Source organism: Herpailurus yagouaroundi, unplaced genomic scaffold, assembly GCF_014898765.1.
Source record: "Herpailurus yagouaroundi ecotype Mexico unplaced genomic scaffold, PumYag 162519, whole genome shotgun sequence".
In the NCBI taxonomy this organism is placed as follows: Eukaryota; Metazoa; Chordata; class Mammalia; order Carnivora; family Felidae; genus Herpailurus; species Herpailurus yagouaroundi.
Window position 1 is genome coordinate 1 of NW_024423241.1, and position 60,269 is coordinate 60,269.

At 39.3% G+C, this 60,269-nt stretch overlaps 1 protein-coding gene and 1 pseudogene across 1 annotated transcript; one reads left to right on the plus strand and one right to left on the minus strand.

Moving 5' to 3' along the window:
* Window positions 1–1,140: 1,140 nt before the first annotated feature.
* On the plus strand, window positions 1,141–59,062 carry LOC121026806 (histone-lysine N-methyltransferase SETD2-like). Its single transcript, XM_040469588.1, has 11 exons — window positions 1,141–1,265; window positions 29,123–29,138; window positions 30,808–35,171; window positions 38,330–38,461; window positions 42,036–42,164; window positions 44,424–44,547; window positions 45,531–45,608; window positions 47,546–47,643; window positions 50,157–50,283; window positions 58,496–58,630; window positions 58,883–59,062. The coding sequence occupies exons 1-11, from the start codon at window positions 1,201–1,203 to the stop codon at window positions 59,045–59,047; spliced, it is 5,433 nt and encodes a 1,810-aa protein (XP_040325522.1). The 5' UTR covers window positions 1,141–1,200; the 3' UTR covers window positions 59,048–59,062.
* Window positions 39,746–41,054, minus strand: LOC121026807 (phosphatidylinositol N-acetylglucosaminyltransferase subunit C-like; annotated as a pseudogene).
* Window positions 59,063–60,269: the final 1,207 nt, after the last annotated feature.

A 60,269-nucleotide genomic window follows, 5' to 3' on the forward strand; every position in this document is an offset into this window, starting at 1 on the left:
CGGGAAGCCGGAGGAGACCGCCGAGCCACGGGCCGGCCGGGTTGGTGGGTCTTCCGTGGCGGTTGGGCCGGGCTGGTGGGGGAGGGGCGGCCACGGCCTCCGCCGCCGCCGCGTCCTCACCAACCCGGCCGGCCCGTGGCTCGGCGGTCTCCTCCGGCTTCCCGCGAACCCCTCAGGCCGCGCCGCAGGCGCAGAGACCAAGGCGGAGGAGCTGCCGGTGTCGGAGTCAGCGAGAGGGCACCGGCGAGGGTAGGCCGCGAATCCCCGGGCTCGGGTGGAAGCCCGGCCCGTCGCCCGGCCTGTCGCCCGGCCTCCCGGAGACGGCGGCTCGGACCGGAAGGGCCTAGCGTGCGTCGCTCGGCCGGGGTCCGTGGAGGGTCCGCGCTGCACTCTCGGGTTGTTTTTTTTTTCTCCCCGTCCTGGAACTCGATCCCGGCCTCGCAGTGCTTCCGGCTTCAGCTTCTGTACCTTTGGCACTTGGGTTTTGTAATGGTGGCGAGGTTTGTGTGGCCCCGATGTTGAGGTGACACCGGGTTTGTTTTTCCGCCTGAAAATGAAAGCCTTCGGAGGGGCATACGTTCTCTTCCAGATTGTGGGATTTGCACACTTTGGTACACTACTTCCTTGGTAACAGGAATCTTTTACCCTAAATGGATGACTTTCTGCCGCTCATAAAGACTTAAAAACGGAGGATCGTGTGAGGATTCTCTAAAGAGACAGCGTTCCAGAAAACTGAAATAGTTTTGCCCGGCCGTATTTTTTCAGACTTGGGCAATTTTTTTTTTTTTTTAACACATTTCTGTGGAGGGCTGTAGCTGCTACTGTATCCAATACCTCCCGAGAGCTTCCACTCCAGAGCCTGGCTTCACTTCTTTCCCTCCGCCCTCACAAGACTATTGTTTTAAAAAGCTATTCTTAAACTCCATTTGCTGGTGTTGGTCGGAGTCTACCTAGAGATATGAACGTACGACTCTTCGCAAACTTAACGGTTGGTAGGGATTTCGGTTGAAACTGTCACTTTTGTGAGCAGAATGATTCCAAGAGATTTGCTCTTTTGACACATTTTACCTTAGCTCTGCTATGGCTTTTTTTTTTTTTTTTTTTTAACTCTTTGCCCGAAGCTTTGCAACTTGGTCCAGTCATGTCTGTATCTTACTTTTAGATTTAGTCGCAACACAGAAGGATTCTGTTGGGGTGTTGATGGTTTCTGCACCGAAAGAGAAGTACTTACGCTACCTTTCTAAACAAACTCTTAACTTACAACAGTAAGTTGTCCCTACACGGCTTTATCCTTTCATGGGTTCCTTGCTTTTAGGTTAACATTACCTTGATTAGGTTTGTTTTGATTTACTGCACAATCCTCAGTCCAGTGACAAACCTCATGTTATATAGGCTTTGGGTGTGAGACTCAGAAAACCTCAAACAACTCTGTATCATGATCCAATAAACACTTATTGAACGGTTGTACAAAATAACATGCTATCCCTTGATCCGACTAAATGCCTGCTTACAGTTTTTACTTGGTTGTGTGGCGAAGTTCAGAGGCTTTAAGGATGACATCCTTCCACTTTTTTTGGGAAAACATTTTTCGTATTGTGTGGCAAAATGGACTCAGAAGTGCATCTTTGGTGGACCTAAGTGGGAAAGAATCAAGAATGTTTATTGTTTTACACAAGGTCTTGAGAGTTTTTATTTTCACTTCTTTTCTGTTGTTACTGCTTTGGATTTCTAAGTGACTGAGTTCCAAAGGGGGGTGGGTGGGTGGGTGTGTGTGTGTGTGTGTGTGTGTGTGTGTGTGTGTGTGTGTATTAACCTGCATGGAGTATATGGAGAATTATAAAATGTTTTCTGTTATAACGTAAGAGCTAGAGGGGATCTTCGTCGGCACCCTGGACAATGTCACTTGTCTTTCAGGTGCAGAAACTGAAGCCTAGAGCGTGAAGTGACAGGAAACCCTGTTGAGGTAGCATGTATACGCTGCCAGTCAGTCATGATACTCCTGGATAGACCAGAGCAGTACAGCGTAGGGGTAAAGAACTCGGATTTCAGAATCAGACCTACCTGGGCTTGTACACTCGTTGAACCTTGGGCAAGTGACTCCATGTCTCTAAGCTTGGGTTTTCCCATCTTTGCAGTCAAATGCTCTGCCCCCGAGCTCTACCCCCAAGGTTTTCCCATCTTTGAAATCAGGATCCTGACGGTAGCGACCTCATAGGGCTTTTGGGAGGATTGAATGAAAATTATGTGTGAAGAGCCCTTGGCACAGAGCGTGGCCTCTGTAAATGCTTCTCTCTCTCTGGGGTTATTAGGGAAAAGTTAAAAGAGGTAGGATTGTAAGTCAAGCTTGAAAAGATGAGGTGGGCTTGAGGGGGTGACATGACCAAGTGTCCCTTTTAGACTTTAGGTAGTTTGAAATGGTTCTTTGACACGGGAAGAAATTGAGGCACAAAATGTGAATTTAGTTTGATTGAAGAAACAGTTGGAGCCTGATGTTCTGTGTTTGTCTTGTACTCAGTCTTTAATCAGGCACAGCTGGGAGACCTGGCTTTTTTCCTGTGGCACATAGGATTGTATTTCAGGTGAAAATGGCTGTAATCACCTGAGTATCTGTGCGCTAGGTGTTTGCTATTGGGGCCAGGTGTTGAGGACGCTGCAAATTAGATCCAGTTAAAGTCTTCAAGGAACTTCTCTAATGAGAGAGACAGGCAAGTACTTAACAATGATAGAAGTGCTGTTCTTTGAAAATTTTTTTTTAATTTTTTTCAACGTTTTTTTATTTATTTTTGGGACAGAGAGAGAGCATGAACGGGGGAGGGGCAGAGAGAGAGAGGGAGACACAGAATCGGAAACAGGCTCCAGGCTCTGAGCCATCAGCCCAGAGCCCGACGCGGGGCTCGAACTCACGGAGCGCAAGATCGTGACCTGGCTGAAGTCGGACGCTTAACCGACTGCGCCACCCAGGCGCCCCAGAAGTGCTGTTCTTTGAACATATGCGTATTTTGTACCAGACACAGGCACGCTAGGGGTGGGTGGTATACAAAACACGCAAAATTTTGGCCTTATGGGCACCCCTCCTAGTGAGGGGTGCTAATGAATAATATAGAATGTTCAAAGGTAAGTGCTTTGAAAAATGGAGCAGGGTAAGGAGGATCCAGAATTTCGGGGGAAGATGTTATAGTTTAAAATGAGGTAGACTGGGTGAACCTTCTTGAGAATGATATTTAGGCAAAGATTTAAAGGGACAGGGATTAGCTGTGTTAATATCTGGGGTGAAAGCATTCCAAGCAGAGGAAATAGTTCCAAGGTGCTGAGGCAGACCTAGTGAGTTCTGCCTGGTGTGGCTAGAATGGAGTGGACAAAAAGAGTGATATAACTTGGGTTAGGGTGGGGCGTAGATCTCACCGTGCTTCGTAGAGCCTTTATGAGGACTTGGCCCAGAGTTTTCAATAGAGGAATGACATAGTCTGTTTTCAGCTTCAGGCAGGGGGGGAACAGCAAAGCAAGGAGACTTGAAGGTAGCAATCTGGGAGAAAGATGCTGGTGACTTGTAAAGTGGTACTAGGACATGGTGAGAAATGACTGGATTCAGGATACACATTGAAGATCAAACCAATATGGTTTGTTAATAGATCAGATGTGGCAGATGAGAGAGGAGCCAAGGATGATTCCCAGGATTTTGGTCTGAGCAGTTAGAAAGATGGGATTTGCGATCAACCAAGGTATATATGACTTCGTGACCAGAGCAAGTTTGGGAAATAGATTAGGAATTCAGTTTTAGACATGGTAACTTTGGGATGCCTGTTAAACATTTGGGTTGAGTTGATATCCAGGTCAGACCCTGGAGACTAGACATGTATTTTGTGGTCATTAACTTAGTATTCAGAACCACAGCATTGGAAGAGATCACCAAGGGGGCCAGTGTAGAAGGAGACAAGAACCTGGGAGTGATCCCTTTAAATTGCAGTATTAAGAAGCTTTTGTTATATAGTGTGCCTTACATGGAAGGCATCCATAAACTTAGGGAGGGAAATTACCTCTTTACTACCTCTAACTAGGAGTTAGCACTTTGTTAAATTACCGATGTAAACAGCAAACTACAGTACTATTAGCAGTACTTGTGATTTTACTACTAGACAGGTCACAGATATTTTAATAATGTGCTGTGGTTATTGTTGATGTCTCAAAATACTGTTGATGTTTATCATTACATCCAAGTTATAGTAGAGATCTACCACTACTACATTGTTAAGAAGTATATATATTACTGTATCACACATTGGGGGTTTTTGTTCTCCATGTAATTGGTTTCATTTATAATATATATTTTATTTTATGCATTTAAAAATATTAAACTGAGAAGAAATCTACAGGCTTCATCAGACTGCTAAAATGGTCCAAAGAACAAAAAAAGTTAAACTTGGGGCTCTGGAGCCAATGGTTCCTGGTTTTAGAATTTCACCTCTTAATAGCTTTATGAACCTGAGCAAGTTTCATAATTACTCTCTGCTTTGGAGTCATTTTTTACAAAGTGGGGATCATAGTAGTATTTTCTGTGAAAGGTTTTATGAGGACTTAAAGATAAGGACAGTGTTAGATCTTTTATGATTAGCATTGAATGCATCTAGGAAGAAGAGTACAAGGCACCACGATAGGAAAAGCATGGTGAATTTAGCCAAAGTTTATTAACTGGGAAAAAATATTTCTACGTGTTCTAATAAAATACAAAGCAGTGAGATTATGCAAATGCTCATAAAATCCTTGTAATTCACCCTAGAGTGGGAATAGAGATACCTCAGGAAGCTGTGTAAGAGAAATATTTCTGGGAAGATTTCCTGGTTAGAAAGCCTGATGAACTATCCTAGTGCTTAGAACAGAGTATATACCTCTCCAGTATTCATGTTCCTCTTTGCTCTTTTTAAGATTTCAGGCGGACCATTCTTCTGACACATTATGTCTTTAGAAAGGTATCAAGCAACTGTTGATACAGTTGTGTTTTGCTAAGAAATGTTCAAACTGCCAAGACCTCCTTCATACATATAACATTATCAGCCAATCATACTTTTGTAGTTTCCTCAGTGGGAGTTTGATATACCCAAATCTTTTTTGCCATTTTTTTTATTGTCCTAATTGATTCCCTTTTAAAAATAGAAATGTATTATAATTTAGTCTTTAACAGATACGTATAATTTCTCTTGACTTGATAATCTGTGTTTTTCTGTGAGTGTTGTCAGTTTTTGAAGAGAAGCTAGAATAGTCATATGCTGGATGACAAAGGATGACTAGCCGGGGTTACAGAATCAAAAGTTGACGTTCATTTCTGTTAATTCTTCCAGGGTACTGTAGAGTACTTTATTTTGTAATGCACTAAGAGCTATTATTATAAGGCCCTGTGAGACCATTCGTATTAGAAACTGAACCATTACATCTGGAGGCACCAAACATCACGTTTAGAATCCTTCCTTTCTATTTGAGAGAAATCTACTCTGGAGTGGGGGAGGCATTTTATTCTGAAAAAATTTCAAACTTACAGAGAAGTTGTAAGAATAGTATAATGAATTTCCATATGCTGTTCATCCACATTAACCGGTAATTGAAAGTTTGTCCTATTGATGTATCTTTCTATATAAAAAAATAAATATACACGTGTTTATTTTTGTCTGAATCAAGTTGGAAACATCAAGACCTTTCACCCCTAAATATCTTCATTACCTTAGAAGCTTTCTCTCAGATAACCAATGTACAGTAATCAAATTCAGGCAATTTAATATTTGTACCTATACTGTTAACTGATAAAATGTTTGTATTTAAATTTTGTCAGTTGTCTCAATAGTGTCCTCTCTTTTCAGTGTAGGATTACAAATTTCTTTTAATTGTGATGCCTCTCAGTCTTTAATCTCTGAGGAGAGAGCTTGAAATTCAAGCTTTGGAGGTACTCTATTATTGTCTTTGTACTTACCACAATTGTGATATTTCAAGAACAATAACAGTGTCTGGTAGTATGTTTTAAATAGTTTATTTATTTATTTATTTTTAACTACCAAAACAATGGATGCTTATTGCAAAAGGGTAAGATAATGCAGATGTTTATAGAAGAAAAAGTAAAAACCCACCCTTAGCATTTCGTCCCTGCTCCATCTCTCCAAATTCCACGTCCAGGAGGGTAACCAGTACTAACAATGTAGGGTATACCTTTCCAGACCTTTTCCTTTTGTTTTTTTGTTGTTACTTAAGTGGAGTCCTACTACATATATCATTCTGTCTTTTTTCTACATACTGTATTCTCTGCATATTTGCATTTACAGGTAAGATATACTTATCTTTTTTAACAGGCAATATTGAGTTGCTTTATTTTCTTAAGGTGTCTGGTTGTCATGTTAAACAGTTTAAAAAGGCCTTGGGACATGTTGTGCTGTGTGGAAGGGGTCTCCTTGCAAATACGTTTCCCCACAGGGTGAGTATATCTGGTAATTTATAATAGTATTTCACCATTTTGTGTAGACTTTGACTCCTCTACTTCCTTGCTTTTAAAAAATCTATTGTGTATACTTATTTCTATTTGTCCTGTCTGGTGCTGGTGGATTAAGTAGTTTTTATTTCTGCCCTACTTAGATGAGTTGATTGGTTATTTTAAAAAGAAAACTCGAGGCATTTAAGTACAGTTTTTTTGAAAATAGTTGGTTTGAAGCTGGCCAACTGAAAATTCAATGGGTTTGTTTTTCATAATGGGATTTATATTTGGAAGTCTACTTGCATGGATTCAAATGAGAGGGAGTTTACCTTGTGTAATTTTTGGTCACTGTGTGCTAGTAAAATGTTGTATTTGAGTTCCTTAGGTTTGGAATTCACGTATAATGTATTTTAATTTGACAATCTTTTTTTTTTTTTTTTTTTTAATTCTAGCTAGTGGTTAGTTACTTCAGTGCCTTTTCCAGCTAAGCAAACACATTGGTCATTTAGATGGAAGTTGGTCTAAATTCTTAAAGATGCTTTTTAGAGTGCTTTTTCTGTCAGATGCTAACATCTCACAGGTGATTATATCGTTGGGTTGGTGTGGGTGTTGATAGGAGTGTGATCATGCTGGGAGGTCTGCTTTTTGGGAGCACTGCTTGTGGGCTTGCAAGAGCCTGGAGCAAGTGGTGGTTTCTGACTGTAGTTCTTTCTGCTGCCACTTCCTGCCAAATGCACTTAGATTCTCTTTGGGGAGAATTGGTTGTATAGTAATCATGGATATTTGCTTCATGATTAGCTCTTTGTGGAGACCCATGGATTAATTCTACTTTGAGTCTTTTGTCTGATATTTGGCCTCTTAGTGAATGGTTACTAATTACATATTTTCTACTTTAGTAGGCAGATGCTGCCAGGTTTAAAATTTTTATGAATTTTTGGGGCGCCTGGGTGGCGCAGTCGGTTAAGCGTCCGACTTCAGCCAGGTCACGATCTCGCGGTCCGTGAGTTCGAGCCCCGCGTCGGGCTCTGGGCTGATGGCTCGGAGCCTGGAGCCTGTTTCTGATTCTGTGTTTCCCTCTCTCTCTGCCCCTCCCCTGTTCATGCTCTGTCTCTCTCTGTCCCAAAAATAAATAAACGTTGAAAAAAAAAAAAATTTTAAAATTTTTATGAATTTTGTGTGAATGTAAAGTAGAGCTAATATTTTTCATAAATTACATAGATGGCAGCAAACTCTTTCTCTGGAAATCCATTTATTCTGATCTGGAGCACACACAGACTTCCTAAAATTACTTAGTTAAAAATACAACTCTTCCATTATTTTATCAATTCTAGACCAGAGTATCTGTGTCAACTATAAAACATAAGCTACATGTTTTATGATGCTACTTTTGTGCTAAAAATTACCTAAAGAGATGAATTTTGTTGACATACAGTAAAACTTTTTGTTAGTAGTAGGTGAAAATATACTCCTAAAATTTTCCCCAAGATAACCTTAATAGGTATGCTCTTTAAGCTTAAGTTTACCACGTCCTTTAATAAATAGTTTATTGTATAATTCAGGAAGCCAATTGTCCCAATCACGAAAAGTATAATATAGCTTTTCTGGAAGATTAACAGCAGTTTGTGTAACACAGTAATGTTAATAGCTGAATATTAACACATTGAAACAGTGGTAGTTAAATAACTAATGTTTCCCCAATTATAATAATGCTTGCATTCATTACAGAGACAGTGAGACTACCAAGAAATACTTGATGCCCATCTTTATTTGACTACTTATTAGAGAAGATAACAATAGTGCTAGAAGATATGAATTGGGGCAGGAGTTAGAACCTGGCTGTGATAGAGAACATTTTTTCAGCTATGCATATGATAGCTACAAAATTTGTTAGCTGGGTGCTTTTCTGAAATGTACCCATTGCTTAAGTATTTTTGTTCCCATCATGACTACTTTCCCACATAAATATTTTAAAAGATAAGTTTGCATGCATGTGCATTTTTATAATTCTCCAACTTTTAAGATACTTCAGGTGATTGCTAATATGAAGCATCAGGAAAGGCTAAACATTTCATTAGAGCTGTCTATCAGCATTCATGCATTCTCTTGCTCCTTTTAGGCTTGTTTGGGTCTATCTATTGCTAGGACCTAAGGGGTTTTGTCTCATGTACTCAAAAATCCAAGGAACGTGAGGAATATGTTATGGAGACTCTTTTTTTCTAAAAAATTTTTTTTAAATGTTTATTTTTGAGGGGGAGAGAGACAGAGACAGACAGCATGAGTGGGGGAGGAGCACAGAGAGGGAGACAGAATCTGAAGCAGGCTCCAGCCTCTGAGCTGTCAGCACAGAGCCCGACGCCAGGCATGAACTCGTGAACCACGAGATCATGATCTGAGCTGAAGTCGGACGCTTAACGGACTGAGCTACCCAGCGCCCCGAGACTTATTCTTCTAAAAAGAATCTCGGGGCGCCTGGGTGGCGCAGTCGGTTAAGCGTCCGACTTCAGCCAGGTCACGATCTCGCGGTCCGTGAGTTCGAGCCCCGCGTCAGGCTCTGGGCTGATGGCTCAGAGCCTGGAGCCTGTTTCCGATTCTGTGTCTCCCTCTCTCTCTGCCCCTCCCCCGTTCATGCTCTGTCTCTCTCTGTCCCAAAAATAAATAAACGTTGAAAAAAAAAATTAAAAAAAATATATACAAAAAAAAAATCTTTAAAATTGAGGCTTTTTTTCTCTAGGATAGCTGATGCTTTTTATACTGAAAAAACTGAAAATTTTATATGCTAAGCCTTAAACTGGAAGAAAATTATAAAGTTATATTCAGAGTTGGTGTTATTTTTTTTTTCATTATAATCAAACCTTTTAAACCTGATGCTAAGAAAAACTAGCTGAATTGAACTCTTGACTATTCAGCTAACATTTGTTGAATGCCAACCTTGTGATAAGGCTACAGAAGTAAGTACAGTGAGCTATAGCAGGGACATCTAACCCAGACTGGTAGAATAGAGGGGTAGATAGTTGGGGAGGGCTGCTCAAAGGATGTATACTTAGTCTGAAAGAATGGGAGTTAGGCAAAAAGGGTGAATGGAGGATGCTCTAGGATGACACTGAAGGGTAGGGTACATAGAGAAGATTGTCCCTATGTCCATTTCCTGTTAAAGATTCCTCTGCATTTGCCCCATTGTAAGCGGCTGAGCGGCACAAGAGGTGTCTTATGTAGGGAGGCCTTATTACCTTACCTAATGACTTCTCATTCCTCTGGCTTCCCCTGTTTTTTCCCCTTGACTCACTCATTACCGTGGTTTACCATGGCTTACCATGGCTGTGATTGTAAAAGGCATGGAAAATTGTGTCTCTCATTTTATAAATAAGAGAGGAAAAGAAGGCCTAAAGAAATTCAAGGTATGCTCACTAGTTTTGTGGCAGTACCACAACTTGAGCAAGGTCTCTTCGTTTAACAATTTGTCAAAGACTAACTTTTTAATGATACTAGGGAATACCATTTATATTAGCTCTGCCATTTATAATCAATTGGATATCAGTATTCTGAGTTAACTTATTTTCCTAGGGGTCTTCTGGATTAGTCTTGAGGTACTTAAAATAATTTAATTTGGAGGGTGCAGGGGATTCCCTCAAGTTATTTCTTTTCTCCAGTTTTGCAAATACATATGCTAGAGGATTAGAGGGCTGAACATCAGTCATCTCAGCAAAAGGTACACTGGATATGTGGATGATCCAGATCTGCTCCTTTGGCCAAGTGCCTTAAGTAGTCTGAAATCTTCATTGGAAATGAGCTTCTAGGAATTTTTAATCCCATGAGAAACTGCAGCCTTTATGTCATTCCGTATATTAAGGAAAACCAGAAGTACATAGGTAGATAACTTGCCTTTGTTAAGAGAGCTAGTAGGAAGAGAAGGTACACACCCCAGCTAATACACCAGATCCCCAGCACCACAAGCCTGGCAGTGTGCAAGTAGCCCAGACGGGCCACGCCACCCCACAGTGAATCCCGCCCCTAGGAGAGGGGAAGAGAAGAGGGCTAGTAGTTATTTTTGTCTTCGTGTCCTGCATAATACTGCACTGCTGTTTGTGCATTTGCCTTACCAGTTCATGCTCTGTCCAAGTGATGAGGTAGTTCTAGTTCAAGGGTTCTCTTAGGACTTTAACTCAAGGTTTTGGGACAAATGGACACATCTCACAAGTAGTGATAATGAACATATTTGTGAGACCATAAGATGCCAAAGAGACATCATTCCTTGTTTCTGACACTAGGGAATCAAAGTAGTTATGGCTTAATGGGAGAGACTGTGTTATCATGGCTACTGTGAAATAAACTTGTATGTAGCTTGCTTAGATGTCTATAGATATTTTTTCTATTTGAATTGTTTGGGAAATTAGACCATTATTACTCTTAACTTGTTCTAATTTGAACACCAAGACCCTAACTTAATGATTCTCTGATCCCGGAATTTGTATCATTAAAGGTTAATTTAAAAACCAGTGCTTAAGTCATGGAGCTGAAAAGTAAAAAAATAAATAAATAAATAAAAAATAAATAATAATAATAATAATAAAAAATAAAACAAGGGTTGGTGTAAACTATGGCTCACAAGCCAAGTCTGGTGGACCACCTATTTTGTACCTATGAGCTAAGAGTGGTTTTTACATTTTTTAATGGTGGGGGATAAAATCAAAAGAATACCTCGTGACATATGAAAATTATATGAAATTCACATTTTACTACTTATAAATGAAGTTTTGTTGGAACACAGCCACACACACAAAAACCAACCTCCCCCCCCCACCCCCGCCCCACCAAAAAAACCCCAGTGCTTATTTTTATGGTATTATGTAGATAGAAAGAAGATATAAAAGGTTGGTGAATGCTTAAATTGAGCCTAGATCATACTTTGATGAAATTTCTTGGTTAGTAAATTTTCTAATCTTTTGTTTTCATCAAAAGAAAGTTTGAAGAGGGTAAGTAACATTGTTTTCTCTCCATGGAGTTTCAGATTAGTTCTAGTTTAAGCCTAGGTTTAAACTAAATTGCTTTTGAGCTCATCAACAAATATCATACTTTGATTTTGTAAGAGGTGTGGTCTAGAATAGGGGTTGGCAAACTAGCCAGTGGGCCAAGTCCAGCCTTGCCTGTGTTAGTACAGACTATGAATTAATAATAATTATATCTTTTAAGTGCTTAAAAAAACTGAAAGAATAGTATCTTGTGACATGTAAAATGATAGGACATTGGAGTTTTTATGTCAGTAAATAGAGTTATTAGAGCACAGCCACACTCATTCAGTTATTGTATATGGCTGCTTTCACACAAGAGTTGAATAGTTGTGACAGAGACTGCATGGCCTGTAAAGCCTGAAATATTTACTTTCTGGCTCTTAATAGAAAATTTGCCTATACTTGCTCTAGAACACTGATGAAAAAAATCATTTCCAAGACTGCTTATGTAAAGTTTTAAGATAGGTTAAATTTTCAGGAAAGCATGGCCCATCCTAGTTTTATGCTTTTTTAGAGTGTCTTGGAAAGAAGCTCATTGTACCCCAACTTGGCATTAGTGATGAATATCACAGTGATATTAGAATAATTCTAAATAGGGGCGCCTGGGTGGCTCGGTCGGTTAAGCGTCCGACTTCGGCTTGGGGCATGATCTCACGGTCCGTGAGTTCGAGCCCCGCGTCGGGCTCTGTGCTGACCGCTCAGAGCCTGGAGCCTGTTTCAGATTCTGTGTCTCCCTCTCTTTCTGCCCCTCCCCTGTTCATGCTCTCTCTCTGTCTCAAAAATAAATAAACGTTAAAAAAAAATTTTTTTTTTAATTCTAAATTATTATAAACTTTTAAGAAGAAGCTTTAAACTTTCACGTTGTTTTTCTCTATATCAGTCAGAATATAGAATTTAAGGAATTGGTCAAAAGGGTTTTTGGAGAACTGAGAAAATGAAAAGGGGACTCTGAAGGTAGTGGTGATAGAAAGGCAGGAAGTAACTACCCATCTTAGCGCTGAGAGGAAAAAGGGAAAAAGGGTGTGGTTCTCAGAACCCGGAAGCTTGGAGTAGGGCCCCTTTGAGCTGAGATCTCTGAGGAAGGGGGTATTGGACATGCTGGTGTCTGAGGAGTTGCAGTCAGGCTGGTCTGGGATTATGGAAGAAAGGTAGAAACTGCAATCAGCGCCCGGGAGAAGTGTATTCGTGGATCAATACATGTGGGAACTGTGCCCAGTAGGAAGGAACAAGTTCCCTCCTACCTTTCCAGCTTTTCAGTCTTCCTCTAGCACATGCTATTTGTGTCAGAGGAGCAATGTAGTTTACTGTCACAAGAGTGTAGAAAGTGTGGGCAGGGAGCTGAAAGTATCTTAATAGAGGACAGATGGTCTAAACATATTGAAACATTTCTCAAAGCTCCAGGTAAGAAATGATTCTAGTATGTTTTCAGGAATCTGGGAAGGTAAAAAAGAAATCCAAAAAGAAGATTTTTGATATATTTTTTAAAATATTTATTTTTGAGAGAGTGCAGCAGAGAGGGTGACAGAAGTTCTGAAGGGGGCTCTGCGCTGACAAGCAGAGAGCCCCATGTGGGGCTCGAACTCACGAACTGTGAGATTATGACTTGTGCCGAAGTTGGATGCTTAACTGACTGAGCCACCCGGGTGCTCCGATGGTTTTTTTTTAAGTTTATTTATTTTGAAAGCATGTGCAGAGTTTGCTAGGGGGAAGGGCAGAGAGAGAGGGAGAGAGAATCCCCAAACTGATAGTGTGGAGCCTTATGCGGGGCTTGAACCCACGAACTGTGAGATCATGACCTGAGCCAATATCAACTGACTGAGCCACCCAGATGCCCCAAAAGGAAATTTTTGACAAGCATCATGAAGTGTGTGTAGAGGTCTTTTTTTTTTTTTTTTTTTAAAGGTCCTGATATCTGTTCCTCACACATTCTTTTTTTAAAGTAAAATCCTGGCTTTTGTTTACCTTGGTCTGTAGGAATGAAGAATATCTGAACTTTGTTAGATAACAGTAAAACCCTAACATATAAAAAATGGGGACTTTTTGTATATGCTTCAGTTTTGGATTTTCTATTACCTAACAGGAGAGTAAGTCCAGTTATCAATTATTAGGAAATAAGGGGTTCTAAATAGGATAAAGCCAATTTGCACATCATCTAGTGTTTCTCAAACTGCCTGTAGTTTATCATGGATTGGTATACCTTAAAAACATACAATAAAAATGAAGTCCTAGAAAAATGAAGTGAAAAATTAAGAATCCAACGCCACTGGTTGAACAGTTTTGTATCTTCATTGTGGTGGTGGTTACATGAATAGTTTTGCATAGAGCTACTTGCACACAAAAATGAGTATGAATGCAGGTTAAAAAGAATGGTGAAAACTGAATAAGGTCTAATCTGGTGAACAGTAATGTACCAATGTAAATTTCCTGGTTTTGATATTGGACCCCAGCTACGTAAGATGTCACCATTGGAGGGGACTGGGTGAAGTGTACAGAGACTCTTTGTACTATTTTTGTGACTTCCTGTCAATCTGTAATTATTTCAAAATAAAAAGCTTAAAAAAGTATAAGCCAACTGATCACTGGTCAAGGTCAAATTGCTATAAAAGTTTCCAAACTCTGGTCTCAATTTCTGTACTTGTAGATATGTAACAAACTTAGCCAGATGGCACTGGCCTAAAGACTACAGTTAAGTGTAACTTTTCAACTTCTGTAGCTACTCTGTATTTTTACCATTCTCCTCAATCTCTCTCTACCTTTCACCTCCTACTTCTGTGTCTCTATTAATTTGTTTAAAATTATTTACTATGCACCTTTTTAGTGACAAGACCTGGGGATATAAAAATGAGGAAGGTCTTTGCTATTTATGCTTATTTTCTAAAAGTGGAGACTATTTTTTTTTTTAAGTTTATTTTGAGAGCAAGAGCATGCAAACAAGTGGGGTGGTAGGGGCAGAGAGAGAGGGAGAGAGAGAATCTGGAGCAGAACCCATGCTATCTGTGTGGAGCCTGACCTGGGGCTCAATCCTATGAACCGAGAGAGATCATGACCTGAGCTGAAATCAAGAACTGGAAGCTTAACTGACTGAGCCACCCAAGTACCCCAAGACTATTAAAAAAATTTTTTTTCTTAATGTTTATTTTTGAGAGACAAAGAGTGTGAGTGGGGGAGAGACAGACAAGTCACACACACGCACACACACATGCGCACGCACACACACATGTGCACACACACACACACACACAATCCCAAGCAGGCTCCAGGCTCCAAGCTGTTAGCACAGAGCCCGATGCGGGTCTCGAACTCATGAACCGAGAGATCGTGACCCTAGCTGAAGTAGGCTGCTTAACTGACTGAGCTACCTAGGCGCCCCAAGACTATTTAAGTTTATTTATTTATTTATTTTTAAATTTTTTTTAAAGTTTATTTATTTTTGAGACAGAGCATGAAGGGGGGAGGGGCAGAGAGAGAAGGAGACACAGAATCAGAAGCAGGCTCCAGGCTCTGAGCCATCAGCCCAGAGCCTGACGCGGGGCTCGAAGTCACGGACCGCAAGATTGTGACCTGAGCTGAAGTCGGATGCTTAACCGACTGCGCCACCCAGGCGCCCCAATTTAAGTTTATTTTTATTTTGAGAGAGATAGCAAGTGGGGTAGGGGAGGCGGGGCAGAGAGAATGAGAATCCCAAGCAGGCTCTGCACTGTCCACACAGAACCCAGTACAGTGCCCGAACCCACGAACTATGAGATCACGACCTGAGCTGAAATCAAGAGCCGGACGCTTAACCAACTGAGCCATCCAGGTGCCCCGAAACTATTTTTTTTTTAACTGAACTGTAATTGACATCAGTATCTTATTAATTTCAGGTGTACATCATAGTGATTTATATTTTTATGCATTATGAGTAAATGCTGTTGTTAAGAATCTTACAAATATGTATCCAAATTGCTAACAATGCCCATTTATTTTGCGTATTAACTGTGTGCCAGGCACTATATGGAGGATTTTATTTATTTTTTTTAAGATTCTATTTTTATTTTTTTAAATTTTTTTTCAACGTTTTTTATTTATTTTTGGGACAGAGAGAGACAGAGCATGAACGGGGGAGGGGCAGAGAGAGAGGGAGACACAGAATCGGAAACAGGCTCCAGGCTCTGAGCCATCAGCCCAGAGCCTGACGCGGGGCTCGAACTCACGGACCGCGAGATCGTGACCTGGCTGAAGTCGGACGCTTAACCGACTGCGCCACCCAGGCACCCCTAAGATTCTATTTTTAAGTAATCTCCACACCCAACATGGAGCTCGAACTCACAACCCTGAGATCAAGGGTTGCATGTCCACCTACTGAGCTGGCCAGGTGACCCTACGTATGGAGGATTTTAAATTGATGTTCTCCTTGATCCTCTCTTTGAAGTAAATAGAGTAGTACTCTTTCAGCTTTATTTACTTAAGTTTTTTTTATTTACAGAGAGAGAGCTGGGACGGGCAGAGAGAGGGAGAGACACAATCCCAAGTAGGCTCTGCGCTGTCAGTGCAGAGCTCAAAACGTGGCTCAAACTCCTGAACCATGAGATCATGACCTGAGCGGAGACCCAAGAGTCTACCCCTTAATTGATTGAACCATCCAGGTGTCCTAATGTTTTTATTTTAAAACATGCCACTTTTATGTTGAAAATCTTAGTTCCTAATGACATTAATGGAATGGCTTATTTGCTTTATCCATTTTTATGTGACAGTTTCAGTGGTAATACCAGTATTATTATAACAGACTACTAACAGTGTAAGATTTCTTTATGATTTTTTTTTTTACCTTCAGGATATATTCCAGGAAGGTATTTTTAGTCAAAATAGTTCAACTTTTCTTCATGTTTGTGCCAGTCACCAATTTGGTATAGTTTTAATAGTTTGAATTTCTAGAAATTATTTTTTTATTTTCTCATTAAAAAAATGCATCATTTTACATGATTCCAAAGTTACTGCAATAAAAGAATGTTCAAAGAGGCATAGCTTTCATTCTTATTTTTTAACCATGTCCTTCAACATGTAATAATTATGTTTAATTTTGGTTGAGTCTTCCATTTTGAACATAGAAGCACACAAAACATGCTGTTTTGTGTCTTGCTGTTCACTTAACAATGTATTCTGGAGATCATACCAGAAGAGTATACAGAGCTCTTCATCATTGCTTTTAATGTTGTGTACTGCTTCATTGAATGGATGTGGCAGAGTTACTCAAACACTCTTTTGATGAACATTTAGGCTATTTCCAGTCTTTTGCTATCACATGGATAACCTTTGCATTTTATTTTAACCTTCATTTTCCATGCATGAAAGTGTGAGGGGTGGTGCTTTTTTTTTTTTTAAAGTGCATTTAATTCACAATGATCTTACATTATCATCAGCTTTGCCTTGTAAGAATAAGTATTTCAGGGTTTGTTTTTGTTTTTAGGCATGGGTATCTTTGCCATACTTCTCCTTGTGTTAGCTGACTTGAAACCTTTCTCTTTTACACCTCAAGCACTAATTTGCTATCTTGGGGAAAATACTTAAACTTCACAACAGTCAGAAAATAAATGGTGGCTATTATGTTTAAGGTGGTGTTCCTGAAGAAAACTGACCTTTATACCTTTTTGGTGTGTTGTGGTTTTGGTCTGGTGGTAATTTATTCTAGGAACTTTCTGAGTTGCTGTATTCATTGTGTTACCAAAATTAAATGCAGCCCATGTAGTTTTTTTTTTTTTTAGATTTATAACAAACATGTGAAACATGAAAAAATGAAATTATTTTTAGAAGCATTTTTAATATTAACACAAAAGAAAGCAGATTTATGAAAGAAAATCCTGAATTATTTGTGTATAAAAAGAGAAACCTCTTTTGTCTCATGTGTAGATTTAATCACATCACATGTTTTACTTTCATTGTTTCAATTTTGAAAGTGGATTTTAAAGAGCCAATTTGCATCAGCATCTATAACCACATGAAGGAACTGACCACCATCTATTTTCCTGTTTCTGTTTAATGTGGTTAAGCAAGAGTAGGACTGGAAGACTGGCATTAAGTAGTCACCTGCTAAAATACAGGATAGGTACAGCTTTTTAATTACTAGTTTATATCCTACATTAACTAGTTTATATCCTACAGGTCTGTCTATAGTTAGCCATCTCCCTCAGACTCTTGGTATGACACACCTTTCAGTATAGTAGCTCTTCATAGAAGAATCTAGTCTGAAGTTGAGATGGGGGAAAAAACCCGAATGATTTCTTGCATCCAATTTAGGGGTTGTAATAGACACATGACCATCAGGACTGTTACTCTGTTTCACGATACAGCCCCTTCTGTTGCTAGGTAGATAAATTATTAGTACACTGAGTCAAAATATATTTCTCTGAAACTTTTTGCCCTTTGCTCCCAGTTCTGGGTAATAGCTAATAAATATTTGTTAAAGAGCAAGAGCTCTGCAGTCAAAAAAGCCTGGATACTTGTCTCTGTCACTTTGCTAGCTATGATGTTAGGTTTCTACATTTGCAAAATGAGAATACAAGTAGTACACCCTTCATAGTTTTTTGGACAAGATAAGCTAGATGTATGTAAAGCATTAAAGCTACTACCCCCAAAATAGGAAACATTCTGTTAGCTGCTTGTAGTGGTGATGGTGGTCTAATGGGGCTGTAAGACAATAGTGTAATGTGACCAGCTCACTAAGAACTTATCCTCCACTCTTTCTGTTGTGGTTCATTGCCTGGTACTAAAATTGAATTTCAGCATTTATGCATTTCTGTGTTTTAAAGATTGTTTGGTACTGGGTATCCCCTCCCACATTTGCTCAGTGAGGAAAATAAAACAGGTAATTTGAGATTTAACCCCAAATAGTGAATAAAGGTAGTGAAATCCATTTGTTTTTATTTATTTAAAAAATGTATATTTATTTATTTTGAGAGAGAGGGATAGGGAATGCAAGTGCAATGAGGGGCAGGAGGGGGGGGGGTGTGGAGGGTTGGGGGCAGGGAGAATCCCAAGCAAGCTCTGCACAGTGAGTGCAGAGCTCTGCGTGGGGCTCAGTCCCATGAAATGTGAGATCACGACCTGAGCCGAAATTAAGAGTCAGCCACCTAACTGGCTGAGCCATCCATGTGCCCTGTGAAACTCATTTGTATGTAACAGGCCTTAAAATGTTCAAAATCACCATACACCCCAGTTTATGGGTTTTGGAAAAAGATTGCTTGAAGAAAACATAATTCACTTAATGCAGGTGCTCCTGCAAACTAATTTGGAAGACAAATTTAGAAACATTTCAAGTAAATATACAATTGTTAACATTTGGGATGATATTCTTACCTTCCCTCAGTGACTATGGAACTCTAAAGATCAGCTGTGTTTGTTTACAAAGTGATTGCTTGTTTAAAGAAAATAAGTTATTAGCTTTAATCACCATAATATGTAGGTTCTCTATTTTTTACAGTTTATTGAATTAGAGAGTGAGCATGAGCAGGGAGAGGCAGAGAGAGAGAGAGAAAGAAAAAAAGAAAGAATCCCAAGCAGGCTCTATACTGACAGACAAGAGCCCAATGCAGGGCTCGAACCCACAAACCACGAGATCATGACTTGATCTGAAATCAAGAGTCAGATGCTTAACCGACTGAGCCACCCAGGCGCCCCTGTAGGCATTCTGTATTAAAGTTTAAGCTTTTGGGATATAAGAATAGTTGATGGGTATGATATTGGGGGAGAGAGATGCAGTTTTGATCTATATCTATCTATCTCTCTGTTTTGATCAAATTATTTCCTGTGAGAATCTTCTTGCCTGTAACTTGAATAACATTTCATTAATTTTTTTTCTAGATTTAATCTGTATACATGAGCCTCTATCTGGAGCTCTCTGTATGCTTCAGATACTATGATAGTTGAAGATGAGGACTTAAAATGAGTGAGAAATAGTGCTTCTGTTTATCAGGTCCATTGGCACTAATTCAGGCTAGCATATTCATCCCAAAGGGCTTTGCCTAAAGTTTCTACACCTTTCATGAAAAGCAGTGTGGTATTCATGGTTTTATTATTTACATAAGTCACACATTTCTCATCAGTGTTTTAATTTTTTTTTTTTTTTTTTTTTACATTTATTCCTTTTTGAGAGACAGAGCACAAATGGGGGAGGGGCAGAGAGAGAGGGAGACACAGAATCCGAAGCAGGCTCCAGGCTCCAAGCTGTCAGCACAGAGCCCGATGCGGGGCTCGAACTCACAAACCGCAGGATCATGACCTGAGCTGAAGTCGGACACTTAACCGACTGAGCCACCCAGGCACCCCTCTCATCAATGTTTTAATTCACTTGTCCTCTTGGGTCCTGTTTTTTGGATGAGAGAGTAGGGCAAATGTTATGAATTAATTTATGGCCTGTATGGCTTATTTTTTTCTAGGGTCACTTTTTAGGTGTTTCCCTCTTTTCCTTTGAGAATTGCTTGAGATGAGAAAGTTAAAACATGGTACTCTTGTTAAGGAATTTCTTTGATTCAAAAAGTAATGAGAATTTATGCTAGGGATGGTAAACCGAGGGGGGGATTACACACTAAGGACAAGAGTAGCCTTTGTCTCTTTGTAACTTAAACCCTAGTTGGGAAGGCAGAAACAGTAAATGGAAGTCAAGGTTGTATGTGATTGTCACTCTGCAAAGTACATGGTGTAGGGGTTGAGTTTAGTGGTAGTGTCTGGAGTGGTAAGGAAAGGGATAGGAAAAGGGCATACAGTACTGAGTACATACTTGATAATTGGCAAGTGAATGAAGGTGAGACCAAAGTGGCTGAGAGGATGAATAAGATGGGTTTGGGGGGGGAGGGGGTGCCTGGTGGCTCAGTCGGTTAAGCGTCCGACTTCGGCTCAGGTCGTGATCTCATGGTCCGTGAGTTCGAGCCCCGCGTCAAGCTCTGTGGTGACGGCTCAGAGCCTGGAGCCTGTTTCAGATTCTGTGTCTCCCTCTCTCTGACCCTCCCCCGTTCATGCTCTGTCTCTCTCTGTCTCAAAAATAAATAAACGTTAAAAAAAATTAAAAAAAAGGTTTTTTTTTTAATTTTGAGGGTTTGAGGGGTGATATAAGGGTGTGGAGGCTGGGAGAACGGGAGGAGGATGGTAGAATGAAGAGCAGGATGGAAAATTTCTTGAAGTCAAGACTGATCTCTATGAATTTGGAGGAGACCGTCTTACCTATTGAAATTCCTTCTGAGGAGTAGTGTAAAGAAAGCTTAGCTGGATAGGAAAGTGGGAATGATGTTGTCAGATATTTATTGAGTGCTTCCTATGTTCCGAGTAGTGTTTTTGGCACTTAGCTGTCAGCAAGATAAAACCAAGCTCCTGTCCCAAAGGAGCTTGTATTCTAGTGGAAGGAAACAGACTCTACAAAGAAAAAAATCTCACCTTGATAAATGTTAGGAATAAAATATGATAGAGTGATGGGGAATCTTGGGGATAACATTTGAGCTGTCATCTTATTGAGAAGAAGCAGTCTGTCGAAAATCTAGGAGGAATAGTATTCTAAGAAGGCACCTTCAGGTGAAAAGACCAGAAATTAGTTTGGAATGTTTGAGGTGCAGAAAGAGGGCTTATGTGGCTAGAACCTAGGGAATGAGGAAGGATTGTGAAAAGAGGTAAGGTCAGAAAGAGCATAAGCAGGTATATGCTAGGATCTGATTTAAGCTTTTGAAAGATCATCTGGTTGTTGTGTGTGTAAATTTATAATGTGTGTGTATGTATTAATCATTATGATTGGTACATGTGTAGAATAATTGTCATTAGCTCCATTTTGACCATGTTACATTTGAGATACTTTTGAGAGATCCAAGTAGAGATGTTCAGTGAGCACTTGGGTAAATAAGTGCAGAGAGTGGTTGGGTTTGGAGATGGGGGGCGGGTCACCAATCTACAGATGATACTGAAAGCCATGAATCTATATGGGATGAGGTAGGAGGGAAAAGAGTAGATGGAGAAGAGAAGAAGGAAGGCCAGCCAAAATTTTGGGTACTCCAATTTGAAGACATCTGGTAGAATAGGAAGAGCCAACAAATAGAGATTAGGGAGGGAGTCGCCAGTGAGGGTAGGAGGAAAACAGGAGAATGGGTTCCCTGAAAAAAAAAAAAATTGACCCTTGTCTTTTAGGATGTTGGTCCTTAATGACAATTCACCCTCCTGCCTTTTTTTTTTTTTTTAAGGTAAGGTATCTTTAAAGCTATTTGACTAATGAGAGTGAAGAAAAAGATACAGATGATAGAGGAAAGGAAATAGGAAATACATCTTTGAGAAGGCAAGAGGATGGGGCATAGAGTTAAGTGATGGGATCTTCAATTGAGAGTGGTCAGGGTCATGGTAGTGATGGAGATTTGGGGTGGGGGATGTGTGAAACAGGTACCTAGGAGAGTAAGGAAGGGAATTGAGTGGCACAAGTCATAGAGTTAGTGAATGGTAGGGATAGGATTCTGACCTAGGAATTATCAAAGTTTGATCTTTTTTGCTGTGTTACATTGCCATCCTAATAAGCAAAGTAATAAATGCTGAAGAAGGTATGCTTTCATGAAGGACAATCAGGAAATCGAGATGAGGTTGAGCTGAAAAAGGAAAATTAAAGAGAAAGCCCCCCCCCATTAGCCTTCTCATTTATGGAAATTATTATTACCTTGTATTATAGTTATTTGGTATACCTCTGTGCCATATTACTTCAAGTAAAGGATGAAATTCTGGGTAGGAACTGTGTATGAACTTGATATCTTGCCCTAACAGAGTTAACACTGCCTTCAGAAGGATAGATCCTTAAATAATTGTTGAACAAATAGTCTTGTGATTGATAAGAGTACTGATACTTGTAGTTAAGTGTTGCCTTTCTAAAATAAGTCGTTGGGCAATCCATCAGTGTGGTTGTGTGCTGTTGAAAGACATGTTGTGATGTAGTCTCCACATTTGCCTTAAGCTTCGCTAGCTCATGGTACGAAAACCTTGGCCTACAAAAGGATTACTCAGTTTGTTGAGAAGAGGTTTGCAAATGTGTGTGACCATAGGTGAGGCTGTGAGCTAGGTAGATATGATCTTTTGTAATAAAAATTTTACTTATGAAGACTGTCTCTCCGGTGTATTACTTTTCCATATCATTGAATATCTGAGACATTTAAAGTCTTAAATGTATGACACTGCAAGTGCCTAAACTGTGTAAATGTCAAAACCTGCCCGGCTTCAGTGCATTCAGACTTCTTTTTCCATGACAGATGTTTTTGTTTGTACTTGTTAGGGAGCGGGTCACAGATTTAGCAACCTGAAATGGAAACAAATGGAGGGGGGGAGGAGAGTGGCTGAAGCTATGAAATTCCAGGTCTTCCCTAACGGTGGAGATAGTGACTTTAGTACTTGAGAAGCGCTGTGACCCTTCCTTGGACCTGGGTGTATACGGCAAGCTACCTTTCTTCCAGAGAGCTCAGAGTACTACTTGAGTATACCTCTGGGTGGGGTTGTGTTGCAAGCAGTGTTGGGAAATGGTCTTCAGTTTGTCATTGGTGGCTTCCTTCCTTTTGTTATCAACACTTCTCTTATCTCTTAAGTTTTTAGTTCTTCACACTACCCTGCGTCTGCAATTTCAGTCTAGTATAGGGTCTAGTTTTGATGTAGCTTATCCTCATCGCTGCTTTCCAGAATATGAATTTGGAACATTTGAGGTAGTGTTTCTCTAGCTGAGGCTCTAGGATCTTGAAGAGTCCATACAGTGTTTTTCATAAAAAATTCTTATGGGGTGTAGATTTTGTGAGGGTATTTAAAAGTTTTTCATATTTGATTGTCTTAAGTTGAAAAAATAATTTTTAGTTTTGAAATAATGTCAAACTTACAGAATGGCCAAAAACAATACAGAGATTTCCTGTATACCCTTCACCCCATTGTGAACATTTTATCATTTATCATTCTTTCTACACACATACATTGCTTTTTTTTTTTTTTCTGAAATGTTTGATGGTTATAGTCATGATGCCTTTTACCCCCATATCCTTCAGTGTGTACTTGCCAAAAACAAAGGCATTCCCTTAATATAATCACTGTACAATTATCAATTTTGAGAAATTAACATGGATACATTTCTGTTTGCTAACTACAAACGTTAAACATTATTTTGACCAGTTTTAAATTTTGAAATTTATTTTTCCTGAAAACAGCCACTTTCCAGTGGTAACTTTCAAGTAAAATAAATTATAACATATGAATTTTAATATTAAAAGAGTATTATTTAATATTTTAATATATTAATTTTCTTAGGTCAGTGTTCTTAAGTTGAGATCTAGCCTTAGATATCTGACAATTTTTTGTCTTCTTAAAAAAGGCCCATGTATCCCTCAAATGTGAGAAACACTGAGCATTTGAGGAGTATCTGATTTTTATTTTTTGTTTTTTATTTTTTCAGAGAGAGAGAGAGAAAGAACGAGCTAGCACTAGTGGGGGAGAGGGGAAGGGAAAGAGAGGGAAAGAATCTTAAGTAGGTTCCACTCTGAACGTGGATGTGGGGCGGGGCTTGATCCCACAACCCTGGGATCATGACCTGAGCCAAAATCAAGTCAGTGCTCAAAGGCTGAGCCACTCAGGCGTCCCAGGATTATATGAGTTTTTAGTAAGAAGTCTTTAAAGATGAGATAGGAGTGGATCTTTAAAGTGTTACTAAAATCCACATAAAGTAATAAGTGCTGCTTCTGATTTGTAGTTCAGGAAATTCAGTGGACTGAAGGCCTGGAATGAGACCTTCTAGGATCACACTTTTAGCTTTGCATCTAGGGCAGGAATTCTGTCTCATTTGAGGTAAGTTCTTACCCAGATTCTTCGTAAACATTTCTGATGAGGAGGAAACTTAAGTGCTCTGTACAGTGACACATTCTAGTTGCAGACGTATCACATCTGATTTTTATAAATCAGTAAGAAAGACCAACAACTCAACTGATTGGCCAAAGACCTGAAAAAGCACTTCCCAGCTAAAAGGAAACACCAATGACTTACAAACATGAAAAAGCTATGATGATGGTAGAACTAAAAATGAAGCTATGTCTGTTATATGTTGATATATAATACCTACGGCTTTAAATGAACAAAAACAAGGTATAGAAAGGTATGTTTCCTTTTGTGTGTTTTCTCCTTAAAAAGAGATACATATGCTCACATATGCACACAATTTCTGGAAGGATATACAAAACTTAACAATAGTTGCCACCGGAGAGAGACATCTAATTTTAGTTGTATATCTTTTTGTATTATGAATTTCTCTTGTGGGTGTGTGTATTTTTCAAATAAAATGAATTTAAAATGAGCTAAGATCTGTCATTCTGTCCTTCTGTTGGTCACAGGTCCAACTTTTGGAATTGTGCAAAATAGGACTATTTTATCTTTAAGTTTTCTGATATTTTATAAATAAATCACTGTGGTCTTGTAAGTGGTCTTTTCCCCAGTGTAACTAAAAATACTTGTTTAAGGGGCGCCTGGGTGGCTCAGTCGGTTAAGCGTCCGACTCCGGCTCAGGTCATGATCTCACGGTCCGTGAGTTCGAGCCCCGCTCGGGCTCTGTGCTGACAGCTCAGAGCCTGGAGCCTGCTTCCGATTCTGTGTCTCCCTCTGTCTCAAAAATAAATAAACATTAAAAAAAAATTTTTTTTTAAATAAAAATACTTGTTTAACTGTAACTATTTCTTGTATGACCTGATATCCAGAATAGACTCCCTTGCTATCCAACTTGTTTATATTTATGAATATTCTTGATATGGTCAAGTCTCTCTCATACCAGGCTTCCCTTTGGAGGCTTCAGTTTTTGTGTCCTAGCCAGAGAGATTGGGTAGTTAGTGGGTTGATTTTAATAATCATGTCATTTCTTTGGATCTTCGAACTGCTGTGATGAAATCTCTTTTTTTTTTTTTTCTTCAACGTTTTATTTATTTTTGGGACAGAGAGAGACAGAGCATGAACGGGGGAGGGGCAGAGAGAGAGGGAGACATAGAATCGGAAACAGGCTCCAGGCTCTGAGCCATCAGCCCAGAGCCTGACGCGGGGCTCGAACTCACGGACCGCGAGATCGTGACCTGGCTGAAGTCGGACGCTTAACCGACTGCGCCACCCAGGCGCCCCGGAATCTCTTAATTCCTTTTCCACATGTGCCCTGTGACCTCATTGAGATTTGTCACCATGTTGACCCAGATTAATCAACATTCTTGAAACAGTTCCTCGGCAAGCTGCAAATATTTGTCCTGTACATTTTTGACAGCTTGCTTCAATATTCCTGATTTTTCTTCTGTAGTAGCTTTTCAAAAGAAGAAATAAGGCCGTTCCAGCACAATCTTATGCTAAAGAGTTAAATGCCTGTTTGCGCATGCCTCATTATTTTTCATGTCAGAGATCCTGGGGACTCTATACCTTTGTTCCATCAGCCTTCCCTTGACATGATGTTATGTTATTTACCAAAACAAGTTTCCTTGTTATTAAACGTTTGTGACTGATTCTTGCTATTAATTGTGGCCTCACAATTTCACTTCTTCAAAAAGGTCTTGTCCTCTTATTGCAGTGGCAGTCTGCTTCTATGACCACAGCGAGCTATTGTCATTATTGGAAATGTACCCTAACTCTGTTACTCTGACCAGAATTTCCAGTTCTTTCACCTCACCCTTTTACCTCACTTTCTGGTTTCCAGCACATTTACTCTTTGAAGCTTCAAGTATCTTGCCCTTACCCTGTTCCTTCAGTTTATCAGCTTCTTCCAGATTTCTCTCTTCTCTGTTATCTATGGATTACTAGGTCAGTCATTTCAGTATTCTTGGGAATGCCCTCAGTTCTCTCATCTTGCTTGCTTTCTACCTCTCTTGTCCCATCCAGCTTCCTGGAGTAACTCACCAGTTGTTTCTTCTGGTTGTTTCTAGATAGTTTAATGCTGCCAGCCAAGTAGAATAAGTGTGCTGATAAGCTCTTATATAAATTAGTAATATAGTCCACTTCCATTTCTGTTTCTTACACTTGAATTTTGTTTAAGTATTTTGCCCTGTTTCTTCTCTCAACTTTCAGCTGAGGATGTCAGAGAGAAATGCTTACTTTATTTTGAAACTTAACTGTGTCTTCACTTATCTGTATTTCTTTCTGTCTTTCTTAAAAAAAATTTTTTTTATCTTTATTTATTTTTGAGAGAGAGAGAGTGTGAGTTGGGGAGGAGCAGAGAGAGAGTGAGATACAGAATCCGAAGCAAGCTCCAGGCTCTGAGCTGTCAGCACAGAGCCCGACGTGGGGCCTGAACCAATAAACCATGAGATAATGACCTGAGCTGAAGTCAGAAGCTCAACCGACTGAGCCACCCAGGTGCCCCTCTTTTTTTTTTTTTTAATTCATTTTGGGAGAAACAGAGTGAGTGGGGGAGGGGCAGTGGCGGGGGAGGGGAGAGAGAGAATGAATGAATGAATGAATGAATGAATGAATCCCAAGCAGCACAGAGCCTGTTATGGGGCTTGAACCCATGAAACCATGAGATCATTACCCAAACCAAAACCAAGAGTGGGACACTTAACCGACTGAGCCACCCAGGTGCCCCTGTGTCCCCTTCTTTCAAGATCATTCCCTTCAATCTGTTGTAGTGATTCCATACTTTTTGTGATCTAAACACCTTGTTTGCTCACCTGCTCTATTTGTGATGAGGGAGAGAAGCAAGATACAGAATGGCTTGTATGGTATGATTGCTATACTTAAAAAGATCTGTGTTTAAGTACCACCCCGCCCCCACCGACAACCACGTACACAAAAGAAGCATTAGAGGGCTCAGTAGACTAAGGTGTTAACAGCAGTCTCTGGATGTTGGATTGTGGACTCTTCCTTTTGCTTGTTTTGTAATTTGAATTTTCTCTATTGAAATGCTTTTGCCATGAGAAAATTAAAAGGAAATTTATATTTCCCCCCGTATTTTTTGTACATGCTTATATTCTTTTTATTACAAACATCTTATTATCAGGTTCTGGGAAATGTCTTGCCATCTCTGTCAAGCAGTTCTTTGAATATCCACTGAAAAGGGAGTATAAATAGGAATGACCTTCCAAATGCTCTGACATGTCCAGGTACCTTTTATGTTCTTGAAAAAATTCCACATGATACTAATTTAAATCAAATCTAGTAGGTCATGGATTGTAAGACACAACTATCTTATGAACCACTAAGAAAGGAAAACATTCTGCCAATCAAACTATGATGTTATTGATAGTATGATGCAGAGGTGTTATATGTGGGGAAAATGTACCTCACAGAATTAATGAAATATAGTTGTTCTCAGATTGCATCTGTGAAGTGTTTAGTGGTTTTGGAATAGGAAAAAAGTGTTTAACCTTGACCTCGCTTCCAATCTCATCCTTGTATTGCCATCCTTTCCCCCTCTTCATTACTTGGTTTTTGTATGGCTATGTAGACACTGGTGAATGGACTGAATTATGATGGAGTGAAGCCTACATTTGGAGACCAGGTTTTTGTACATTTCTTTTAAGGGACATTTCAAACAGCTGATTATACTCCAGTCTTGCCATGTAGCCTGCAGAGTGGTCTGCTTAAAATCCTAATCTGGCTGTCATCATCCAAAGCCCTTTTGTAGCTTCCTTTTCCCCAGGATGCCTTGGCACACTGGTGTACACCAGACTTTTGGCTTTTGATTCCTCAGTCTCAGGACACAGTGTGGTTACCTTTTTTAGAACATAACTGTGAGCTCGGAGAGCCACATGCTGTGATGTGGAGCAGAGCGTATACCTTGTGTTCAGCAAAGGGACTGCTGAATGGACACCACAAAGGATTGAGAACCCTAATCCATTAAATGAACTGTGTTTCTCCTTATGAGAAACCTGTCTGTGGACTTGGCTACTGTCCCCTATATTGGCTACTTTCTGCCTTACACTTTATACTCCGGTAATGCTGAACTGTTTATAGTTTTCTTGCACATGTTGTTCTGCGTTTTAATCTCTTTGCCTTTGTGGGGAATCTTCCTCTGCCTGGGATCTCCCTACAAATGTATCTTCAGGAACTACTCTTCTATTAGGAAGGATTTTTTTGCTTTCCTATTCTTCTACTAAACTGAGTTATTAAACTGCATTTTCTCCCTTTGCTGTTACACTGCACGTATTTCTTTGTATTTATTCCATTATGTTGGAATTACTTTGTAACAAAATTGTATTTTGTTTTACAGGACATTAAGCTTTTTATTTATTTATTTATTTATTTTTTCAACGTTTATTTATTTTTGGGACAGAGAGAGAGCATGAACAGGGGAGGGGCAGAGAGAGAGGGAGACACAGAATCGGAAACAGGCTCCAGGCTCTGAGCCATCAGCCCAGAGCCTGACGCGGGGCTCGAACTCACGGACCGCGAGATCGTGACCTGGCTGAAGTCGGACGCTTAACTGACTGCGCCACCCAGGCGCCCCGACATTAAGCTTTTTAAGGGCAGGGACTGTGTTCACCTTTTATTTCACAGTGCTGGTATTATCTTCAATAAATATTTGCTGTACTAAATGTAATTGAAACTTTGAAGGAATGAACAGCTCATGTCAAAAACCTATAGGCTGTCGGTATCCTAGGTTTTAATAATAAAAAACTTTGATTTCAATTGTTTTTAGTATTTATGATTTCTTTTTATTCTTTTGCATGCTCTCTTGGCTGGATGGCAATAGAGAAGAAGAAAATGAGGTAAGTATAATTTAACTAGTTATTCAATGATTATTGGATTAAAAACTCAAAATTTAGCTATGGTTTTTGTTTTGTTTGGTTTTTAAGATTTTATATTTAAGTACTATCTACCCCCAGCTTGAGGCTCGAACTCAACAATCCCAAGACCAAGTGTTGTTGCATGCTCCACTGACTGACTGAGAGCCAGGTGCCTCCACTGACCTGGCTAGAGCCAGGTCCCTCTAGCTATTATTTTCAATGTGAAATGAAGAAATAGTTTTTGCTGAATTTTTGAATCTGTAGTAACTCCATTCCAAGGAGGAATGTTGTATATCTCAAGGAAATGGTTTTTAAAATGGAGCTTCAAAAGCTTTAGGCAAGGTAGAGGAAGCTGGGAGCTCTGGAGACAGCATTTACCTGTTTTTATATATTGAGCTACCATGTAAGATTTCATTTCACAAGTGCATTCTGTTTCTTAAAAAATATTCGAAGACAACTGCTTTATGATAATGCATGAGAGAACATTTTTTTTCTCACTTGATTAGTGTATAATGTTTAAAACTGATGGCAGATTTTACCATATTGAAGGAGAAAACTATTCTCTTAACCAGAGTTGATTAAAGAACATCCATTAAAAAAATATTGCGGATGACCAGTGTACCATCTTTAATTTAGACTTGAGTTTGTTTCTTATAGATTTTTCTGATGTTCTCTCTACCACCTAGGTTTTGCCTTTAACTTCTAAAGCCTACCATTTCCTTTGGTGGTTTGGCAAATGATGGAAGGAAAAATTTTCTTAGGTATATACTTTGTAGTTGTTGCTCCTAGAGTAGGGTTGGACTATAAATCAGCATGGCCTGAGTGTGTGAGGCCCGGGCAGAGACAGTGGTAGTGTGCCAGGGCAGAGTAATTTATAGCAAAGCAGAAAGATCTGGGCCTCATTTGCTTACCTCATCTATAAAACGAGATAGGAGACTGCTCTAGACCAGTGGTTTTTCACATCTGTAAAGTCCATCAGAATTGTCTCATGTGCTTGTTTTCCAAAAACAAAACCAAACAAAACATACTTTGTTGCCTTAGATCTAGTTGTGTTGCAGATCTGTATTTTATGAAGCACCTAAGTGATTCTGTGTGATGCCAGAACACCACTATAATGGCTTCTGATGTTTCTTCTCAGAACACAGGAACAAACTATTTTCCACACTGAGATGTTAATTATTGCTCTCTATCTACATGTCATTTTGTGTTCTATATTGAAGTACATGTTGGATTTTTTTTTTTTATTCTCGTTAAAAAGTCTCGTTAAAAAGTCCTCTGAGCTGTCAGCACAGAGCCTGACGCGGGGCTCGAACTCATGGACTGCGAGATCATGATCTGAGCTGAAGTCGGCCCCTTAACCGACTGAGCCACCCAGGTGCCCCAAAACAGATAAATTCTTTATGTAAGAGACAAAAATAGGAAAGTATGGGTAATTGTTGAAACTTGGGGTGGGTACTTAAGGGTTTATTATACTATTCTCTATACTTTTGTGTATGTTTCAAATTTTCTATAATGAAGTTTTATCTAGCTTAGTGAAATTCATACTGTCCTTAAAGAGGATTTTTCATTTTCCTGACATTTTAAACTGTAATGCTAGCCATTTGAAAGTAACTTTATTGTTGTAGTAACTGCTTGTTTTGTTCACTTATAGGCAAAGATTGAAAATGTGCAGAAAACAGGTTTCTTCAAAGGACCAATGTTCAAAGGTGTTGCTTCTAGTCGATTTTTACCTAAAGGCACCAAGACAAAAGTTAATTTGGAGGAACAGGGACGACAAAAGGTGTCTTTCAGCTTCAGCCTTACAAAGAAAACTTTGCAGAATAGGTTTCTGACTGCACTTGGCAATGAAAAGCAAAATGATACTCCAAACTCCCCAGCTGGACCTCTTCAAGTAGACTTGACTCCTAAAATTAAAATGGACGTTGGAGATACCTTATCTACTACAGAAGAATCTTCCCCACCAAAATCAAGGGTAGAATTGGGCAAAATTCATTTTAAGAAACACCTGCTTCATGTGACGTCCAGGCCACTGCTGACTACAGCCACAGCAGTGGTGTCTCCACCTCCTCCAGTAGTACCATTACCAGCAGTCATAGCAGAATCAACAACTGTAGATTCACCACCCTCTTCTCCACCTCCACCACCTCCACCTCCCCAGGCCACGACACTCTCACCAGCACCAGTAACAGAGCCAGTGGCCTTGCCACACACACCAATCCCAGTTATGATGACAGCACCGGTAGATGTAGCAGTTAGAACACTGAAGGAACCACCAGTTACGACTGTACCAGAATCTTCAGACGTGGACACTAAGCAGGACGCTGTATCTAATAGTTCAGAAGAACACATAACTCAGAATTTGAATGAGCAAGCAGATACTCCCTCACAAAAAGAAGATTCCCATATTGGGAAGGAAGAAGAAATTCCAGATAGTTCTAAGAGTAATCTGGGCTCTAAAAAAACAGGTTCTAAGAAGAAATCCTCACAATCCGAAGGCACCTTTCTTGCTTCAGAATCTGATGAAGATTCTGTACGGACTTCCTCAAGTCAAAGATCACACGATTTAAAATTTTCAGCAAGCATTGAAAAGGAAAGAGATTCAAAAAAGAACTTAGCACCTTTAAAAAGTGAGGATTTAGGGAAATCTTCACGATCTAAAACAGAGAGAGATGATAAATATTTTAGCTACTCAAAACTTGAAAGAGATACTCGGTATATATCTTCTCGATGTAGATCAGAGAGAGAGCGAAGGCGGAGCAGATCTCGTTCAAGATCTGACAGAGGCTCTAGAACTAGTTTATCCTATTCCCGGTCGGAACGATCCCATTATTATGACTCTGATCGTCGCTACCATCGGAGTTCCCCTTACCGAGAGAGAGCTCGCTATTCTCGGACATATACAGATAACAGAGCTCGGGAGAGTTCTGACTCAGAAGAGGAGTATAAGAAGACCTACTCAAGGCGCACCTCATCCCATTCCTTCTCTTACAGAGACCTAAGGACATCATCATCCTATTCTAAATCTGATCGGGACTGCAAAACTGAGTCCTCTTACTTAGAAATGGAGAAAAGAGGAAAGTATTCTTCAAAAGTAGAAAGAGAATCCAAAAGGACTTCAGAAAATGAAGCAATGAAAAGATGTTGTTCTCCCCCTAATGAACTGGGATTCCGACGGGGCTCATCCTATTCCAAGCATGATAACAGTGCTTCCCGTTACAAATCTGCCCTTTCAAAGTCTGTATCCAAGTCCGATAAATTTAAGAATTCTTTCTGTTGTACAGAATTAAATGAGGAAATCAGATCATCTCATTCTTTTAATTTACAGGCTCCTTGTTCAAAAGGTAGTGAATTAAGAATGATTAGTAAAATTCCTGAAAGAGAAAAGACTGGGTCTCCATCACCATCAAATCGATTAAATGATTCACCTACTTTTAAAAAGCTAGATGAATCCCTTATTTTTAAATCTGAATTTATAGGACATGATAGCCATGATAGTATTAAGGAATTAGACTCTTTATCTAAAGTGAAGAATGATCAGTTAAGAAGTTATTGTCCCATAGAATTAAATATAAATGGATCTCCTGGGGCAGAATCTGATTTGGCAACATTTTGCACTTCTAAAACTGACACTGTTTTGATGTCTTCTGATGATAGTGTGACTGGATCAGAGGTATCCCCTTTGGTCAAAGCATGCATGCTTTCATCAAATGGATTTCAGAATATTAATAGATGTAAAGAGAAAGACTCAGACAATACATGCATGCTGCGTAGTAAGTCAGGAAGCCCATTTAGAGAAACAGAACCTACAGTGTCGCCACACCAAGATAAACTCATGTCTTTGCCAGTTACGACTATAGATTATTCCAAAACTGTAATTAAAGAACCAGTCGATATGGCAGTTTCTTGTTGTAAAACCAAAGATTCAGATCTATACTGTACTTCAAATGACAACAACCCTTCTTTGCGTCATTCTGAAGCTGAAAAGATTGAGCCTTCAGTTATGAAGATTTCTTCAAATAGCTTTATGAATGTGCATTTGAAATCAAAAACAGTTATATGCGATAATAGAAATCTGACAGATCAGCACTCAAAATTTGCACGTGAAGAATATAAGCAGAGCGTTGGTAGCACCAGTTCAGCTTCTGTTAATCATTTTGATGACATATATCAACCGATAGAGAGTTCAGGCGTTGCTTCATCTCTTCAGAGTCTGCCACCAGGAGTAAAAGTGGACAGTTTAACTCTCTTACAATGTGGAGAGAACGCATCTCCAGTTTTGGATGCTGTGCTGAAGAGTAAAAGCACAGAGTTTGTAAAGCATGCAGAGAAAGAAACCATCATAGAAGTAGGTAGCGGCCTTCCTGATTCAGGAAGGGGATTTGCCTCTTGGGAAAACAGGCATAATAATGGGCTCTCTGGGAAATGTGTGCAAGAGGCTCAAGAAGAAGGGAATTCCATAGTGCTTGAGAGAAGAGGAAGGTCAGAAATCTCTTTAGATGAAGAAGGAGGGAGAGGACATGCTCATACTTCTGATGACTCAGAAGTTGTATTTTCTTCTTGTGACTTGAATTTAACCATGGAGGACAGTGATGGCATAACATATACCTTAAAATGTGACAGTAGTGGTCACGCCTCAGAGATCGTATCCACTGTCCATGAAGATTATTCTGGTTCTTCTGAAAGCTCAAGTGATGAAAGTGACTCTGAAGATACAGATTCTGATGATAGCAGTTTTCCAAGAAACCGTCTTCAGTCTGTTGTGGTAGTCCCAAAGAATTCTACTTTGCCCACGGAAGAAACCAGTCCGTGTTCTTCTCGGAGTAGTCAAAGTTACAGACACTATTCTGACCACTGGGAAGATGAGAGATTGGAGTCGAGGAGACATTCATATGAGGAAAAATTTGACAGTGTAGCAAGTAAACCCTGTTCTCAGACTGAGAAGTTCTTCCATCATAAAGGAACAGAGAAGAATCCGGAAATTTCTTTTACACACCCCAGCAGAAAACAGATAGATAACCACCTGTCTGAAATTGTTCATCCTCAGAGTGACGGGGTTGATAGTACAAGTCATACAGATGTGAAATCTGACTTTCTAGGTCATCCAAATTCCGAGGAAACAGCAAAAGCCAAAATAGCCTCTAGGCAGCAAGAAGAGCTGCCAGTTTATTCTTCTGACGATTTTGAAGACATCCCGAATAAGTCTCGGCAACAAACCATTTTCCCTAACAGGCCAGATAGTAGACTGGGAAAAACAGAGTTGAGTTTTTCTTCCTCTTGTGAGATCTCCCGAGTGGATGGCTTCCGCTCATCAGAAGAGCTCAGGAACCTAGGGTGGGAATTCTCTCAACAAGAAAAGCCTACTACCACATATCAGCAACCTGACAGCAGCTATGGAGCCTGTGGTGGGCACAAGTATCAGCAAAGTGCAGAACATTATGGTGGGACACGTAATTACTGGCAAGGTAACGGCTACTGGGATCCAAGATCAGCAGGTAGACCTCCTGGAACAGGGGTTGTGTATGATCGAATTCAAGGGCAGGTACCAGATTCCTTAACAGATGACCGTGAAGAGGAGGACAGTTGGGATCAATGTGCAGGGTCTCACTTTTCAAGCCAGTCCAGTAAATTTTTTCTATCCCTTCAGAAGGACAAGGGGTCCGTGCAGGCACCTGAAATAAGCAGCAATTCCATTAAGGACTCTTTAGCTGTGAATGAAAAGAAAGATCTTTCAAAAAACTTAGAAAAAAATGATATGAAAGATAGAGGACCTCCTAAAAAAAGGAGACCGGAATTGGAGAGTGATTCTGAAAGCGATGGTGAACTTCAGGACAGAAAGAAAGTTCGAGTGGCAGTAGAGCAGGGAGAAACGGCAGTGCCCCCAGGCTCAGCACTGGTTGGGCCTTCCTGTGTCATGGAGGATTTCAGGGACCCACAGCGATGGAAAGAATGTGCCAAGCAAGGGAAGATGCCCTGTTACTTTGATCTGATTGAAGAAAATGTTTATTTAACAGAAAGGTAAGCTTAATTAATGCTTGTCCAACAAATTTTAATGTCTTTTTGTTGAAAAAGTTAGCTTTCAACAGTTCAGAACATATTGAGGTCAATTGTATGAAATACAGTTGCATAATAGGATATAAGTTAAAAAGTCTAAAAAGCCTATTCACCTATTTAAATTTGATGGCAGAATCCTTCCCTCAGTATCCCTTCCTCCACCCCCCACAGGAAGGGGATGTCTAAAAAAAAAATTTTTTTTTTTTTGGTCTCATTATCTTTTCGGTTCTGAAAGTATGATTTAGGCCAGCCCTATTTTTAAGTTCCTTTTACATGTGAAACTGATGAAACACAAAATAAAGTCCCAGCAAAACAGTCTGCTCTTAAGAAAAAAGTAGTTGTGCTGGATTTTTTTCCTTTTGAAAAATGTTCATAATGAAGTGTCTTTGAAGGATGCTTTATAAAGCGGATGCTTTATAAAGCGGGAACCACATTAGAACATCATTTTCTGTTCATTGTTTTTTAGTCTGTTGCTAATTGATTACATTTGGCAATAGCATAACCAGTATTTTAGAAATAAGTGGTATAGTGGTTTCCTAAAGACCCCTAACCTGAAACAAGGGGATAATGAGAATAGGAGTAATGGAAGACAGACTCCTTCAAAGCAGAGCTGCTCAGTCTGCTTTCTTTCACCCTTCCTCGACAGTTTCTTCATTTTTCTAGTATGAATATATGTGAAATATGCCTTTTTGAAAAAAATCTGTCTTACATCCATTTTCCTTTTGGAAATTTCTCCTCTATTTGAAAATCTGCTTAACCATCATCCCTTTAAGCGTTAAAAATTTTTTTGTTTAATGAAATTTTTTCACTGGTTAAGGTAAAATTAGGTCTCATGAGAAGTTTTTCATATTTTAACAAAAACCTTTTTATGATATAGAGAGCCTCTTCTATCTAGTAAATTAGGTTTAAATTTAAAATATTGAATCTTTTAAGTAGTAGTTTTTAGGAATTGTGTGAGTACATTGATGCAGCTTCCAGGGTCTTTGTAAAAGAATAGAAGTAAAACTAATCAACCCAACCCTCTGGGATTTACTCAGCACTGAGATCCAGATAAATCTACCACCTGCATATATGCATTATAGATCTGGTTTGGTGGAGGGGGCACCTGGGTGGTTCAGCGGTTAAGTGTCCGACTTCAGCTCAGGTCATGATCTCACAGTTTGTGAGTTTGAGCCCCACATTGGGGTCAGTGCTGACAGCTCAGAACCTGGAGCCAGCTTCAGATTCTGTGTCTCCCTGTGTCTCTGCCTTCCCCCGCTTGTGCTCTGTCTCTCTCAAAAATAAAAATAAACATTAAAAAAAAAGATCTAGTTGGTGGAAACATTGGAGAGCCTTTTTAGAGTGGGAACATTTTTAAAGAGCCTATTGTTATATGCTGGGCCTTTCGGAGCCACCAAGAAAACTAATTATTGAAAAATAGTATTGAAGATGGTGAAAAAATTGTTCTTAGGTCTAATGAAAATAGGGTTACCTGAATCTGTGGCCATGAGTCCTTATCTGACCTTATGGAGCAATACAAAATAAAGCTACTGCTGATTCTTCAAAATTACAATTCTTAAAGTACTTGTAAACAGATATTTTGTCTTCAGTCCTGATTTCTTCAGGCTGAGAATATTCATATACTCATTAATGAATTATATCTTGAAACAGCTGAGTCATTCTTGTTTTACTCATAGGTAGTTGAAACCATCAAGACACTCTTCAGGTACTTTATAAACATTGAACATATGTTGAAGATGAAAGCAGATTAGTTAGGAGATTAAGACAGCCACATAGAACAGCGGTGCTCTTCACTGTCTGATAGTTGGAGAGTAAGTCAGACTGCCCTAATCTTAAGGAGATCTTCTTCATTTCTGATTTTTTTTTAACAAAAGAAAGTTCAACACAAAGGCCAGGAAATAATCACATTTTCACTTTTTCTTTGCAAACTCTGGCATAGGTATTTATGAACCTAACCCATTTTGAACAGTTTCCCCTTTTACTCCCAAATCAGTTAGTCGGTTGGGAAAGTTTAGTCCTCTGATTATTCTGTAATACCTGATTATTCTGTAATACAGTTCTATAAATTATACTTCATTCTTTTCTTATTCAGTTTTCTTTTAAACAAGATTTTTAGAAATACAGTGTTACTGAAAGATTCTCTCTGAAAGATTGAGTTAAACTCTTAATTAAAAATTACCTATTTTTAAATTTATTTTTTTTAGCAACTCCTTTTCTTCCTCTGCCTTTCTTTCTTTGCTGTGTCTCAACCATTATTTGTCCATCCAGGAGGACTAATTCTTATATGTTTTGTTTGTTTACTTTGAGAGAGTGAGAGAGTAGGGGAGGGGAGACAGGGAGAGAGAGAGAATCCCAAGCAGGCTCTGTGTTGATCGGGGCTCAATCTCATGACTGTGAGATCATAACCTGAGTCAAAATCAAGAGTTGGATGCTTAAGGGGCGCCTGGGTGGCTCAGTCGGTTAAGTGTCCGACTTTGGCTCAGGTCATGATCTCGCGGTCCGTGGGTTCGAGCCCCACGTCTGGCTCTGTGCTGACCGCTCAGAGCCTGGAGCCTGTTTTAGATTCTGTGTCTCCCTCTTTCTCTGACCCTCTCCTGTTCATGCTCTCTCTCTCTCTCTCTCTCTCTGTCTCAAAAATAAGTAAAATGTTAAAAAAAAAAAAAAGAGTTGGATGCTTAACTGAGCCACCCAGGTACCCCCAGGAGGACTCATTCTTAAACTTCACTTTCATCAGCTGTGTTACTTTCTGATCCTCATGAGTTTTCCTGTGTTTTATTTTTCCTGAGCCCAGTAGGACAGTTGACCCTTGAAATTGCTCAGAATTTGAGGTTTAATTGACTTGGACTGAGAAATGAGGGCTCAGTCCAAAATGATAGACTTGAACTCTTATCTTCCCACTTGCCAGGGCTCAGGTTGCCTCTTGTTTGTGTAACATAATTCTTAGTGTTTTCAGTTTCACAATTGCTAGTGATTAGATGTTTTCTTTTCTTCCTTTTGAATGTTTAACTTAACCAGAATCATTAAATATGAAACTAATGAGATTTAGCACATATTTGATTGTGTACATTGTATCATTACCAGGAGATTTCTTAAACCAATTCTTATAAAATTTTATCTAATAGAAAGAAGAATAAATCACATCGGGATATTAAGCGAATGCAGTGTGAGTGTGCACCTCTTTCTAAAGATGAAAGAGCGCAAGGTGAAATAGCATGTGGGGAAGATTGTCTTAATCGACTCCTCATGATTGAATGGTAAGTAAATTGAAATGCTCTGATTTTGCTCATTCTGTTAAATGTCCCAAAATATTAATTAGTAATGAATAAAATTTAACCTTTCTTCTTTTACCTAGTATTATTTATAAGCAATAAAATCTCCAATGTATAATAGCATTTATAAGGAGACAAATTTTCCTTGCATTATTCATTATAGTATACATTTTAAGTGCTCTGTAAAGTAGCCCTTAACCTTTTGTTTCTTATGTTTGTCCTGAGAGGCAAATGTTGGTCTTTTTTAGCTTTTACTATCAAATAAGATAAAATCCTAGCATTTCAAAAGGGTATAAAGTAAAATGTCTTCCACTTCCAAACCTCAGTCTCTCTGTTTGTAGTCTTTTCAGATAATTTTTATGCCTATACCAAAATATTTCCTCATTTTATGTATAGAAATGAAATCTTTCTATATGTACTTTTTTGAGTTTTATTCCCTCACCTTGGCCCAAACACACATGTTCTCACACATTCTCACACACTCTCATACACTCTTAATTAAATAAATTTTGGAGACCTGTTCAGTGCTACACGTGCAGACTTAGCTAAATCTTTCCCTTGGCTGCTTTATATAGTCTATTTATAGTTAACTCATAATTATTAATTTTCAAAGATAGATATTTGCTTCTGTATTTTTCTTTTTTTAAAAAATTTTTTTGAATGTTTATTTTTGAGAGAGAGAGAGAGAGAGAACAGGAGAGGGGCAGAGAGAGAGGGAGACACAGAATCCGGAGCAGGTTCCAGGCTCTGAGCTGTCAGCACAGAGCCTGATGCGGGGCTTGAACTCGTGAACTGTGAGATCATGACCTGAGCCAAAGTTGGACACTTAACTGACTGAGCCACCCAGGTGCCCCTGCTTTTGCATTTTTCTTATAAACGGTAAACATCTTTACATTGAAAATTGTGTGATTAAGATTTTTTACCAATTTTATGAAAAATTTGTTTCCTTAATTTTTTTTAATGTTTATTTGTTTTGAGAGAGAGCGAGCGAGCATGCGAGTCGGGGGAGGGGCAGAGAGAGGGAAAGAGAGAATCCCAAACAGGCTCTGAGCTATCAGTGTGTAGAGCCTGACACAGGGCTCAATCCCACGAACCGTGAGGTCATGATCTGAGTCCAACCCAGGAGTTGGGCGCTTAACCAACTGAGCCATCCAGGTGCCCCAGTATCCTTATTTTTTAACATGGAAAGAATATTAAGGTGATTTATAGTGTAGATACTTTGTTTTCAGTGTTGATGAATGGTTTTCTTTCTTTTTTTTTTTCTTTTTATTTTTTGGATGTGTTGGTTTTTTTTTAATAGAAACCACATCACTTCATTTGTTACAGCAGTAATGAGGCAATAATTCAAGAGGGTCCCAGAAAGCTTTTTCATCCACAAAATAACAGAAAGAAAAAGCACCTTCACCACTCACGCTCTTGGTTAGCTTTTTCTTTTGATCTCTGTTCCCCTACCCACAATAGTATGTTGCTTCCAGAATGGGATTCTGCCTTCGAATGTTGTATGAGTCGGGAGGCTAGTCTATCCGCTTCCCTTAAGACCGAATGGAAGTTCCTAACTTAGCTGAGAAACCTGGACAAGTCTTCTTTGATTTCAGCCTCATCCCAAGGCCCATGAATGTTTTCTTTAAAAAGCTGCAGGTGAATGAGGTAGAAAGGGCAGAGACAAGAGATGGAAACCAGCAGAAGGGCAAAGAGGATGGCTCCCACAGCACTAATGGACAGCAGGCCTCCCAAGGCTGAAAATGCAAAAAGCAGTGTGACACCCATGTAGCTACGGGGAGTACATGCCTTCAGTTTCTTCTGCAACATGGGCCACAGGGCAAAAATCTGGATGGCAAAAGTCAGCATGATGAAGGCATGCAGGGAACGGGGCAGGCATGAGGCAAGGCAGACAGAAGCTAAGGTGGCCATGTTCAAGGACAGTGTGCTGGATACAATGGCAGCATTGGCACCATAGTCAAAGAAAATGAGGCAGCCTAAAAGCATGAAGACTGACATGGCATAGATGGTGTCAGTGCTGACAGACTCTGTCAGGGTCTTCAGCACTGGGGAAGAACCGTAGGTGAAAGTAATGAAAATCAGGGCACTCTTCAAGTCAGCCCACCGGGTCTGCCCCCTCTTCTTCCGTCCTTCACCTCTGTCAATGAGATCAAACAAAACATAGCCAATCAGTGAAGAAGCCAGGCCAGTCCCAGAGAGCCATTGGGGGGCCAGAAGGCCCTCATCCATATACCACCAGATGACCACAAACACACAGACACTGCACACTGCTGTATCACCACGTTCGACTCGAAGACCACAGCCCGGTACTGGTATTTCCGGGCGTAGATGTTTTTCCGGAGCTCTTCCAGGAAACGCCGGTCCATGTGGTTATCGGGAAATGGCTATCGCTCGTACAAGACCTGCCACTTGGCCTGCTTAGTGTCAGCTACAGGCTGGGTCCCCATTACCCTCTCCCTCAAACTCAGGCCAGCTCAGTCTCCCTCGCAGAAGTCCACGTGGTTCTTGTTCCTTACAAAGTTCTGAAATAAGACCTCTCTGGAAATCCCATGCTGGGTGGTGGCTGATACTGCACTGACCTTCCCTTGCTTTCAAAGGCAGCAACCCAGGCTAGGCCTGCAACAGATGAGTTTGTTCTCTGAGGCAGGACAGTACGGCCAAGTTCCTGCCCGCAGTTCCTCAGGCTGCGTGGCCGGGAAGGGCGGCCGCCCGCCTCCTTCCCCATCCGGGGCGCCAGGGGTTGCTGAACTGTTTTCTTTCAAGGCCCAGATTTTGGTTTTGCTCATGTTCAAGTATTATGAGAACAAAACCTATACCTCAGAAAATTAAAGAGAAAGCATTTTTGGCAATTCCTTTATCTAAATTGAAAGTAGAGGGGCGCCTGGGTGGCGCAGTCGGTTAAGCGTCCGACTTCAGCCAGGTCACGATCTCGCGGTCCGTGAGTTCGAGCCCCGCGTCGGGCTCTGGGCTGATGGCTCAGAGCCTGGAGCCTGTTTCCGATTCTGTGTCTCCCTCTCTCTCTGCCCCTCCCCTGTTCATGCTCCGTCTCTCTCTGTCCCAAAAATAAATAAACGTTGAAAAAAAAAATTAAAAAAGAAAAAAAAAGAAAGTAGAGATGACATTACGCATGTAAGAAGAGGAGACGTGAGACTTAGCCCTATTCTCCTAAGTTGACAGTGTAGCTCTGGTCTCTGCGTTCTTCTGACTTTCCTGCCAGCCTTGCTAAAGAGATAGGAAGTATAGGATATCTTTCTTCTCATGTTTCTCACACTTAAACTTCTAGTAGTTGTCAGGATTAGGTTCAAATTTAGCCTGGTATGCAGAGCTCTTCATCGTATATCAACAACCTGCCTTTCCATCTTCCAGCAATCCACCTTTCTTGTTAGTCATCCTCAGCTGTTTTATTCTCCTTTCCTCAGGTGGGCCTTGTTTCCTATTTCTGCACATGGGCAAGCTCTGTGGTATCTCATTTGTTTGTTTGTTTGTTTGTTAATCCACATCCTATCTGTCATTAGAGATTCGGCTTTGAAGAATTGATTTTCTCTGTTTCTCATTTCAGTTCTTCTCGGTGTCCGAATGGGGATTATTGTTCCAATAGACGGTTTCAGAGAAAACAGCATGCAGATGTGGAAGTCATACTCACAGAAAAGAAAGGCTGGGGCTTGAGAGCTGCGAAAGACCTTCCTTCGTAAGTTATGTTGTAATCATCTTTCATTTCCTTTTTGTGTTGTTGAAGTTGGTTAGCTACTTTGTAGGAAGGAAAATAACGTGTCTATTATACTGAAGTTTAATAATGTTTATTGTGTAGAATGACCACCTGGTAACTAGTTTAAAAAATTTTTTTTTCCCATTTCTTTTAGGAAATTAAAAAAAGAAAAAAAAAAAACCTCCTCTGTCTCTGTATATGAAGAGCATTTTGTCATTTGTGACATTTGGACCAGATGGGTCCTTCTTTGTATGACAGTTACTTTTCCTTTAATTCCAAGCAGTTACCAGTGTTTGCTGTAGACCCCCAGAATCACTATGAAACTGTAAGGATTTGGGACAGAATTGATTAGTTAGTTTATATAAAACTGAGTTGGAGAGGGGGTGCCTGGGTGGCTCAGTCGATTGTCTGACTCTTGATTTTGGCTCAGGTCATGATCCCAGCGTCGTGGGATTGAGCCCTGTATTGGGCTCTGTACTGAGTGTGGAGCCTGGTTGGGAGTCTCTCTCTCCTTCTCTTCCTCTCCCCTCCTTGTGCTCTCTTTTTCTCTCTCTCTAAAATTAAAAAATAATAATAATTAAATAGATAAACCTTGGAGTAAGAGGGGAAGAGAGTATCTGAGATGATTGAGGTAGGGATTAAAAACAATTAATAAACATTTATTGAATGAGTAAATGTTGCTTTCTACCTAATTCCTGTAACTTTTTTGTACATAATGCAATAAAAGGTTCACTTTATTTTCTACCATATTTAGTGTTTCCTTTAAACAGTAAGTTTTTTATGGAAAGCATATTTAAGTATCATGAAAGATGAGTACCTTTTTCTTTAAATATATACAGATTACATGTGTTTATGATTGAAAAAGTCTTTTAAATATGTAAAAGGAGTAAAGGAAGAAAATAAAACTGTTTCTTAAAGCTTTCTTAAGCTCCTCACGAAGAACCCTGCTTTGGTAAAATACCCTAGACTGGATATTTTCAGGTTTCCCATATTTTCCTACTCCTTTAATTTCCATATGCTAATGGTAGTGCTGGTTTCATAAATTTTTAGTTCGAAACTGTGTAGATGTTCACGAATAGAGTATTCATTCCCGTTGAACAGGGACATTGTCCGATATACATAGAATTAGGAGTTCTTTGGAACAAATCTGCTAGTTAGTGTTAAATATCATGACATTCTCTCTGTATATTGTACCTGTTTCTTCTCTACTGAAGATACTAAATAACTGAGGAAAGACTGGTCAGGGGTGGAAGGTAACTTGAAAGAAGCCAAGGAGAGAGATTAATCATAATTACTGATAAATGCTAGAAAAAACTCACAGAGAATGCAGTCAGAGAAAAGATGGGTTTATAATTTTTTTTAAGTTTATTTAAGAGCGAGAACGAGCAGAGAGAAGGGGAGAGAACAGAATCCCAAGCAGGCTCTGCACTGCCAGTGTGGAACCTGATGTTGGGCTTGAACTCACAAACCTGTGAGATCGTGACTTGGGCTGAAATCAAGAGTTGGATGCTTAACTAACTGAGCCATCCACGTGCCTCAGGAGAAAAGATCTGCTTGACCTTTGACATCATTAGAGGTCTTTGAATAAAGGCAGTAGAAGGGCTGCTGTATTTAAATTATCTTTTTTCTTAGAACATAAAGCCTCTAATATTTCAGTGCCTCCTGATTTCTTCAGAGCTGTTTCTCAGCTGTGAATCACTGTTTTCATGGCATTGTAAACCAGATTTGAGTGTTTGTTTTAATGTCTAGTTAGAGCAAGGATACACATTTTGATAGTATGTATAAACATAAAAGCATCTTGGAATCAACATTTTTTTTTTAATTTTTTTTTTTCAACGTTTATTTACTTTTGGGACAGAGAGAGACAGAGCATGAACGGGGGAGGGGCAGAGAGAGAGGGAGACACAGAATCGGAAACAGGCTCCAGGCTCTGAGCCATCAGCCCAGAGCCTGACGCGGGGCTCGAACTCACGGACCACGAGATCGTGACCTGGCTGAAGTCGGACGCTTAACCGACTGTGCCCCCCAGGCGCCCCGGAATCAACATTTTTAAAAAAGTATTAGGAAGGAGAAAACCTCAGTTAGATGTTAGGTACTTTACATATATTTTAATTATATCTTGTATAAGACCGTATTTATTCTTTTCAATATTTCCTTAAATCTATTTTTTTGCATAGATATATGTGTTTTCCATACAGCTCCTAGGCAGGAAGTGCTATTGTTTCCCTTTTGTTTTGCCAGGAACACCTTTGTCCTGGAATATTGTGGAGAGGTACTTGATCATAAAGAGTTTAAAGCCCGGGTAAAGGAGTATGCACGAAACAAAAACATCCACTACTATTTCATGGCCCTGAAGAATGATGAGGTGAGCGGCACAAATGTATTTGCTTTGAAACAGATCTGGAAATTGTTGAGTTTGGAAGGGTCACTGATACAGACTGATCTTGAAAATAAATTAAGTGACAAAAAAGAGGGACAGAATAGTATATATAGCTTTTCTTTACAAAAAGGAGAGAGGGAGATGTTTTTGTTTACAAAAAGGGAGAGGGAGATGTTTACATATACATGTAAATGTAAACCTGTGAGCTTCATATTACAACTCTTAAAAATTACTGATACCCCAGAAGAGTTTTTTTAATGTGGGTTATATTTGTCAATACTTACATAAAAATTAAAGCTGAAAAATTGAAAAATATTTGTTAAACCACTTTAAAGTAACAAGTCAATTATATGTTGACATAAATAACATGTTTTTATGAAAATAATTTTCAACATATTTTTGTTTTAGTGAGGAGTGCAACTGTTTTACATTTTTACAAATCTCTTTAATGTCTGGTGTGATAAATTTTAGCTAGAGTCTTATATCTGTCTCTACATTCAGTCCTGGAAAACCTATTTCTAGATCCTACCCCAGACTTGCTGAATCTAGATCCTACCCCAGACTTGCTGAACTCTGGTGGTGGGTCCAGCAGGAGTTTTAACATGCTTTCCAGGGAATTCAGATACACATTCAAGTTGGAGAGATCCTGCACTGTGATGTAACATGCACTTTAAAATGGAGTTTTATACACATGAAGTGAGATTGGAATATAAGAGGATGTTAGAAGTAGCTAAAAGTAAATGGAAGAGACATTGATAGATATGGAGATCGTTTTGCCTGTAAGATGTTTATAGTTAGCAGATGTCCCAGAGGAAGTAGTTAGGTATTTGTCACTTGGATGTGTCTGTATGTGAAAGAGGAGGCGGGGTTGGGCATGCAGATCTTACATTTGCCTAATGCCTTTCCTTTGCAAAATATATGTATATTTTAGGTCTCATTTTTATCTCTTAAATGATCCTTTTCCCTAGATAATAGATGCCACTCAGAAAGGAAACTGCTCTCGTTTCATGAATCACAGCTGTGAACCAAACTGTGAGACTCAAAAAGTAAGTTGAGGTAGATTTAGAAGTTTGGATCTTTGTTCAAGATTGATGTTGTATTAATTTTAGAATCCATATCAAGGCTTCCCATGGATTTTATTTTTAAATCATTTTAATTGTTTTTTCCTATTGTTAAAAATCTTATTTTGAATTAAGTTCAGATTTATAAAATAATAGTGCAGAAACAGTACAGAGTTCCATATATCATCCTTCACCTAGCTTCCTCAAAGGTTCACATTGTAAATAGCCATTATACAGTTATCCAATCCAGGAAATACTGTTAACTATTAACTAATCTAAAGTCTTTATTCATATTTTGCCATCTGTCATTTTTCTGGACTAGGATCCAATCCAGGAACTCCCATTGCATTTAATTGTCACCTCTCTTTGCCCATAAGTTTTAACTATTATTTCAAAGGTGCCAAAATACAAAACTAAAATTGAATTCTGATGAAGTCCAGTGTGTACTATTCAGATTTTTATCAGCTCTTAATCCAGGTGCCAAATTTGGCTGCTTTAATAATGTAAGGGGGGGCTGAATGGCCACAGATAAGAGAGATCATATATCATGTACATGGAGTGACACTGCTTCTCCTCAACAAGGCCAGACTCCGAGTCATGCTCCTCTCTTTGTCCCTGTGCCTGGCACATAGTTGATGCTTGATAAATTCATTTATTGAATTTGGTAAAACATTTTGAGATAATTTTAGTACTGTCTCTAATTTGTGTTTTGATCTTAGATTAAAAAAAAAAATACACACACACACAAACGTTAGAACATTGGTTCTTTCTTAGGCTAAGAAAGCTATGGACCCACACCCTAGAAAAGTAGTATCAATGGTTCCCTCTCATAATAGTGCTTTCGGGGCGCCTGGGTGACTCAGTCGGTTAAGCGGCCGACTTCGGCTCAGGTCATGATCTCGCGGTCTGTGAGTTCGAGCCCCGCGTCGGGCTCTGTGCTGACAGCTCAGAGCCTGGAGCCTGTTTCAGATTCTGTGTCTCCCTCTCTCTCTGACCCTCCCCCGTTCATGCTCTTGTCTCTCTCTGTCTCAAAAAATAAGTAAACGCTAAAAAAAAAAATAATTAATTAATTAATTAATTAAATCGTGCTTTCAACTCCTGGATATTTTTTTTTGTCCTTTTGACCGGTATACTAATAGATCTTAGATACGGCTCTTCTGGGAGCCAAGCCATATAACGAATAGGGGAACACACTCCATGATCACTTTATGTAAGTTCTGTTCTAGTTTTGTCTGCATCTGGTGGCCATGTGTCTAGCTGTGAGATTTCCACTTGTACTGTGTCCCTTCATCTCTTTAAGTCTGGGGATTTTCATCAGTAATGTGCTCAAAAGATCTGAACAGGAGCTCTGCAGTCGAGTTACGTCTTACATGTTCTGGAACCACAAGTTCTAACCCCTGTGTATTTACTCCCATTTTAAATCTTGAGTTTTATGCAGTTGTTGTCATGCTTTCTTTCCCTTTCCCTATACTCAGTCATAGGACCATTGCTTTATGAAATTAAACATTTGGCATCATTCTTTCCCTGGTTCCATGCCTCACCTTATCTTGGAATATAGTTACTTTTAACATAATAATATGAATTTGCCAGTAACAGTCAATGACACCAAGCATTCTCTATCTGCTTATTTTTAGTACAAGTGAATATTTACTGTGTGGAAATGTGTATTAAGACAGGTATAAGTAGCAGTTACTTTTATTAGAGACAAATTATAGGTGATACTCAACCTGGTAGTTTATTAAATAAGATTAACACTTAAATACGGTAGTTTACTTCAAGAAAAAAGTTTCCTATTTGCTATTTGGTAAAGTCTTCTTAATTGTCAAAAGAGGCTCATGCATTATTAAGGCAAATGATCTTTAAAGAAAAACACACAGATTAATCGGTTACAAATTTCTTTTCTTTTAAAAACAACTTCTCAGTGGACTGTGAACGGACAACTGAGGGTCGGGTTTTTTACCACCAAATTAGTTCCTTCAGGCTCGGAGTTAACATTTGACTATCAGTTCCAAAGATATGGGTGAGTATTGTTTTTATTCTGTTTCGCTGCTTCTGGTGGGGAAATGGACTGTTCAGATACAGAGATATAAAACTTTGATATGAATTACTAAGAAGTTATATGGGGATGCCTGGGTGGCTCAGTTGGTTAAGCATCTGACTTCGGCTCAGGTCATGATCTCACAGTTTGTGAGTTTGAGCCCACACCGGGCTCTGTGCTGACAGCTCAGAGCCTAGAGTCTGCTTCGGATTCTGTGTCTCCCTCTCTCTCTGCCCCTCCCCCACTCAGGCTCTGTCTCAAAAATGAATAAAGGTTAAAAAAAAAAAAGTTATATGTACCACCAGTTCTTTACTTTTTCAGTTTTCTGTGTTTTTTCTTACTGTGACATTTCCAGCCATTAAAGGATTTGTACAGGAACTACATAATTTTCTTCTGAATTTCATGCTGTCTTATTTATATATTATGTTTCTTAAGTAATTAGAAAACCCTTTAAATTTTGGAAATGTCTACAGTGTGTGTATAAGTGTGTATTTATCTGTCAGTTATCAACTCATGACTAATCTTTTCTCATCTGTACCACATTGTACTATGAAAAATAATTTACGTTCTTTTGAACCAAAATAATAACTGATACAATAACAGTGAATACCCCTAGCATCTATATTGTGGTTTCACAGAATCCCACTAAAAGGAACAGGGTTCCTTGGAGAAGTGTCTGATTTCAAGTTAAGACAGGAATTAGACAAGGGGATTTTGGTTTATTTTGTCATACCAGAAAACCAGTTATGAAAGATTAGGAGATTCTTGTCAAAGGGTCCCAGGAGCTAGCTTTAATAGGCTCTCAAAACAGTGGGAGAAGGGGGCGCCTGGGTGGCGCAGTTGGTTAGGCGTCCCGACTTCAGCCAGGTCACGATCTCGCGGTCCGGGAGTTCGAGCCCCGCGTCAGGCTCTGGGCTGATGGCTCAGAGCCTGGAGCCTGTTTCCAATTCTGTGTCTCCCTCTCTCTCTGCCCCTCCCCCGTTCATGCTCTGTCTCTCTCTGTCCCCCCCCCCCAAAAAAAACAACAAAAAAAAAAGTGGGAGAAGGGTGCCTGGGTGGCTCAGTCGGTTGACTTTGGCTCAGGTCACGATCTTGTGGTTTGTGAGTTCGAGCCCCACAAGGGGCTCCCTGCTGTCAGCGTTGAGCCTGCTTTGAGTCCTCTGTCCCCTTCTCTCTCTTCCCCTTCCCTGCTCGTGCTGTTTCTCTCTCAAAAATAAGTAAACATTAACAAAAAACAACAAGAGTGGGAGAGTTTTCATTAACACTTAAGCATTGAAAGGATAATAACTGCAGTGGTTTGAAACGTATGATGTAAAAACCATGAGATTTAATGATACTTTAAAAATAAAACTGCATTAGTCATAATAGAAGGGAACCAATTCATGATTTTTATAAAGTAGCTTAAAAGTCAGAAAAGGGGGGAGAAAAATCAAACACTTATCCTGCTTTCCCCAAGTGAATTCTACTTCAGGTTAAACCAAATAGTTGATGAGAGGAAGTTCTTCTTTTGGAGGTTCTTTTGTGCTAATGAATGAAGTAGTAACGGTATCACCATGTTGCATAACCTCGTGAACTAATGCATCAAGGCAGTGACCTAGCGTTCCGGGGATGAGTGCAGACCAGGTTCTGTGTACAGCTCCATGCTTTCTCCCTCTTACTTTTGCACTGTCCTATTTGAAGGAAGGAAAACTGCAGGTGCTGTTTGTGATTCCCTGCTCTATTTATTGAATAATTTATTTTTATGCCTTTGATTGCTACCATCATAAATTAAATCTATCAGTTTCCTTTTGGTATAGTTCTTCTTGCTTTTCTCAGGTAGTTGTGATCGCAGAATAAATAAATGGCCATGGTGGTTTGTACCCAGGCCTGTAGAGTTAGCCCTGTGTTGTTTCTACCACTTTTCCTGAACTCCACAATTATATTTACTTATTACTAAATTTCTTATTAGAGTCTCATCCTTAAGTGGTGATAACTTTTAATAATCATGTGTTTCCTTTTAAGTATCCTGTACATATTGAATTTCGTATCTGTGTACATCTATTTGTAAGAATATATTTGTTGTTCTTGGTGCCAGTTAAATATTTACATATGAGAGATGTTGAACTATTTAAGCAGTTTTGTTCTTAGCTCAATATATATATGATCTCTTATTTTTATACATTTTACACATGTCTACCTTTATATCTCTTTATGCACATATAAGTATAAAAATCCTTAATTTTTATACATGAGTAGGTACTCATAAAATGGAGAAATTACTCGTTAACTTCTTGGCTAATTTTGTCTAGCTAATAAAGGAGGATTAGAAAAAGAATATTTTTTTAAGAGCAGTTTTCAGGCATTTCCATTAAATGGTATTAGGTTTGTTGGAGTCTTTTAAAATAATTGTTTTTAGGCTGAATTGACTTCTTTCTTGTATGTGATTGTTAGGTTGTTGACATTTTTATGTGGTGTACTTTCACGTAACTGACATCTTTCCTATGTTCCTTGAACAGAAAAGAAGCTCAGAAATGTTTCTGTGGGTCAGCTAATTGCCGAGGTTACCTGGGAGGAGAGAATAGAGTCAGTATCAGAGCAGCAGGAGGAAAAATGAAGAAGGAACGATCTCGTAAGAAGGATTCAGTAAGTGTTTCTTTCATCCCTTTTTTTTCAACTTTTACCATATACCTTTAAAGGAGGGAGGTAGCTTTTCTGATTAAAATTTGAAAAGCCTTGGGGCGCCTGGGTGGCGCAGTCGGTTAAGCATTAAGCATCCGACTTCAGCCAGGTCACGATCTTGCGGTCCGTGAGTTCGAGCCCCGTGTCAGGCTCTGGGCTGATGGCTCAGAGCCTGGAGCCTGTTTCCGATTCTGTGTCTCCCTCTCTCTCTGCCCCTCCCCCGTTCATGCTCTGTCTCTCTCTGTCCCAAAAATAAATAAACGTTGGAAAAAAAAAATTAAAAAAAAAAATTTGAAAAGCCAAACAACAGAGAAATTCAGAATCAGAGGAGACCATTAGAGAAAGAAGTATGGTTGCTTTTTTTTTTTTTTTAATGTTTATTTTTGAGAGAGAGAGTGTGCAAGCAAGTACAAGCATGAGAGGGGCAGAGAGAGAGGGAGAGAATCCCAAGCAGGTTCCGTGCTGTCAGCGCAGAGCTTGACAAAGGGCTTCAGCCCTATGAACTGTGAGACCATGACCTGAGCCGAAATCAAGAGTTGGATGTTTAACCCACTGAACCACCCAGGTGGCCCTGGTTGCTGTTTTTATTTCAGGTTCATAGAGATTAGAATTAGGTGTTGCTAAGAACTACTGAAGTCATTGAAAACAATGGACTGATAGTTTTTTTGGAGCCTGTAAAACTCCTAATCCTACGTACAAATAAGATGTTTATCTATTAATTTACTTAAGTCTGATCTACATTCCTAGTCTTTTAATGTTGGTTTGTTTTTTGTTTGGAACTCTTAAAGTTTGCACATGTTCTTACAATCTCTGAAAACCCTCTTTGGAGGGGTGTAAGGTGAGTTTTGAGAGGTAATAGGCAACCCAGGAGTGAAAATGAAATAGTGTAAATGGTCTTTTTTAAAAATGGTGATTGAGGGGTGCCTGGGTGGCTTGGTCGGTTAGGCACCCGACTTCAGCTGAGGTCATGATCTCACGGTCCATGAGTTCGAGCCCCGCGTCAGGCTCTGTGCTGACAGCTCAGAGCCTGGAGCCTGCTTCGGATTCTGTGTCTCCCTCTCTCTCTGCTCCTCCCCCATTCACACTCTGTCTCTCTCTGCCTTTAAAAAATGAATAAATGGGGGCGCCTGGGTGGCGCAGTCGGTTAAGCGTCCGACTTCAGCCAGGTCACGATCTCGCGGTCCGTGAGTTCGAGCCCCGCGTCGGGCTCGGGGCTGATGGCTCAGAGCCTGGAGCCTGTTTCCGATTCTGTGTGTCCCTCTCTCTCTGCCCCTCCCCTGTTCATGCTCTGTCTCTCTCTGTCTCAAAAATAAATAAACGTTAAAAAAATTAAAAAAAAATGGTGATTGATAACCTTTTTTCTACCCCAGCTCACCTCAGTTACTACGGAGGAAGGAGCTATCTTGTTAATCAAGGGACTCTTAACTGGGACAAGAGCTTCACATTAAAAAAAAAAAAACAAAAAACAAAAAACCTTTTTTCTGAAGATTCCTTCACCAGAATAGCGTTTCTCAGCCTCCGAATCACCTGGCAGGGTCCATTGTGAAAAAGCGCATTTCTGGGTCCCCCCCCCCCCCTGTGAACCCTATTGGGGGGGGGGGGCTGAGGGGGTTAGCAAATTCCCCTGTGATTCTTTAGCAGTTAGCTCATGCCTGAGCTTTTCAGGAACTAATACATTAAGAAATATAAATGCTTAAGTTACATATAAATTAGTGTTTAGATGAGTAGATAGAAGATGTATAGGGTGAGGGGATAAAAGTATAATGGCTAAAAGGTGATGTCATTAAGCCCAAACTAAATTCTGTAAGAACCAAAAAGCATTGGAAAGGGCAGTTGAAAAAAAAGGCCATTTAAAAAGTGCCAAAAAGGAAAGCTTCAACAAATGGCCATGGTGGTAGACCACCCAAGACGAACACATGTTCTTTTGAGCATTGTGTGTACTTCCGCTCTGTTTTTGGAGAGCATATACTCTGTAGCAGTGTGCCAGACACTCAGCTCAGCTTTTGACATATGACTCATTTAATTCTCATAGCAAGCCTTGAAATTAGGTGCAAGGATTTTAACAGATGAGAACACTGAGGCATCACCCAGTAGGTGATGGTCTCTGCTCTGGTCTCTGCTCTTGACCATTGTGTTGCACTGCAAATTGTAGAGAATAATTCTATCTTCTCCCAACTTGGTGACCATTGTGGTCGGTCATAACAGCCAACATTTCTGCATTTTAAAACTTATTAAGTTGTTTTGTATAGGATTTTAGAAATGGTGTAATATGTACATTTCTGCAATTTGCTTTTTTTACTCTTATTTTAAAATTTGATCCACATTGACTTATAAACATATTAAAAATTTTTTTTTAATGTTTGTTCATTTTTGAGAGAGAGAGAGAGCACGAGCAGGGGAGGGGCAGAGAAAGAGGGAGACACAGAATCCGATGCAGGTTCCAGGCTCTGAGCTGTCAGCACACACAATACATGATCTTGAGATCATCACCTGAGCCAAAGTCAGAGGCTTACTGACTGAGCCACCTAAGTGCCCCTATATATATAAACATATTTTTAACTGCTGTAAAGTTTTTCATCATGTAACAGTTTATATATAGCCCTCCTAATGGACACTAGTGTTTTGTTTATTTTTTAATGTGTATTTTTGAGAGAGAGAGACAGGGTGTGAGCAAGGGAGGGGCACAGAGAGAGAGAGGGAGACACAGAATCCAAAGCAGGCTCTGGGCTTTGAGCTGTCAGCACAGAGCCCGACGTGGGCCTTGAACCCATGAATCATGAGATCGTGACCTGAGCTGAATTCAGATGCTCAACCGACTAAGCCACACAGGCTCCCCTGGACACTAGTGTTTTTAAGCTTTTCTCTTAATGTCATAATTTGTATCTGTATATGTCTCTTCTGCACATGTTTCTTTAAGGTGTATCCACCTTAAAGGCCTGTTAGGCTTCTTGACTTGAGTATTGCAGGAAACTTTTCTCTCAACTTTGTTAAGGTTGCTTTTATTTTTAACTTATAATTGATAGTTTGTCAGAGCAGCCACAAAATAGTCATTAAACATGTTGACCTATGTTAAAATCTCCATAAAAACTTCTCTTTGGCTATTTCCTGTTCTCAAAACTTACAGAATAAACTCTTTTTTTTAAATTTTATTGTTGGTGGGGAGTGTCCTTGTAATATGATGGTTTCTTAGGCAGTGTTACACCTCCATCATACCAATATCAGATGGCTTTCTATCTGATAAGATTCAAGAACAATCCCAAGGCACCAAAGTGTAGACATTCCTTTTCTTTGCTTATTTTTATTTTGGTAATGTTGTGTCCCATATCAGTATAGGCCTCGGTATTCTAGATGGAGTTTGGTGTAGCATGAATCTAGTCATTGTGGATTGCTCCAGCTATGAATTTGAAGTTACTCTGGAACAAGAATGATTTGGATAAGATTTTGCCCAGATAGAGGAATGAGTCTGAGTTCCGTAGAGGGGTTCTTTGCCCTGGCTGTAATGAAGAGTTGAACTCAAGTTAATTTTACTTGGATTGTCTCCTACTGAAAATCCCTTCTGCATGCCTAGATTCTGAATTACAGTCAGCTATAGTTGAAAGTCTTGGGAATTCTTTTGGGTAGAGGAGGCCATGGAAGGGATAAGATAGCACAGTTTAAAATACAGTTTTGATTATTGTAACTATTAACAAGAATATGTTAATAGCATTATAGTCTGCATCCCCATATTATCCCTTGATTGGTAAATTTTTTTTTTTTTAATTGATCTTATGATTGCATCTCTATACAGCGTATCTCCTTAACAAAACTATAAGCTTTTCCAGTTGAAGGTGATAGTTTTTTTGGGGGGATGTCACAAATCAGGTAATTAAATACTTAGCAGATGGAGGTATAATAATTCCCTATTACCTGATGATATTTGTAGTTTGTAAAGTACAAACAGTAAATAGTCTGAACCTTCCCTTAGTCTGTTTTGTTTAAGTTTGCGAAACAAATTGATAACCAGTGTACACAATAAAGAGGGCAAGAAGACACCTAAGAGAGGAAATATTTGCCTTCAACACATAACACACAAGCACTAATAACCAGAGTATATAGAGAGCTACTACTAATCACTAAGGAAAAAGCCAACACAAAAGAAAAATAGACAACATCCAGACACTTCACTAATCCAGATAGCTAATAAACAGAGAGAGATTAATTAACATCATTAATTATCAGGGGAATATCAATTAAAACTATCAGATGTCATTTATATACTCATCAGATTGGTAAAAAGTCTGATGACTGACTCCTAGGAACAGGAGATCTCCTGCACTGCTGGTGGGGGTGTAAATGGATGCAACCACTTTTGAAAGTACTTTGGAATTGTTTACTAAAAGTGAATGTATGTGCATCAGGAGTCACAGCAGCATCTGCTTCTATTAGAAAAAGTAGAGGGGCACCTGGGTGGCTCAGTGGGTTGAGCGTCCAACTTCGGCTCAGGTCATGATCTCACACCTTGTGAGTTTGAGCCCCGCGTCGGGCTCTGTGCTGACACCTCAGAGCCTGAAGCCTGCTTGTGCTTCTGTGTCTCCCTGTCTCTCTGCCCCTAACCCACTCGCATTCTGTCTCTGTCTCTCTCAAAAATAAATAAACATTAGAAAAAGTAGAAACAAGTCAAGTATCTGTTAACACTAATATAAACAAATTCATAATGTAATCCTACAATGAAAAACTGGTCATGAAAGTGCAGGAACTATGACTGCATGCAACAGCATGGAGGGCTCCTAAAATTTAAGGATGAATGTAGAATGAGCATGACACAAAAGTTTTGTCCAGTATGATTTCCATAAAGATGAAAAATAGACAAAATTATTTAGGGATTTATACACAGATGGTAAATCTGTTTTAAAAATCAGACGATGATTTCCTAAAAAGTTAGGAGATGTTATCTTGAGAGCAGAGAAGAGGAGGTATTAGAACAAGGGAAGGGCCCATGGAGCACTTCAGGAATGCTGACAGTGTTGTTCCCCCACCCCGCTTTTAACCTGCAAGCTGGTTGCGTGGATATTGCTCACCTGTTTATTAAATCTGTTTGTTTACAGGTCATTTATATACTTTATGTGTGTTGTATTTCATCAGAAACTATTAAAAATTCTTAGACCCATTAAAGATAGTTCATGGCCAAAAGGACTAAAGTATTTAAATAAGAAAGAGTAAATAATTTCTTGGATTAAGTACTCAATAGAATGAATTTTTAAGTGCTATAGAATTATGCATATATGTATAAATGTTCAATTATCAGTAATTTATTAACATATTCCTTAATCATTTTTATACTTTTATGTTAGCTTATAGTTACTTCAAATCCTTTCAGGTAGGTTGTGACCCATAAATTAAAAATAAATATTTGTAGTAAATGTAAATTAATGAGAGCGGTCTGTTGGTCCCCTGGCTCCCTTCCTCCCAGATACCCCAAAAGTTATTAATTCCACAATTGATTGTCCACTTGAGTACCCCAAATTATGGAAGCTGTAGCATGTTACTGGGATTGGTATGATAACTTTTAGGTATACAATACGACTATTAATCTTATAATTGTAGTGGGAATGTTCAAAGGTTCTTCACCTTCTGTGTTGTTTGCAAAATTTTGTTATTTTTACTTTAGTTTCTACATTTTTACTGTTTATTTCCTTAAGATAAGACTGCTACTGTTTTTATATCCCAGTGGAGCTTTCTATGGTATAGTATCTATTCGATAAATGTTTATTAAATGAAAAATAAAATTTATTTATGTGAAAACAAACAATGAAGCAAAATGCTCCATTTTGTCTCTTAAATGTTCAGAGTTATAGAATCCTTTCATGCCTAAATATGAAAAGAAAACCCCATCGCTTAGTCCAGTAGTATTTGCATCTGAAACTCTGTCCAAAGTGAGGTTCTGGTTGTTGCATTGGGGGGGGGGGGGCGCGGATGTGGAATTTTATTTAATTTTTTTAATTTTTTTAAGTTTATTTATTTTTGAGAGAGACAAGGAGAGTGAACAGGGGAGAGGCAGGGAGAGATGGAGAGAGAATCCCAAGTAGGCTCTGCACCGTCAGCGCGGAGCCCGGTGCAGGGCTTGAACTCACAAACTGAGTTCATGACCTGAGCCGAAACCAAGAGTTGGACGCTTAACCGACTGAGCCACCCGAGTGCCCCGGAAACTGTAATTTTAAAGCCCTTTGTCTTTCCTGCTCTAATCCTCTAGAGTTTGGGACATAGGAAGTTCTATATTTAGGATATACAGGAGAAAAACATCCTCAAGGAAATGGTCTTGGATTAATATTTAACTATAAATTGATTTTTCTGTGTAAATACTTAATCTGTTCAAAACATAAATGATACTGGAAATGAGAAAGGAGCTTTAAATGTACATTTGGAAGGGATAAAATGAATTTACATTTCTTCATCTCGCAGATAGCATCTCATGTTTTCTTATTTATTTTTGTTCTTCACCATTATGTTATGTGAAGTTTGTGGTATCATATAAAAAGGAAGTGTTCAGTGCATTGCCTAAAATTGAGATGATTAAAAGTTACGTAACAGAAAATTTCCTCAAGATTCTTCTCTTTCAGATTTGCTTTTGTCTATCAGCACATTCTGGACTTCTTTCATCTTAGGCCATGTCAGTTTAATGCCATCTTTGTATCTCTTCTGCATCGGTCGCTATCTTGTGTAAATTTTGTTCTGTTATTGCTCCACTAATTATTCTCAAATTCCATTTCAATCAGATTATTCCCCTTTTTTTGGATTCAGTAATAGACCTCTCTTGCTCAGTCACATCAAATCCAGATTTTTTTATATCACCTCTGAGATCTTCCGATCTAACAAGCCTTCCTTTAAATGAGGCTTTTCTCACTTCCTCACCACACGCATTGTCTACTCCAGCCAGGTGAAGCTAGGCACTATCCTAATTTTCCATTTCCCTGTGTTCATGATTTTCCCTCTACTTCACTCTCCCCTTTATCTTACCTCCTGCTAACCCTGCTTCTGTGAGTCCCCTTCTGGTGACTCATTCTAAACCGATGCCTTCCTTCTTAGGCCTCTAGGTTTTTAACATTTACATTTAATGCTTCATTGTTTGTTTTCACATGAATTAATTTTATCTCCCCCAGAGTAAGTTCTGTAAGCCATCTTTATACCTTTTATAACACAGCTGGAAAACAACTGTTGGTAGGTTGATTTGTTGTTGTTCCCCCATTATTTAAATGTAATATTTGAAACACGCAGAGAATAGATGTAAGTTATAAGGTATAATTATAAAAGAACGTCTCTGCTTCTTGCTCCCTGCTTAGCCCCTGGAGAACACCAGTGTTTGGAATTGTGTCTTACCTCCATTGCCTTTTTAAAATTAATTTTGCAGACATGCATCTATAAAATTTTTGTTTCTGAGGCTTACAAAAACAGATTCATACAGCATGTAATCTGGAAGTTTTTTCATACAACATTATGTTTATAGGATTGATGAATGTTGTTGCATTTGGCTGCACTTTATTCCTTTCACTGTGGTAGAATGATCCGTTGTATGAACATGCTGGTTTATACAACCTGGCTACAGATGTTTGCATTGTTGGTAGTTTTTTGCTATTACAAGGGCTGTGCAGTGAACATTGTTTGGACTCTTTGAGTACACATGTGGAGAGGTTTCTCTAGGGTTTATTCTTAGGTGTGCAGTGCTAGGCATAGGGGATACAAATATTTATTTTTGAAGCCAGTGCTTTATTTTTTTCCGGCATACTTTTCACCTAACAATTTGTTGTTTGTCTCCCAAAAAGGGCAGACTTTTGTTTTGCTTCATTGCAATGTCTTTAGCACCCAGGATTATATTTGACATATAATAAGTAGTTGGTAAATATTTGATGAGAGAATGAAATGCTTTTCAAATTGATCATACTAATTTATACTTTCATCAACAGTGCATAAAGTGCCTTTTGATCCACATCTTTGCCTAGACTTGATATTATCAGACTTATTAATTTTTTTTTTTCCTGGGTTAATCTAGTAAATTTAACATGTTTTCTCACTCTGGGTCTAATTGCATTTTCCCTATTACTGACAAAGTTGAGCATCTTTTTTAGGCTGTTTGATTCTTAGATTAGTGGGGTTTGTTGTTTTTGTTGTTTTTATAACCAGATATTTTTCTTTGCTGTGGCAGGTGGATGGAGAGCTAGAAGCTCTGATGGAGAATGGTGAGGGTCTCTCTGATAAAAACCAGGTGCTCAGCTTATCCCGGCTAATGGTTAGAATTGAAACTTTGGAGCAGAAACTTACCTGTCTTGAGCTCATACAGGTGAGCTCTTTGATACTAATTTGTTTTTTATTTCTGAGTTTGTGGTGGGGCATCTAACTTTAAACCGTTTATTTTTTGTACACTTTTATTTTGCATCAATCAAAACAAAGTTTCTGGGTGTTTTGTGAATATAAACAAAAGTTTTATTCCTCTTTGTGGACCCTTTTTAATGCTGTGTTTGGTATTTCCTACCCCAACCCACCCCAACCCCATCCCAATACCCTGCATCTTGCTTCCCTTCCCCCATGGAAGAACACGCATTCACAGTCTTGCCTGAAGTCCTTTCTGGAACGTCATGGGCTGTCTTTGTTGTGGATCTGGATGGCAGAGCTAGGTGATGGCCGGGAAAGTAACCAGAAGCTTCAAGAAGAGGTCAGTTCACATTCAACTTGCTTGTTTTTTAAAACCACTATATAGATTACTTAGGTTGAGCGATAATATCAGTGGTAATGAATCTAGCACTATATTTACTACTGGTATTAAATAATTTTATTATCTTAGTATCATTCTTGTAACTATAACCTTTACTTAAAACTTGCTAGTAGTGAGTTTGCCCTATGGCTATAGAATCCCTATAGTTGATATTGTGTAGCTGGGAACTGCAAGAGCAAAATACAATATCATAGTTGAGTGAAAGATCTAGTTCGTTGCTAAAGCCATAGTTTTAAACAGATAGGAAGCCATATGAAACTTAAATTCTGGTGTTCTAAAAAATTAGTGAAGAGCTGAATTCTGGATGACCAGAGTAAGAACATTTTGAGGAGTCAATAAGTGTTTTAAAGATCTAAATAAATGTTCATTGCAGCATTGTTAGTGGAGTTGTGATGTTTATACCTCCCCATGAAATAAGCAATATTTTTTAACCTAGTCTAAATGTAGTTCTTTTTAATATAATACCAAAGTGTTGCATGTTACGTATAGAGAGAGAGAGAGATAATACCAAATAATGCACTTTTAAAAACATCAGGAATAAGCAAATAAGTGGTTATCTTGCCTCCATTCTTCTCCCAGGAGATTTGGCAATAAGTAGAAGTTGAGGAGGACTTGGGGTAGGTGGGTGGGTTGGTTGGTTGGTTTCTTTCTTTCTCTCTTCCTCCCTCCCTTCCTCCTTTTTTTCCTTCCTTTCTTCCTTCAAGATCTAGTTGACTTTATTAAATGATTTATGAATTGGGCAGCATCCTATCGAGCAAGTGGAGGGGAACTCCCTATCCTTGGGGTTTCTGTAGGACTACATTAGGGAGTACTTTAGAAGAAATTCTTGGATTTCCGGATGGAGGGGATGATTATCTCTGAAGAGAGAGTCTCATTTTGTTAGATAGCTATTTATCAAAAGCTAAACGAGGTAAGTAATATCTGCATTGTTTTGTGTGTGTATGTGAGACATCATTTAAATATATGTTGTTGCATAGTTCCCAAGCCTATATCACAGTCATTTGGGAAACTTCTTAGAAAAAGATACCCAGGATGAGGTCCACTAGCGTATGTATATATACGTGTGTGTGTGTGTGTGTGTGTGTATACACATACATATACATACACACACACACACGTATATATGTATGTGTATATGTATATGTGTGTGTGTGTGTGTATTTTTTTTTTTTTTTAATCTCAGGTTTGAGAAGCACTGGTGGAGGAT

What these genes read in the sequence shown, in the direction of transcription:
- LOC121026806 (XM_040469588.1), top strand. Translation starts at nt 1,201, where the DNA reads ATGGTTTCTGCACCGAAAGAGAAGTACTTACGCTACCTTTCTAAACAA. An exon ending in AATGTTTATTTAACAGAAAG is followed by an intron (nt 35,172 to 38,329) that starts GTAAGCTTAATT and finishes TTTATCTAATAG; the next exon opens with AAAGAAGAATAAATCACATC. An exon ending in GATCTCGTAAGAAGGATTCA is followed by an intron (nt 50,284 to 58,495) that starts GTAAGTGTTTCT and finishes TTGCTGTGGCAG; the next exon opens with GTGGATGGAGAGCTAGAAGC.